This window comes from Molossus molossus, unplaced genomic scaffold (assembly GCF_014108415.1).
Source record: "Molossus molossus isolate mMolMol1 unplaced genomic scaffold, mMolMol1.p scaffold_m16_p_9, whole genome shotgun sequence".
Lineage (NCBI taxonomy): Eukaryota > Metazoa > Chordata > Mammalia > Chiroptera > Molossidae > Molossus > Molossus molossus.
The window spans coordinates 26492049-26561764 of record NW_023425403.1 but is presented as its reverse complement, the minus strand read 5'-3'; the positions used below and the strand labels follow the sequence as shown (position 1 = coordinate 26561764).

Below are 69716 nucleotides of genomic sequence, written 5' to 3'. Positions count from 1 at the left end.
CCTGCAAAATGCACTCTTTGTGGTGTAGAGACCATGGGTTTTCACAGCTGCATCCCGTTACAAGCCATCAGCACTGCCCCTTTGTATTTAACTTCTCTCTCCTTCCCTAGGCCCTGGCAGCCACTGATTTGTTTTCTGTCTCTAGAGTTTATGTTGGCAAGTAATTCATTTTTTTCTTAAAATACTGTGCAAGTCAAATAAAATATTTGGAAAGTTAAATTCATCCCACCTGCCTTCAGCTTGCTCTTCTGGTTTAGGCTGTTACAAAGGACGGGAAACTTTGTTCCCTGTCGAACTCCCTGGGCAATAAAGCCTGGCTCACCTGTTGAAAATGGAGGGTGAAGGGCAAACAAGGGAACCAAGTAAAAAAATTTTTTTAAATTTTTTTCCTTTATTGATTTTAGAGAGGAAGGGAGAGGGAGAGAGAGATAGAAGCATTGATGAGAGAGAATATCAATTGGCCGCCTCCTGCATACCCCGCATTGGGGATCTGGCCCACAACCTGGGCATGTGCCCTGATGGGGAATTGAATTGGCGACCTCTTGGTGCATGGGTTGACTCTCAACCACTGAACCACACCGGCCGGGCTAAAATTTAATAGTTGACCCTAAAATTTGTTGAGCAACTACTATATGCCAGGTATATGCTACGAGAGGTAACTATTTGCTCATTTTTTCCAGAGAAAAATGAAATTTTAAAAGTTAAACTGTATAGCCAAGGGCACAGGCTAGACTGCCTGATTTTGCATCCTGTCTCTTCACTTAAATAGCTGTCTGAACGTGGTCAAGCTGTTTACCTCTCACGTTCCTCATCTACAAAACAGGGGTAGTAATTGTACCAGCTCCTTTGGTCATACTAAGTTGGCTAATGTGTGTGAATAGTCTAGAACAGTGCCTGGCTCAAAAGGAGTTCTCATGTCAATAGTTAACATCTGCTGTGCCAGACTCACAGGACAGATCCCGTACCCTCTATGAACTTACACTTACAGTTGCCCTTGCACAAGTAAGAATGATATCTATGAAATGATGGTAGCCAACTCAGATTAAGGAATTAAGTGCTGGATTACATAAAATGTACTCTAAAGGAAGGTAATCAATAATTACCTCCAATCCAATGAGTCAAACTTGCCATAACTTTCTGCTGCCTTCTCACAGTGGCCCCTGGGGCGATATATATACGCATATACCCTGTAAGCAGTCCAAGGTCTGCTCTCATCTCCAGGATGGCCACCCTTAAGAAATGAAAAAAAAAAAAAAAATCAACGTTTACTGAGAATCTACAAAATACCAGGTTCTAGACTTTCCAGTACTTTATTAAACATTTATTCAGTGTCTATTATCTAGCACTGTGCTAACTGCTAGGTATTCAAAAACTCGGAAAACTGCAAGTTTTTACGAAGTTCACAGCTATGTAAAAAATAGGGAACTGCCTATGAGGGGCAGAGGGTGTATGGGAAAACTCTGTACATTCCTCTCAACTTTGCTGACCTAGAACTACTCTAAAAATTAAATCTTTTAAAAAAGTGTTTGGGGCGGGCAGGCAGCCACTGTGGCTCAGTTGGTTGAGCCTCCTCCTGTGTACTAGGAGGTTACCTGTTAGATTCCCCATCAGGGCACATGCCAGGGTTGTGGGCTTGATCCCCAGTAGGGGGCGTGCAGGAGGCAGCCATTTGATGTTTCTATCTCTCCCTCTCCCTTTCTCTCTCTGAAATTAAAAAAATAATAATAATTTAAAATAATTAAATTAAAAGTGTCAGGGGTAACAGGGGTAGGGAAATGGGCAGTAGTCTTATTGCTACTGTGACAAACATTTATCAAGGGGGCCCAAAGGGAAAAGTATTGCATTCTAATTAAAAAGTAGGGTTAGGCCCTGACCAGTTTGGCTCAGTGGTTAGAGCGTCAGCCTGCGGTCCAGAGAGACCTGGGTTTGGTTCCCCCTAAGGGCACGTGCCTCGGTTGCAGTCTGTCCCCGGCCCTGGTTGGGTCGTGTGGGTGGCAGCCACTCGATGTGTCCCTTTCACGTTGATGTTTCTCTCTCTCTCTCTCTCTCTCTTTTTCTCCCACTCTATCTGAACAAAAAATGGAAAAAGTCCTCGGATGAGGATAAAAAAAAAGTCGGGTTAGGTGGGGCCCGAAGTGAAGCCCTCGAGGAGCTAATACTGTGAGCTGCCTTGAACATGGAGAAGGTGTGCGTGGGGCAGACTGCAGGCGGCACCTCGGCAGGCGCTGAGCTGCTGGAGAAGAAAGCCAGGGGAGAATTCAGGGGCCCGGAGACTGCGCGGAGAAGTCCAGACTTCATCTTATTATCTCATTTAAGCCATATAACCACCCTGAAAGGATTACAAAAAGAAAACATCCTTATTTTACAGATAAGAGAGTTGAAACCGAAGAAGGAGCAGTTTCAATCATAAAGCAAGTGGTAGAGCCAGGACTGGAGGTCTCCGAGTACAAAACCTTGCTTTCTCCACTCCAGTTCACAGCATCCCCACTACCACTCCAGTAAACCCGAAGACAGGTGGGGTTGCCCAGTGCTCGTTCCCTCTGAGTTGGGGCCCAGACAATCTCAAGGTCCTCAGCTCTCAGCCTCTGCCTCCTCGGAATCTGCAGAGGAATCTTCACCATAACCTGCAAACGTTCCATGGCTGCACAACCGAAGTTCCCCAGGACAGCCAGCTCTCAACCCTCAGATCCTTTCCCCATACCACTGGCCATCTGTTCTACCTGGAACACCCTCTATCTGAAACCTGGCTAATTCCTTAGTGTACTTCCCATACCCAGTTCTAATGTCACTTCCTCCCAGAAGCCTTCCACAACACTCCTCCCTCTCCCTGTGACTAGGTGTTCCACCCCCGTGGACTTCTAAAGCCCCTCATCTGCTCTACAGCTTTCCATATCGGACCATATGGTTCATTTTCCTCGTAACTGTAGAGCCACACAGTGGACACTCAATAAAGGATTATTAAATGAATGAATGAGTGGAGTCCCCTTTTCTGCTCACCCTGCCTCCCTCCCCCGGCCCTGGGCCTTCCTCTACCGCACTCGGCATAGCCTGAGCCAGATCTCTGGTACCTTCCTTCCTAACCAGTTGTGTCCATCTGATCTCTCTGGGGAGCTCTGTTCTCATCAAAAAGCAAAGCCAGATACAGAAGACATCCAGAACCAGAGGAAATTCCCAGACCTCTCTCCCCGCCTCCCTCAGAGGGACAGTAAGAGTTAACTAGTCATTCAGCCGGGAAAGGATGAGGAAGAGAAGAAAGCCTTGGCCCCGAGGGAGGCCACCAGCACCCTCCTCCTCTGAGTCAATGGCTGCCTCTGACATCAGCAACAGCCCTGTGCTTCAGTCCTCCAGGCTCCCCACGCCACCTCCCCCCCTCTCACAACGGTCATAATTCTCCACAGGATGGCAACAGCAGGGCCTTGAACATTATCTGCAGGGCCTGTCCCATAATAACCCCCTCCCCACACCCCACCACGTCCACTGGCACACACATGTGCAGAGGGTGCACGTGTATCAGGAAGGAAGGAGCAGCTGTCCCAGCTCTCTGTCGGCACCTTCTCTTTCCAAGTCTATGAAAGGCAAAGCCCCGTCCCACCCCCCGCACAATGAACACCAGAGGCCAAGGCCTCTTCCTTGGCCCTGTCTTCCCTTGGGGCTCTTAGAGAGCTGAAAGCAAAGCCCACAGTCAGGTTTCCTAACAGAAAAGACATACTTGTTTCCCCAGCTGCTTCCGCATGTTGTAGACCAACGAGACAGACCAGACTCAGACTCCGAACTGGGTTCGAATTAAGAGAGCTTTATTAACCACGTGGCGACTGTCCCATCCTACGCAGAGGAGAGAGCAGCCCCGAGCTCAGGGGGAGGGTTGCTCACATAGTTTTCTTAGCCCCTGTTAAGAAATCGGGCTAAGCGTCTGCGAGCAAGCAAGCATGTACAGAAGCGATATCTGAGGTTAGCATATGACTGAGGGGTGAGCAGTTCTATTTGCACAGTGGGGTGGTCAGCTCCGGCTGAGGCCTGTCTCCTTCCCTCCTACCTCGTTCCTGCAATCCTCTTAGGGTCCAGGGCAAGGTCTACCAAGTGGGAAATTTTTAACTACAAGTTTTCACAGTACTTTCGGTATGTTCTTTAGGTTTTATTGCCCTGTTGTCTGTCCTTCACATTCCCCACTGGTCTTGGGGCTATTTAAAATCCTTGAATCTAGATAAGTTTCTTCAGTCTCTTCTACCGTGGCTAGTATTCTTTCCCTGATAAATTGCATTAAGCGATTGATCGGGACTGGGCCACAGGTTAACATTAACAGGAGGAGAATTAAAGGGCCCGAAAGGGCAGTGAAAAGGGTAGTGAGCCATGGGGACCAGCCAAATAAATCCTCATACCAATTCTTGGAGGTTGATCTTTCTTTTGTTCGCTCAGCTGCTTTCTGACCAGGCTTAAGCTTTTCCTAATAACACCAGAGTGGTTAGCATAAAAGTAACAGGTTTCTCCTAAGGCTAAACGGAGAAGAAATAAACCTGTGGAATAATGTCTGTGGAACATAAGTCTTTGGTTTCAACAGGAAAGACGCGGGGAGTCAGTCCTGAGGCACAAGCAAACCAAGTCCCGGGGGGTGTAGTTAGGACCCAAGTCTTTTGTGATGAGGGGCTTGATGGGGTTAGGGGGGTGGTGTCCCTGCATGAGTCCACATAAGGGGAAGAGCTTAGGTCGTAGTTGCTGATGACGAAGCATGTCCCCTGTCCTTGTAGGTCTCCGAGGGTCAGGCAGGGGCCTGTACCTTCATAGCAGTGGCCGCCCTTGAGTGCATCTAAATTGGGTAGGCGCCTTACCGGTGATCAGAGTCAGGAGAGAGACTAGGAGGAAACCCTGGAGAGATTTATCTTCAGGGGATCCTCGGTCCTCTGTAAGGCCCCTTGTTCAGGTATTTGCTCAGGGCATGCTTTCTTTACCTGAGTGTGGTGGATCCAAAATTTCTGTCCTGCTACGTTCAGAGCAATGGGCATAGTCAGGATAACAGGAAAAGGGCCAGTCCAGCAAGGCTCGAGGGAAGCAGGCTGATGTTTCTTGACCCAGACCCAGTCACCAGGGGTGAAGTCGTGGGGTGGTATCTGGGGTGTTCCCGGTTGGGGTCTGACATCCTTGATTAGCTGTCAGGTCTGTTCTTTTAGCCTCTGGATTGTCTGCAAAGAGCTGAGGAGGTTATGGTTACCCAGGTTGGCTAAGACCTCGTCCCCGATTTTGGGTAGAATAGGGGGAGGTCGGCCAAACATGATTTCAAATGGGGTGAAACCCGTAAGATAAGGGGTACAGAGCACATGAAGGAGGGCAAAAGGAAGGAGCCTTACCCAATTGTCACCTGTCTCAAGGTGGAGCTTAGTTAAAGTTTCCTTTAATGTCCTATTCATTCTCTCTACCTGTCCTGAACTCTGAGGCCTGTAGGCACAATGCAATTTCCAGGTAATCCCTAAAGCTTTAGCTAACAATTTTGTGGTTTGAGCAATGAATGCCAGGCCATTGTCGGACCCCAGAGCTAGAGGGAGCCAAATCGGGGGACTATCTCAGAGAGCAGTAACCGGGCTACCGTGGTTGCAGTTTCAGTCTTGGTAGGAAAAGCCTCAGTCCAGCGGAGAAGGTATCTGTGAAAACAAGCAGATATTTATAGCCATATTGGCCAGGGGCAACCTCAGTAAAGTCAATTTCCCACTGGTCACCAGGAGCTGTGCCTCGTTCTCGGGTCCTGAGGTCTGTTGTTTCCCGAGGGTGAGAGTTGACTTGGGCACAGGCAGGGCATCTCCTTATTTCAGATTCTGTCCATCTGTTGAGGTTTGGGACCTAAAAGTCCCGGGCTATGAGCCTGGGGAGTTTAGTCTTGCCCAGGTGGGTGCCCTGATGGAGCTGAGAGATCAGCTCTCGGCCCAGTGCCGCAGGCAAGAGGATCCTCCTATCGGGAAGAAGCCTTCAGCCACGCGGCCCCTGGTCGCAGTTGAGCCTCCGTCCAAGTTCTTCCTCCTCTTGGGTACAGGGGGGCTCCTTTGGGAGGCTTTTCCCCAGAAGGACTGGAAGGATCTCTAGTGGCCCCACTGGTCTTAGGGCGGCCTCCTTGGCTGTCTGATCGGCGAAGGCGTTCCCCTTAGCTTCAGGGGTGTCGGAGTTCTGGTGGCCCCGGCAGTGGATAATGGCCACTTTTGTTGGTAGCCAAATGGCCTCTAGGAGGACAAGAATTTCTTCTTTATTTTTGATCTGTTTCCCTCCTGAGGTTAGGAGTCCCCTTTCTTGGTAGAGGGCCCCATGGACATGGGCTGTGGCGAAGTCATACCGGCTGTCAGTGTAGATATTTACTGACTTGCCTTTCACCCATCTTAAAGCCAGAGTGAGAGCAACTAGTTCATCCCTCTGAGCTGAAGTCCCGTGCCCTGGTGCCTGGGCCCAGATGACCTTGTCTTTTGTGACTACCGCCACTCCCACATATCGGACCCCTTCCCGGATGAAGCTGCTCCCATCTGTATAGAGAGCATGCTCTGGAGTTGGGAGAAGGTTGTCAGTTAGGTCAGACCTCAGGTTAGTTAGAGTCTCAAGAATGTCTAAGCAATCATGAAGGGGAGCCTGAGGGTCATCATCAGGCAGCAGGGTGCCCGGGTTGGGGTTGAGGGCAGAGGTCTTCAGGAACTGGATTCGGGGGGAGTCTAAGAGGAGTACCCGGTATTGGGTGATCCGGGCGTTAGACTTCCACCGGTCCGGAGGGCTCCTGAGGAGAACCTCAACAGAGTGTGCCCCAACGGATCTGGAGGTCTTGCCCTAGGGTTAGCTTGGATGCTTCTTTAACTAGAGTGGCTGTAGCTGCTATGACCCGCAGGCAGCTGGGCCAGCCGGAGGGAGTCTAGTCTCTTAGATAAGTAGGCAACTGGTGTCTTCCAGGGCCCTAATGATTGGGTTAGGACCCCTTTGGCAGACGAAGAGCTGAAAGGGCTTAGTGATATCAGGCAGAGCTAGGGCTGGAGCAGACATTAAGGCCCTTTTTAGTTTCTTAAAGGCCTCTTGTTCTATCTCAGTCTAGATTAAGGCATTATCTTTTCTTTTCTTTTTTTTTTATCCTCACCCGAGGACATTTTTCCATTTTTTGTTCAGATAGAGTGGGGGAGAGAGAGAGAGAAACATCGATGTGAAAGGGACACATGGAGTGGTTGCCACCCGCATGGCCCCACCAGGGCCGGGGACAAACTGCAACCAAACTGCAACCAAACTGCAACCGAGGTACGTGCCCTTAGCGGGAACCGAACCCGGGTCCCTCTGGACCACAGGTCGACACTCTAACCGCTGAGCTAAACCGGCTAGGGCGGCATTGTCCTTTCCCCCTGTGCTGGTATAGAGAGGCTTAGCAATCTCGGCAAAGCTAGGGATCCAGAGGCGGCTGTACCCTACAGCCCCAAGAAATTCCCAAACCCGTCTCTTGGTCGTGGGGGTAGGGGTTTTCAAGACCGCCTCTATCCTGCTATTGGAGAGCTACTGGTTTCCTTCTTTGAGTTCATAACCTAGGTAGGTCGTGGTGGTGGTGCATAATTGAGCTTTCTTGGCTGAGACCGGGTATCCTAAGTGTTCTAGCTCTAGTAGGAGTGCCTTCGAGGCCTCCTCACATTCAGGAAGAGAAGCGGCTGCTAGAAGCAAATCATCTACAAACTATAGCAGGGTGACATGTTGGTACCTTTCCCGGAACAGTTGGAGGTCCTTGCTTAAGGCCTCATTGAAGACAGTGGGAGAGTTCTTGAATCCTTGAGGCAGTCGGGTCCAGGTCAGTTGTCCTGAGAATCCCCCTCCCAGATCAACCCATTCGAAGGCGAAGATGGGTTGGCTGAGAGGCGATAAAGGAATGGAAAAGAAGACATCCTTGAGGTCCAAGACAGTATAGTAAACACAGTTAGGAGGGATCAAGCTCAGAAGCGTGTAAGGATTCGGAACCATGGGGTGGATGGTTTCCACCCGAGTGTTTACTTCCCTTAAGTCTTGGACTGGCCTAAAATCCTCAGTCCCAGGCTTCTTAACTGGCAAGAGGGGAGTGTTCCAGGCTGACTGGCAAGGTTTTAAAATGCCAGCTTCTCTGAGTCTATTATTATGCATGGTTATTCCTAGCTTGGCCTTTATGGAGATGGGGTATTGGGGACCCCAATGGGGGAGGCATTGCTGCTTAGTTGTACTATAACTGGAGCCTGATGCTTTGCTAGGCCAGGGGGCTTAGTTTCTGCCCAAACCCCCGGTATCTCGTTTTTCCATCTCTCGAGGAGAGCATCTGGGATTTCTCTGGGGGGCTCTCCTAACAGAAGGTATTCCTCAGACAGAGGCACAGAGAGCAGGAGAGAAACCGCCGGTTCCCCCAGGGCAGGGTGGAGCCCTCCTGCTTGAAGGAGATGGTGGCCTGCAGTTTCTGGAGATCTCGCCAAGGAGGGGGAGGGACCATCCGGCATGACTAGGAAGGAATGAGTGACAGTTCCTTTGCCTAGGTCAGTTATCCTCGCTGTAGTCCAAGGGTAGGATTTGGACTTCCTTGTCGCCCCTACAATTGGCGTTTTCTCAGATGAGAGTGGCCCTGTGGTCTCCTTTAGAACAGAAAAGGTGGCTCCAGTATCAAGTAGGAATTCAACAGGACGGCCCCCAACTTGTGATGTTACCTTGGGCTCCCGAGGGCCTAATCTGTAGGAGCCCCGGCCCCCTCATTCAGTGTCTTCCAGGAGGATGAGGTCCTTAGGTTTCCGTTGGTCCCCTGTCTTAGGGCAGTCTTTCTTCCAATGGCCATATTCTTTGCAGTAGGCACATTGGTTAGGGTGAAGAGGAGGCCGAGGTTTCTGTGGGGCTTGTCCTGTGTTTTTAGGCCTATTTCCCCGTTACTCTTTCTGATTCTCTTGAAGAGTGGTTGTGACTACCTTTGTGACTCTTTTGGTATTAGCTGTTTCTGGGTCATCCCTGGTGTTAAATACTCTCTGAGCTATTTCAACTCACTCACTAGGATTCTTTCCTTCAAAACCCTCTAACTTCTGGAGTTTCTTTCTAATGTCTGGGGCCGACTGGGTGACAAAGGCAATATTAATTGCCCGTCTATTCTCAGGGGACTCTGGGTCTACGGGAGCAAAGAGGCGATAAGCCTCCATGAGACGTTCAAGAAAGGCCGCTGGGGACTCCCCGCGTTCTAACAGTCTCGCTTACCTTAGACAGGTGAGTTGGCTTTTTGGCAGCTCTGTGGAGGCCCCGAAGTAGATCAGTGATACTGGGTTGAAGCCTCCTTACCTTGATCGGTGTTTGGGTCCCAATCGGATCGGAGGGTAGGGAGGTGGGCCTCTAGTTGGGCCGGATCTGTGAGGGGTTGGCCGTCTGGCCCGAGGACAGATTTTGCTGCCTCTCTATAGATCCTGTCCCCCTCCTAGGAGGTGAACAGGACCTGCAACAATTGCTGACAGTCATCCCAAGTGGGCTGATGGGCGTGGAAGACCGTCTCTAGGAGAGAGATTAAACCTTGGGGTTTATCAGAGAAGGAGGGGTTCTGTTGTTTCCAATTATACAGGTCGCTAGTCAAGAAGGGGACATAGACCATGAAGGGCCGATTCTGGTCTCCACCCAGTGGTGGAGCAACCTGACAGAGGGGCAGGATGGCAGCCGAGGAGTCTGGCGCCTGCGGAGGGTTAGAAGGGGTGCTGCCACGTGTATGGGGAGAACTGAGCGGCTGAAGGGCTTCAGCCTCTCGGGCAACAGCAGCAGCAGGTGGCAGAGGCTGATAAGGGGGTGGCCCCAAAGGGTCAGTGAGGGGTCTTCTGGGGGACCTGATAGAACAGGGTAAAGCCTTCAGGAGGGAGCAGGAGCCGAGGGCTTCTGAGGCTTCTACAAAGGCTGGGCAATTAAAATCTTCTTCCTATTAGGGTATGAACATTTCTTAATATCATTAGGCTTGTCAGTAGCTATGTCAATCCAAACATCAATATAGGGAATTTGGTCCGGGTGTCCGGGATTCCCATAGATGACGCCCCAAACTACAAACAAATAGCCTAAACCAAAAGTGCCATAAGAGGGCCACCCGACCCGGAAAGTGGGCCACTCTAGTTCGCACAGAGTGTGCAGAGATCCAGGAGCCACCGTGACGCTGTGACCTGCGGCGCACTTGGAGAAATCTGAGAAGTTGTCAAGAAGACGCTGAGGAGGGGTCTTAGGTCCTGAAGTTCCCTGACGCATTCTGAAGGACACAGGCCGGCACAACACAGAAACACAAAACACAAAAGGACAAACGAATAAGACAGACAAAGGGGTTGCGAGATAAACCGAACCGGGGCCAAGAGCGACATCTCGCTTCGGCCCAGGGGCGGGACCTATGTGCTGCGTCCAGCGGGTCCACTTCCCCTCACTCTGCAGAGTTTCCAGAAACAGACTTACTGATGGACGTCCCGTCTGCTGAGCCTGGGCCCAGGGTTTCCAGACGCTCTCTAGGTGGAATTTGGAGTAGAGACAATTCCAGGGCAGAATGACATCGGGGCGGAGGAACGTCTCTCGGGGGCCTTCCCCTAGACCGCCCGTCCGCTCCCGGGATGGGCCTGTCTCCCGGAGTCTGAGGAGGTCAACCCGCCAAAGTGGGGGACCTTGTTTGTCCATCTTGTTGGGGCCTCCAAATGTTGTAGACCAATGAGACAGACCAGACTCAGACTCCGAACTGGGTTCGAATTAAGAGAGCTTTATTAGCCACACGGCGACTGTCCCATCCTACGCAGAGGAGAGAGCAGCCCCGAGCTCAGGGGGTGGGTTTTCTTAGCCCCTGCTAAGAAATCGGGCTAAGGGTCTGCGAGCAAGCAAGCATGTACAGAAGCGATATCTGCGGTTAGCCATATGTCTGAGGGGTGAGCAGTTCTATTTGCACAGTGCGGTGGTCAGCTCTGGCTGAGGCCTGTCTCCTTCCCTCCTACCTAGTTCCTGCAATCCTCTTAGGGTCCAGGGCAAGGTCTAGCAAGTGGGAAATTTTTAACTACAAGTTTTCACAGTACTTTCGGTATGTTCTTTAGGTTTTATTGCCCTGTTGTCTGTCCTTCACACACAAGTGGTCACCCAGTAGAGAAGGAGCAAGAGCCTGCTCTGTGCCCTGCCTGGAGTGCGGGGGCTGAGGGGGCTGGGATGGCAGGAGGAGGCACCCGCTTGGGCACAAACAGTCCCACAGAAGAGATGCGCAGGAACTCACAACCATTACACAAATCAGGGCCGGAGATATGTCCCTCTAAGGGTGCTGACAGTAAGGGTGTGAGTCAACGGAACATGTCATTCCAGAAGGAAGGCTGCACGCGGAGGGGCCACAGTGGACCTGGAGGAATGGGCCACGGGCCTCCAGGCAGCCACTGGTGAGAACTGAGCCCAGGACAAGGACCTCTCTGAGTTGCTGAACCCTTCCCACTGCTTCACCAGGGATTGAAATGGAGGTGGGGAACTCACCCTGTTCTGTATGGGCTCCAGGCACCAGGCCTGGCTCCAAGCAGGTCCTTCCTTTCCATCCTTTCTGGAGTGAGGGAGACAGCAGGGGTGGTGGGAACCTGCTGCCGCTCCCTGCTCTTTGTGCTGTCCCTCTGCCTCCGGACAGTGGTGACAGAACTCTCTGCCTCCCAATATTCTTGCCAGGTGAATCTGGCTTAAAAGTAACCTCAGGGTCAACCTTAAAGTGGAAAATTTTCATCAGAGAGCAGCATGCAGGCTGGGCAGGAATCCCCCCCGCCCGCTCCAGGGCCTGGGCTGGGGGTGGGGTGATGTGTGGAACAGCTGAGAGGCTGGCTGCCTGAGTCTCTGATGAGAGGACAGGCCCCCAGAGTGCAGCCTGGGGTGAGCACTCCAGGACCACGTCTTTTCAGCCTGTCACCTCATGCCAAGCCCTGCGGCACAGCCTGCCCTATCTGGGCGCTCAGGGAGAGTGTGGGGAAGGGTGCAGGGTGTGGCCAGGCCCGGGACCTCTCCTTGTGTCTTTGGCCAGTTCTACCCCCTGCTTTGAAGCTTATAGGACTCAGCCCTGAGGTATTATCCTTAGGCCAGCACAACAGGGTTTTAGTGAAGCTGTTTGTATAAATTGCTGAGTAAATAATTGAACAGTTAAACACATGTGTTGAAGAGCTGTGCAAAGAAGGACCGAAGGTCAGAGGATTTGGGTTGTCCCAGCTCTGCCACTGACTACATGTTTGACCTTGAACAGGTCATTTCCACTCTCTGGATTTTGGGCTCCTTATCCAGGGGCTGGATGGCCTCTGTCAGCTCTGACCCACTAAGTTCGTAGCGTACTCCCTGGGCACCGTCCCCGGTGGTGTCTCCCAGAGCAGTATCAGTTCACAGGACACCTGTATGGCAATCACCTGGGAATTTTTTTATAATTTGATTTTATTTAAAAAAAAAAGATTTTTCTTGCCCTGGCTGGTTTGGCTCAGCAGTTAGAGCGTCAGCCTGCGGTCTGGAGAGACCCAGGTTCGGTTCCTGCTAAGGGCAGTTTGTCCCCGGCCCTGGTTGGGGTTGTATGGGAGGCAGCCACTCCATGTGTCCCTTTAGCATCGATGTTTTTTGTTTTGTTTTCTCTCTCTCTCTCTCCCCTCCCACTCTATCTGAACAAAATATCAAAAAATGTCCTCGGGTGAGGATTTAAAAAAAAAAGTTTTTTATTTATTGTTTTTAAAGAGAGAGGAAGGGAGAAAGAGAGAGAGATAGAAACATTAATGAGAGAGAACATCCTTTGGCCACCTCCTGCATGCCCCCGACTGGGGATTTGGCCCACAACCTGGGCATATGTCCTGACTGGGAATCAACCAGTGACCTCTTGGTGCATGGGTTGACACTCAGCCACTGAGCCACACTGACCTGGCACTGGAAATTATTTAAAAGTACAGGTTTCAGAGCCTTAATTCTAGACTACTTAAATCTGGATTTTCTGAGGATGAGGGCCAGACATCTGTTGAAACAGTACCCCGAGTGCCACTTGAGAACCACTGTGGGATGGTGCCTGCTTTCTTCTAGACCTCAGCGGCTTCTCCCCTCCATCCGCTGAGTCTGGCGCCAACTTCCCTCCTCCTTTCTGGGAACTGTTCTAACTCCCTCCACTCCCCACAAATGGCCAACGTAGCAGTGTGAGGTAATCCCTCTATCCTTGACCCCTTCCTTTGCACAGTGAGTGATGGCTTTTTTATCTCCCGGTGATGAAGCACAGCCTTCAGCTGGGAGCATTTAAGACGCAGAACACAGGGTTGCAGCCACAGCTGCAGGACCCAGAGGCAGACCTTGGGGGCTCAGGAAGGACAGAAGGAGCCACCTTTGAGAACAGAGGCAACAGCAGCAGCAGCAGCAGCAGCAACAGCACCGCTACCAGCCACCAGGAAGCAATGCTCCAAGCAACGTTTAAGATGTGTGCTGGGAGCTCCTACAGACATGTGCGCAACATGAAGGGTGAGCTCCCCAGGGGGAGGGCGTTCGCGGTGGCAACCACTCAGGCTTGTGGGCTAGTGGAGCAAGTATCAGGTTCTAATCCCAGCTCCTCTTATTGGGTGAGTCTACCTAAGTCTTGTACCTTCTGGGCCTCTCAGTTTTCCCACTGGAAGAACTGGGCTGGAGACCCTTCCAGAGTCTGTGATTTCTGGTCTCCCCTCCAGAATTCCAGTCTTCCTTGAACTCTTCCTGATTTAGCCTTCCTCTAGGACTTGTCCCAAGGGTACCAGGAAGTTCCTAGCCACAGTGGTAGAGGTAGGACTAACCTTGACTCCAACGAGCAGTACAGGGAGGCCTGGAACATGGGCAGGAAAGAGGTGGCTGGGGAGAGGAAAGAGAAAAGGGAACAAGACAGCAGAAGAGCAAAGACCCTAGCTGCTAGCAGCAACACAGACCTTAGGGGCTGGCATCTTCAATTCTCCTGCGGTAGCAAGATTTTTCTGGTTTGAACAAAGCTTCTCTCTTTTAAGAAGGAAACTCTAGTACGGTCCTTGCCTCCAAGCAGACCAGGCCAGCCAGCCCAGATGGAAGGCAGATTTCTGGGCCCTGGAGGCAGGCTGGTGCAGTGTAGTGAGCACTGGACTGGGAGTTGACCTGGCTCTAGTTCGGGTCCCTATTAGGAATCTTTATGTTCCTGATCAAGACACTTCCCTCTCCGAGCCAGTTTCTTCATTTGTGACAAGACGAAGGGGTGGAATGGGGTTTCCCACGGGCCCGGCAACAGTTTCCTTCCCTTCCTACAGGGCTGAGGCACCAAGCTGTGCTGGCCATTGGCCAGGAGCTGAACCGGAGGGCGCTGGGGGGCCCAACCCCAAGTGCATGGATTAACCAGGTCCGGCGGCGGAGCTCTTTGCTTGGTAAGTGCTGAGACTTCTGGCCTCTGCCAGTGGCAGGAGGCTCCCGGGGGCAAACGCTGCACTGTGCGGCTCTGGTCCCCCTGTGGCCTTTCTTACTTGGAGAGGATGGGAATGGAGTTCCTCGCAGCCAGATCCTCTCTGTCACCTGCAGCAGCTGTGTCCAACTTGACCTGCAGGCTGAATCCTATGACTTCGGTCTTGGCTCTTCAGAGGAAAGACCAGGTCCAGAGAGCAGAGGAAACCGGTGGGAGGCCAGGGGAGGAGTAGGAAGTGTGGTCTATTCTTGGCTGTGTATCCAGGTTCTCGGCTGGAAGACACTCTCTACAGCGACCAGGAGCTGGCCTACATCCACCAGGGAGAGGAGGCCATGCAGAAGGCCCTGGGCATCCTCAGCAGCCAGGAGGGCTGGAAGAAGGAGAACCAGCAGGTGAGGCAGGGTGTGGAGGAATGGTTTCTTACCATTCCACTGCCATCCTCAAGACCAGCTGGGGGTCCCTCCTCTTCTCAGAATTCCTGCCTTGTGCAGTAGTCACTGGGCAAGAAGCAGTTTAGAGAATCCTCCTTTCCCAAGAGTATATCCTCAAATACTCCCTTGCCCCTTCAAAGACATCCTGTAGACTCACACTTGAGAAACATCGGTCCTGCATCCTTACCTCCCCTCCAAATACACTGGACACCTATTCAGCAGAGACCACACTGGGCTAGAAGTTCCAGTGCCAGGAAGTGTCTGCTGTTTGGCCTGCCTTACGGCTGAGCTTGCAGGGGTGATCTGGGCCCACTGCAGCTGGGCTGGACTAGGACATATATGGCCCAAGCCTTCTGGGCTCTCTGTTCCCGAGCGCAGCTCCTTCACTGGGAGCCAGTAACAAGGCACGTTGAAGGCTGGTGGCTCCATTGAGGCTTTGGTTTTATCTTCCCCAAAAGCTTATATGCTGTCCGTTGCCCAAAGTTCAGGTTTCAAAGTTCAAAGTCCTTCTCCAAGTTACCAGACCTCTATATTGGGAGTCAAGAAATCTGGGATTTAGGCCCAGCACTGCTCTTGGCTAAAGGTCTCTGGGTAAACCGTTGCTGGCTCTACATCTTTCTCGGATGAGGTACTAGATTAAAGAAATACTTTCAGATCCCATCCAACATCTTTGTGTGTAATGAGTTGGTGGTAGACCAGACTTTTCCCACTCCCAGATTTCTCTCTCCCAGGATCTTTGAGCTTCTGAAGTCAAGTAAGGTTCTTTTCAGTTGGGTCTGCCCATGCCCATCAATATCTGCCACAAAGAAAAAAGGGCCCAGGGAGCAGGCAGGTCACCTCTGGTCTTCAGCACATGTACAAGGCTTGTGACAGGAAAGATCACCTACTCTACTACTCAGAAAGTTCCAGGTTACCTGATTCGTCCTTTTCACTATCCCCTTCCTGCCTTGCCTGGCACTGTCTATGTGCCCTACTAGGCTAGGAACAGTATCCTCTAACCTTATCCTGGGGCTCCTTTCTCTCCCTGACAGGCCAATGGGGACAAAGTGCTGAGTAAAGTGGTCCCAGACGTGGGCAAGGTATTCCGACTGGAGGTGGTGGTGGACCAACCCATGGAGAGACTTTATGAAGAGCTTGTGGAACGCATGGAGGCAATGGGAGAGTGGAACCCGAATGTCAAGGGGATCAAGGTGAGGAGAACCCAGGTGTAAGTAACAGGGACCTGGGAGAGCCCGGTTCAAATAGCGGCCAAAGGTGTGGGTGGTGGTGCCTTACATCCAGCACTGGCTAAGTAGTAATTCTGGTTCCCTGTGGCCTGGCAGGTCCTGCAGAAGATTGGGAAAGACACAGTGATCACCCATGAGCTGGCTGCAGAATCAGGAGGAAACCTTGTGGGGCCCCGTGACTTTGTGAGTGTGCGCTGTGCCAAGCGCCGAGGCTCCACCTGTGTGCTGGCTGGCATGGCCACACAGTTCGGGGAGATGCCCGAGCAGAAAGGTGTCATCAGGTAATACTGGCAGTGGGCTCGAAAGCTTCCTTTCCTAACACAGGCCTGGGGGCCAAGTGTGTGATGAATCCCAAGCTCCAAAAAACCAATCCTTGGCCCCTACTCTCAGCTTCTTTTTACAAAGGAAGGTTTTCATTTTCTGTAGCAGGGAAGGAAGACAAGATTGGCCCTACTTATACAGCCAGTTTGTCCTAACCCTCCCTGAAAGTTTAAGGAGCACCTTAAACATTTTTGGAAGCAAGAGGTAGAGCTGAGGTTTGGCTGGTATGCTCAGGTACAGCTGTCCTAGTGATCAAAATATAATCCACACCACTTAGAACACAGCTGCTGAGTTCCTCAGGGACCCCAGCCACCACCCTAGACCCTTTTTCTAATCTCCCTGACATCCAGCAACCAAAAGGCACCACAGGAAGTCTTCAGATTCCGGCTCCAGTTCTAATCAGCCTTTGTTCTGATAAGCTGGTAACCATGCCAACTGTTGAACATCACCCAGTGAAGGTGCTCTGATGAGATCTGGAAAGACAAAGCACTCGAGAAGTGAGCTAGCCTAACTCGCTAAGAGAACCCTGAACTTCCCTCCTGACTTGACGTCTCTTCAATTGCCAGAGCTGAGCATGGCCCCACTTGCATGGTGCTCCATCCTGTGGCTGGGAGTCCCTCAAAGACCAAACTCACTTGGCTGCTCAGCATTGACCTCAAGGTGAGGGGCACGGGAGGTGGCACAGTGGGAAGGTGGTGAGAGGAAAATAGGTTCTTATCACTCCCACATTATCCCACACGGAATAGGAAAAGTCCTTCCACTTTGAGAGAATCAGATTGTTGGAGATTTGAGTAATGGCTTGATATTCCACCATCTCTCAAACGTGTGCAATGGATCCCTCTTATCCCTCATATCAAATTTCAACTCTAGTTATTTAGAAAGAAGGAAACCTAGGCCCAGAAAGGTGTGTTCACTAGCTCAGGGTCACACAGCTGGAAGACAGGTCTGAATTCGTCTTGAGAGCAAATCCTGTGCTTCTGAGTTTCACAACAGCAGGGCAGCAATGCAGTCCTCAAGCCCTTGACCCTGGTCAACGACAGGGTTGCGCCTATAAACAGAGCTAGAAGACTAAGACCAAACCAACCCATAACATTTGTGATAGGGTCCAGAGGTATCTAGAGTAGACCACCACCCACAAGATGGTCAAATTCTTCTATCTCCTACTCCAGGGATGGCTGCCAAAGACTATCATCAACCAAGTCCTATCACAGACCCAGGTAGACTTTGCCAACCACCTGCGCAAGCGCCTGGAGTCCAGTCCTGCTCCTGAGGCCAGATGTTGAAGACCAACCTCTGCTTCCAGCTGTTCTAGCTGCATTGGCTTGTGTGCTCATCAGGAAAATCCCTCCCAGGAGCCTGCGAGTCTGAGATCTTCATCCGGGGACGGTGGGTTGGGTGGCAATGTATTTACGTTATGATACTAGGGCTCATATTGGTAACATTTTAGTACCAAGAAAATAGGGACGGGTCTCTTATATAAAGAGGACAAGTCTTCTAACTTCATTCACTGATTAGCTGTGAAGTGAAGGTTAAGGGTCTCAAAATATCTGTAAAACTTTTTCCTGGCCCTTACATGTCTACCTAAAAACACCTTAAAATGCTACTAGCTGAGAGAGGGTGCTAAACACGAGAACTGGGACCTCATGCTTTATGGGTTCAGGAGCGCCATTCCCTGTAGGCAGTGTGGGTGGGCACAGCAGGGACTGGCAAGGGCTCCAGCAACTCTGCATCTCCAAGCAAGCAGAGCCGCACCAAGTGCCGGCGAAGCCCACAGCAGGGCCTTCCAGAGACCTAGTTCAAGTTTTCTTGACCAAACAATACAAAACTCATTATTAGGTTTCCCTCCTTCTTCCATGAGCACCAGTCAGAATAAAGAGTCATAATTAATACAAAAACTTCAGTCTGTACCTGTTTTAAAAATTCTCCCCCTAAGAAATCTACTTGAGTCAACTGCAACTTCATACTAAAGGAGTCCTAGACAAAAGTCTTAAATTTACCCCCACCTAGCTTGTTAAGAACAAATAAAATCTACTGGGGACTTGTCATTCAATTATTTAGAATCTGTAGTCAGAAATTTTCATCAAAATTTAATTTCCATGATAAGCACAAGCCTAAATCTTATGAGAACTATAACTGGTAGCTGATTAATGGGCATTGGAAGGTGACGATTATGACTGAAGATATTTATTTTAATGAAAGGGAAGGATACTACGACGGGGTAGTGAACACACAGCATACAGATTATGTAGTCTAGAACTGTACACCTGACACCTATATAATTTTATTAACCAGTCACCCCAATAAATTCAATAAAAAAGGGAGGATAGTGCCAAATATCAGTGAGTGAACAGTATTACTAAGATAAAGTTAAAAACAATTTTTTCCCTCATTAGTGACTGTGCAGACCTAACAAGGCAACCGACTCTTGACTTCAGTCTATTGGATCAGCTCTCAGCTTGGCTCAGGGATGCACATTTCTCTGCTTCAGTAGGTCAATATTTTACTATTTTGAGAGGTGGCTGGAAGAAGGGGTAGAATGGTGATAGCGAATTCTTTCCAAGATTCAGAGAATTTATGCTTTAAAAATATAAACTGGGGTGAATTACTTTGCTAGAATTTATACCACTTGAAGCTTTCCCATTCTAGTGCTAATAACATTGACGATTTATACTATTTGGAAATATAGAGTTCTATCTTATTTATTAAACAAATTAGCAGTAGCAGAAATTCTGGTATTTATTGAGGTATTACAATTGTATAATATAAGTATTTATTATTATTTATTCTGATTGTTTCTTAGTCTATTTTTAGCATAGATAAAATTACTGCTTATCTGTCCAAGACCTCCAGAGTCAGAGGGGATAGTGTAGAAGTATTTTCCTAGAACAGAATTACTATTTATTCCCAGCGAAGAGAAAATTATTATTTGTTTGAAGATATATAGAGCAAGATATACTCTGGTTTCCAGAGAACAGGACAATGGTAAAGAGATTGGCTTTCAACACACAACATGGTTTTGAGCTGGCTTATAACTTGTCTTCAAACTATGCAACCATGTCTTTGAGATGAGGGAAGGTTTTCTCCCACTTGTTTAACTTTACACTGGAATAAAGTAAGTTGTGATGATCTGTTTGCAGAAACCATTTTATACAGGACTGTGCAGAGTGGGTATTCTTTGAGCCCTTCAAATGAACCTTATCAATACACACACATTTTGAATATGAAGTATAAACAGACAAAATCATTATTCCTGTTATCTCTGATTTACAAAAGCCCAATGATAAAATCTATTTTATCAGTTAAAAAACCAGTAGGCCCTAACTGGTTTCTCAGTGGTCATTGTCGGCCTGTGGACCCAAGGGTCTCAGGTTTGATTCCTGGTCAAGGGCATACACCTGAGTTTCATATTTGAACCCCGGCCCTGGTCAGGATCGTGTGGTAGGCAATCAATCAATGTGGACATATTGATGTTTCTCTCTCTCCCTCCTTCCCTCCCGCTCTATCTAAAAACAAAACAATGGAAAAAGATTGTTGGGTGAAGATTAACAAAAAAAGAAGAGAGTGGGTTGTACATGTGGTAATTAAGTTTATACTTTATAATTTATATTTTACATAATTATATTTTTGGTAATTTATATTACAAAGGATTTATCTCTAGCTTCCTATAAATAACACCATCCTCATTATCTTAAAAGTTCTTCAAATTCTGATGATCCGGAAACTTTATAACCATGTCTGTCCTTTAAGAGCAGCCATGAATGAACAGGTACCCAGGGGTGACAGGCTGAGACCCGGCCTAAGATCATACTGATTCAGTGTCAGGTTTCCTGTTGAGACATGGAGTGACCTAAACTAACATATTTCACAAAAATATTCGTCAAAGCCACTGTGTTAAGATACCAACAGTCATGTGAAATTTTGGCATAATATATGGTGATTCTTGGCACCATATACTTACCTCCTGCTGAACCATTCTACCTGCTAATGCAGGTAGAAATTTATATGTAGGGGGGTGGTTGGGGTCATCCTGGGAGGGCGGCATTGCCACTGATGTATAAAAAAGGGAGATGGGCCCCAGCTGGTTTGGCTCAGCAGTCAGAGCATCAGCCCAAGGACTGGAGTCTTGGGCTCAATTCCTGGTCAAGGGCATGCATTTCAGTCCCAGGCTCACTCCCTGGCCCCCATCAAGGCCATGCAGGAGGCAACCAATCAATGGCTTTCTCACACTGATGTTTCTCTACCTCCCTCCCTCCCTCCCACTCTAAGAATCAATGGAAAAAATATCCTTGGGTGAGGATTAAAAAAAGGGGAGCCCTGGCTGGTTTGGCTCAGTGGTAGAGCATCAGACTGCGGACCAATAAGCCGCAGGTTTGATTCTGGTCAAGGGCATATACCTCGATTGCGGTTCATCCCCAGCCCTGGTTGGGGTTGTGTGGGAGGCAACCAGTCTATGTGTCCCTCTCATATCGGTGTTTCTCTCTCTCTCCCTCCCACTCTATCTGAAGATAAATACAAAAATATCCTTGGGTGAGGATTAAAAAAAAAGGGGCACCCCCAGGCTCCTTCTTACATTCTAATTTTTAGTTTCTGAAAACTGTCCTTTAATCATCAGCTATACACAGAGAAGCAAGGCAGGAAGACAACCTGTACATGTTAATACACATGTTCAAGGAGAAGTGGAGGGAGACCACTAACCCTTTACTCTTCATCTCCTGAGAATCTGATTTCCACAGGATTAAAGGGGTGGTTGAGTTGGCTGGAGAAAAGGGAGCAATAGGAGAAAGGTTGATATACAAGCCAGAAGCCTGTCTCTTTCCTCCAATGCTGGCTACCCTTCCTCAGATTGCCCACATTTTGGACACTGTCACCAAGAGGGAAGCAAAGTGCCGCACACACTTGATCACAAGTTTTATTTGGGACGAGTTTCTAATTGTTAAAGCTGCAAGTGAGTTCCTTTCACAACTACAGCTGTAGAGATAGGGTAGTTTCAGAGATCTCAGTGTTCAAAAGTATATTTCAAAATCAATAACAAAAGCAAACCCACACCAAAGGCAAGCTCTTAGATCAGTTTGGTATGTACACCATTGATTTCAGCTGTTCTCAGTAACAGGCCCATCACTTCCTTGCAGATCAGGTGGGATGAAGTCAGTGCCCACAGGAAAAAAAGTCTTTAAATAAGTTAGCTACTTGGACGGTGTTCTCCACAGTAAGATAACAAGTCCTGGTGATGGGGTACGGGGTACAGCACCAGTTTCACAGGGAGCTTGTGGGATTTGTTGGCACACAGCACACAACATGGAAGCAGTCATCAGAAGCAGGGACAGTACTGAAGGCAGGGAGTCTCCCGGTCCCACCCAGACTTTTAGCTTGCTAACAGCACAGGCTATGTTCTGCAGGATATTTGGGATAACATTCGCAACAGTTAAAAAACAAAAAGAAAACCCAATATTATTCCCAGAAAGTCCGTGTCTGCAAAGAAAGAGGAGCCTGGTCAGGGCTCCCACGGGGGACTCCGCCTCCCATCCACTTCTGTTTCCACATGATAGAGGACATCGGCCAGGGTGTGCTCTACCACAGCGCCCCAGCCCATGTCACTCATCTGCGGAGGAATGAGAAACAGAAATGAGTGATTCAAGTAACTACAGCAACAAGTTTTCAAAGAGGCTGAGGATGCATGTGGACATTTTAATGTTACTCACAGGGCGGTAAGTGAGATCCTTTGGAGGATACTTGAAGCATGGTCCAAAGTTAATGGAAACCTGGAATAAATTCAATTCAAGCAGACATGACAAAACAAAATAAAAATATAGTGAAAAGTTCATGAAACATGGAAAATTTTTCTTTTTAAAGATAGCTGTGACATTCAGGGTATAACTGGAACAATGACACACACACACACACACACACACACACACACACACACACACACACATATTTTAAATGTTTTTTTCTTTATTGCTTTAGAGAGAGGGAAAGGGAAAGGGAGAGGGAGAGAGAGATAGAAACATCCATGAGAGAGAACACTGACTGGCCACCTCCTGCATGCCCCCCACTGGGGACAGGCCCACAACCTGGACATGTGCCCTGACTGGGAATCGAACCAGCGACCTCATGGTGCGTGGGTCAACGCTCAACCACTGAGTCACAACTGCTGGGCAATGATATATATTAATATTGCTAAAAGGGGCCAACACCTTAATGTCCAACAATTAGATAAATAGTGCCCAGTGGTGTGGCTCAGTGGACTGAAGGCTGTTCCGTGGACTGAGAGGTCCCCATTCGATTCCTGGTCAGGTCACATGCCCAGGTTGCGAGCTCAATCCCCAGTAGGGGGTAAGCAGGAGGCAGCCGATCAATGTTTCTCTCTCTCTCCCATCCTCTCTCTCTCTTTAAATCAGTTAAAAACATATTTTTAACAATTAGGTAAATAAAATAAATATGTTGATTTGTTTGTAACCTAAAGATTTCCTTATTTTACTTCCATCGTGCCTAATCAACACATTAAAAGTACATGGGAACTTCCAAGCATTACCTTTTCAAATCACTAAAAAAAAAAAAATTAAAAGGCTGACCTTTTCATACTGAATCATATATATCAATATAAGCAACAGTTACAAACTAATGATGGTGGGTTATCATGACATATAACACCAAGTTGACTTATGCACACTTTATAGACTTTACACTGAACAGTAACATTACCACAGTATATTCAAAGGACAAGTGTGATGTACAGTTGTCCCTCGCCACTTCGTGCTTCGACTTTCGCAGCTTCACTCTATCGTGGTTTTTTCAAATATATTCATTAAAAAGTTGATTGAGACAGTGTAAATGATACAGCGTGTGCTCAGTTGTCTGAGTCAATTATAAACCCCTGTATTACAATTAAAATTAAAATGACTGTACGTATGGACTGTAGGCCTATGGATTCGAGCACTCCAGGCCTCCTTTAATGCCAGGTGCAACCACTAGAGTCTGGAACGGATTAACCGCGATAAACAAGAGACGACTGTACACTAACTACACGATCCAAGCAAATACTTCCTAACACACCCAACTGTTTTTGGAACAAACAGTGACAGTTGGAAAACATTCCTGTCTCGTCTCACTTAAGCTACTCAGATTTCTTTTTAGAACTCAGCCAACGGCTCTTTCTTCATCGCCATTCGCCTGTTTCTCTCCAGTTCTGCTCACAGGGTGAACAGATGGTACATACCGTGCAGCTCTTGTACAGTGAGATGGCTGGAAAGTAAACGCCCTCAAAAATATCTTTGTAAGCCACACCTTGATTGACACCATTTTTATAAAATATTATCTGAAACAAAAACCATGGTTTGACTTTAGAATTTAAACACAGAACAAACTAAAAAGGAACTCACTTGGAGAACCTTTGGAAGTGCTGCCACCACACTGGTGGATAATGTATTCCAAGAATAGCACAGAGCTTATATAACAACATCTTACATAATCAGGTTTCTCAGAGCCTATTTACACGCACGATTCTAGTTGGTTTTCAGGTTTTTTTTCTTTCTGTATTCCTATGCTACTTACACCAATTATACTTTCTATTATTCATTATACTGTATTTATAAAAAGCAATTTGGGCCCTGGCTGGTTTGGCTCAGCGGTTAGAGCGTCAGCCTGCGGACCAGAGAGTCCCGGGTCCGGTTCCCGCTAGGGGCATGTACCAAAACACAAAATAAAAAAATAAAAAAATAAAAAGCAATTTGGTCTCCTACCATACCCGTTTAAGTTTGTCTCCATCGCTTGGGTAAGGTTCTCTTTTGCATTTCTACTTTGAAAATCTTAAGAAAATCTGTCAGTCTCTGAATCCTTATTTTCTGTGCCCTTTATTTCCCAAAACTATCCTGAATATTCTCTTTTAAAAAAAAGAGAGATTTTTTAGATGGGAGAGGCAGGGAGATAGAAACATCGATGTGAGAGTGAAACATCAACTGGCTGCCTCCTGCACGCCCCCTACTGGGGATCAAGCCCAAAACCCGGGCATGTGCCCTGACTGGGAATGGAACCAGGACCTCTCAGTCCATGGGACAAGGCACAATCCATTGAGCCACACCAGCTGGGCTGAATATTCTCTTAACCACTATATATTTACTTCAGAAAATATTCTTTTGCCCTGGCTGGTGTGACTCCTTTGGTTGGGTGTCATCCCATGCACCGAAAGGTTGGCAGTTGGATTCCCAGTCAGGGCACGTGCCGGGGTTTTGGGCTTGATCCCCAGAAGGGGGAGTGCAGATGGCAGCTGATGAATGTTTCGCTCTTACATCGATGTTTCTCTTTCTCTCCCTCTCCTTTCCTCTTTGTAAAAATCAATAAACAATTAAAAAAAAAAGTTCTGTCTGGCCGGTGTGGCTCAGTGGTTGAGCGTCAACCATGCACCAAGAGGTCGCTGGTTCGATTCCCAGTCAGGCACATGCCCAGGTTGTGGGCCCCATCCCCAGTGGGGGCACACAGGAGGCAGCAATTGATATTCTCTCTCATCAATGTTTCTCTCTCTCTCTCCCTCAAATCAATAACGGGGGAAAAAAAAAAAAAAGGTTCCTTTTTCTGAGGTAACTCTGTCTCTTCTTCCCAGCAACAGCGATCTTTCGCCCTAGCTGTACAGTAATTCCTCACTTAACATCGTCAATAGGTTCTTGAAACTGTGGCAAAACACATTTAGAAACCAATTTTAACACCGGCTAATTGATATAACTGAGAGTTAAGTTTCCATGGCATCTCATTAGCCCTGTAATGAAACATTATTCGAGGACTTGCTGCATTTTCTGGCTGTATCATCCTTAGCTCTATTAAGTGCTTCCCTTTACTACTTTTCCAACTAGAACCCTAGTTTAAAAAAAAATTTCTCCCACATTAGCTTCTATTATTGACTCGGGTAGCCTCACAGTATTTTTATGGAAAACTATTTTCATCTTAGAACTTCCTTCCTTCCCTTCCCTTTCTGTTTTTAGCCCTTGTGGCTGATCCAGATGTGTCAGCCCTTCTCTAATTGTGCTATGACCTTGGGTAGACATGTTCCCTGCAACCCTGAGACAGGAAGGTAGGGAAAGTTCTAGAGGACACTGAATGAGCCATCACAGCTATGGCTGCCTCCAGGTTACAAAGCAAAAGGTCCTCTCTTCTCTTATTCCAGTGTTTCTCCCTCTGTCCTTGGTACCTCCTCTTGTACAGAATAAACATCTCTGACTTGCTTCCTCGGTCACTTGTAGATTTCCTTATTAGACCACTGCTTTTACCTCTTTTCTGTAGTGTTCCTGAAAGGACCCCGATATCTCTCCAATAGCAGCAGCATTAGTGGTATCACAGAAAGAGCACAAACACAGTAAGCAGAGTGTGAGCTTACTGTTAGCTGTGTTAGCAGAAAAATCCCTTCATCCCCTTTGGTCCTCATTTTCCTCACTTATAATTAGGGGGTTGGTCCCAATCTTCAAGGTCTTCTAGCTCTGACATTTTGGGGACCATGACTCACCTCACTATGGGGAGTCTGCTTTAGGCTCTTCTCTGCTTTATCCACAAAGTCTTTTTCCTCAAAATACAAATAACTCTTGAACTTTATCAAAGCCTTGAAAACCGAGAGAAAGGAAAAAAAGGCTCATTGAAGCATCAACATCACACAAACAGCACTGAGTCACGTGCTCTGCAACAGAAATTAAAAATCTTTGCAGAGTTAACTTTGCTGGATTTTGAATTATGTGCTTCTTATAAAGTACATGATGGCACATGTTTGTTAAACATTTTCCAAAAAGGCCTTTACTAATAAGATTTATGAGGAAACATGTACAGATACATATACACTCACCACAACAGTGGGGCAACTGAAATTATCACATACAGTTGGTAGAAATAGAAAGAGTCTGGCAATTTCTCATAAAAATAAATACATAACTACCCTATGACCCAGTAATTCCACTTCTAGGTACAGACCCAAAAGAAATGAAAACAGCCCGGCTGGTGTGGCTCAGTGGTTGAGCGTCGACCTATGCACTAAGAGGTCCCTGGTTTGATTCCTGGTCAGGACACATGCCCAGGTTGTGGGCCCCATCCCCAGTGGGGGACATGTAGGAGGCGGCCAATCAATGTTCTCTCTCATCAATGTTTCTACCTCTCTCTCTCCCTCTCCCTTCCTCTCTCTCTAAAACTCAATGAAGAAAAACTTAAAAAAAAAAGGAAATAAAAACATGTTTACAAAGAGACTTGTTCAAGAATGTTCACAGCCCTAAACCTGAAAGAGTTCAAGTGTCTATCAACAGGAAAATGAATATAAGCTAATTATTTTTCAATAAAGCCGGAAAATGGATAACACGTGGTGGCACATTTAAATAGTAGACTACTACTCTGTAGTGAAAAGCAAGCTACAGATGCAGACAACATGGATGAATCTCAAAAGCATTATGCCAAATGATAAGTCTTCAGATGGAAGACAACATACTGCAAGGTTCCATTTATATAAGATAAAGAACAAGTAAAACCTACCGAATAGAATTTATGTGGTAAAAAAATTCTACAATTTACCTATAGAGGTAGCTGCCTCTATAGGAGTGTGACTGGGGACTGGCCAGGAAAGAGCATGAGGAAACTTCCTGCTGCGACGATAGAGTCTACGTCTCAATAGACGTTTGGGTCAAAACGAAAACTCAGTGAGTAAATTCTGTACATTTCGTTTATGTAGACAAAAAACTACACAAAGGTTGAACTTAGCTAGTGATGTGCATCCTGAAAAGCTTGGTTGGGGGGGACTGATATCTGCAATATTCTCTGAAGTGCATTAAAGAAAGATGGGTGTGCCCTGGCTGGTCTGGCCCAGCAGTCAGAGCATCAGCCCGTGGACCAATGAGTCTCGGGTTTGATTCCAGTCAAGGGCATGTACCTTGGTTGCAGTTCGTCCCCAGCCTAGTCGGGGTCATGCGGGAGGCAATCAGTCGATGTGTCCCTCCCACATCAATGTTTATGTCTCTCTCTCCAGTCCACTCTAGCTGAAGATAAACAGAAAAAGAGTCTCGGATGAGAATTAAAAAGGAGATGGCTGGGTGGGTGGGTGGAGAGAGAATAAATGGATAACACGTTAACAGAATTTAGGTGATGGTTATTTGCACACTGACTTTCAAATTCAACTTTGTTTTGTCTGAACATTTTCAGAGTGAAATGTTGGGGAAAATATGAATGGTGGGGCAGCATCACAGGGAGCCACAGCTGCAGGCACTGTCTGCCACAGGCCTTCAAACCCAGGAATATCTCAGGAGGACAAACTTACCTTGTCTTTGTAAGTATCAGGCAGTGACTTGGCTGTCTCTGTGTCTTCAGGAAGATTGATATAGAATCCTAGGACATCTCCCTGTCCATAGCCAGAAGAGTAGTGTTTGCCAATGGACTGGTGGAACTTGGTTCCCTTTTTGCTCCGCCAAGAATAGCTAAATTTATCATAACCTAAGGGAGCTTGAAGGTTACCTATCCCAAAAAAAGATATGCAGGAAGTCAGAGGACTGCAACTCAACTTCTGGGTTGCTAAAGGAAAAAATACCACCTTTTGGGGTGGGGTGGGGTCAATTTTGTAAAATTGCTAACAAACTATTTCTCACAAGCAAAGAATTATAAAAATATTCCAGGAATTGCCCGGCTGGTGTGGCTCAGTGATTGAGCATTGATCCATGAACCAGGAGGCTAGTCAATGTTTCTCTCTCATCGATGTTTCTCTCTCTCTTTCTCCCTTCCTCTCTAAATATCAATAAAAACATATTAAAAAAAATATTCCAGGAATTGCAATGATCGAAACCCTCAGGAATTAAATTTTATGTCCATAATGGGATAGGTCCCAAAGTAGTAAAACTTAGCCAGATAGTCTTATATCTCTCTACTTGCTTCAGTGTCCACACTATAGCCCCATCTTACCCAACGGCTGAGACCAGCCCAGTCTAGCAGCAGTGTCTGGCGGCATCTCATCCACCGTAATTTCAAAGTACCAGGCACCTTTCCGTACCCCATGAGAAGCCCGCACCATAGAGTAGCCCTTCTCTCCAACCACAGTCAGTCGGTCATCAGAGATCTTTAACTGGGGAGCTGCCGAGATGGAAATAAAAACAAAGGCCTGCAACTTACTTGAGATACTGGGAGACAACTGCCACAAAGACACAAGTCCCTTACACTCCAATAAAACAAAATGAAGTATCAGTCTAGGAGTTTAAAAATTTTAACATAAAACAAAGATAAAAGAGAGAAGAAGAAAGTTGTTAGGTAATATCCAGTTTTATTGTATTTGATTTTATACACACACACACTTAATTTTTATTTTATTGATTTTAGAGAGAGGAAGGAAGAGGGACAGAGACAGAGACATCGATGAGAGAGAACTTGATTGGCCGCCTCCTACATGCCTCTCACTGGGGATCGGGTCTACAACCTGGGCAGTGCCCTCACTGGGAATCAAACCAGCGACCTCTGGATGCATGGGTCAACGCTCAACCACTGAGCAACATCACCTGGGCTGTATGTGATTATATTTAAGAGGACAAGTTAAAATTAATTATACTGTTTATTCCCTAAAATACAACAAGCAACTGTAATGTTTGAATCCTGATTTGAATAAACCATTCTTGAAGACTTAACTAGGGTTCTCAGGCCCGGCCGACATAACTCAGTGGACTTGAGCGTTGTCCCATAGACTGAAAGGATCGATGTTTCTCTCACATCGATGTTTCTATTTCTCTCTCGCTTCCTCTCTAAAAAAATCAATAAAAACATTAAAAAAAAAAAAAAGAGTCCTCACTATCCCACACTGTGATTTGTCTGATGTTTCTTCCTGTTTAAATCCAGGTTGTGCTTTTTGTCAGGAGCACCTATGATGAAATGCTGAGTCTCCCGGAGAACCATGTACAGAAGCACGTGATGTCAAAACAGTCATGATAACTGATCACCTGGTTAGGTGATGCCTTCCGGGTTTTTCCACCACAAAATTACTACTTTCCCTTTGTAATTAATAAGTATTTTGTGGGGAGATAAAAAGATACTTGAGAAAAATTAAGAAAATCTAATTATGAACCAAATTCAGACAATAGCAAGGAATTATTTTTTGTTAAATGTGATAGCTCTGTGGTAAACACCTATACTTTTTAGAAATGCTTACTTTTAGAGTATATAAGGTGAGATTTACTTCTTAAAATTTCAGGAAAAAAGAGAGTCATAGAAATAAAGGAACAGATAAAGCAAATCTGGCAAAATATGAACAACTGTTCAATATGGGTGAAGAATATTTGTAAAGTCACTGTCTTTATGTCTCTACCTTTGTGAATGGTTTGAATCTCACCTTACTATGAGGCCATTATGTAAAATAAGGGGACCAATCTAAACCAATTGAAGGGGATATTGTGACTTCGAATGAAGAAAAAAGTATAAAAGGTATAAAAGGTGTTACAAACATCTCCAATCCAATTAAGACTTAACTGAGAAAAAAGCATTGAAAGTGTTTATAACACCCCAGAAGCTGCCTGAAGTCTATTGGGAGAAATACAAAATTGACACGAAGTAGCTTTTATAAAGGTCTTTACGATTTACAAAGTACTTTTAGGGTAAAAGAATATGCTATCTGGAATTTGCCTTGATACTCCAGAAAAAGAACAAAAATTCATGAAGAATACGCCTTTAAAAGCAGTTAATTTAAATTCAGTTTCATATTCTAAAGGATAATGAGTGTTATTTGTTAACAATGGAATAAAGTATGTCATTAAAAGAGCTACTATATATTTAAAAGAGTTTTACATGACTAAGAAAGTCCTAAAGTCGAAGACAATTGACCCAGTAAGAGAAAATGTTTACAACCCATTCCATAGACACAGGGTGAATATCTCTAATACATACAAGGACAGGACCAAAATCCCAACAGAAAAATGTGAAAAAAACACAAACAGGTATTTTATGAGATAAGGAGTCCTGAGCATGAAAAAAATATGTTTAAACTCAAAGAAATACATATTAAAACAACACAAATACCATTTCTCACCTATATAAGTCAACACATTCTGTTTGCAAGGCTATGGGAAAACAAACACTCTACATTGCTGGTAGGAATGCAAATTAGCACAACCCCCTGAAAGGAAATTTGGCAATATCTAACTAAACTACACATACACTTACTTTTGGTCCAGCAATTCCACCTTGAATATATACCACCAACAGTACAAAAATACATATGGCTCATGGTTATTTACTGCTTCATTTGTGATTGCAAAATACTGGAAACACTAAATGCCCACACACCGAGTTGTTGAATAAACTATGTACATCCACCTAACAGAGCATCATGAAGCTAAGAAAAGAAAAGGGTGATCTCTCAGCACTAACTGATCTAGAGTAACTGCATGAAGCAAAATGCAAGAGTATCTCTAGTATGCTGCCCTTCATGAAAAAAAGGAGATAAGGCCTACCAGGTATGGCTTGGTGGTTGAGTGTTGACCCATGGACCAAGAGGTCACTGGTTTGATTCCTGGTCAGGGCACATGCCTGGGTTGCAGGCTTGATCCCCAGGAGGGGGCGTGCAGAAGGCAGCCAACTGATGTTTCTCTTTCATCGATGTTTCTCTCTCTCCCTCTCCATTCCTCTCTCTCTAAAAAAAAAAAAAAAAAAAAAAAAAAATCAATAAAACATATTTTTTAAATAAATAAATGAGATAAGCCCTGGCTGGCTTTGCTCAGTGGTTAGAGTGTTGGCTCCAGGACCAAAGGGTCATGGGTTTGATTACCAGCAAGGACATGCACTTGGGTTGCAAGTTTGATCCCTGGCCACGGTCAGGGTTGTGTGGGAGGCAACCAATCGATGTATCTCTCTTTCACATCGATGTTCGCCCCCCCCTTCTGTTCTATCTAAAAATCAATGGAAAAATATCCTCGTGTGAGGATTAACAACAACAAAAAACAAAACAGCAACAAAAGGAGATAATAGGTAATATACATGTATCTGCCCATTTGTGCAGAAGAAATACGTGAAGGGTCAACTAGACACTAAAGAGACTGGTTACCTATAGGATGGGTGAGAAAGTGGTGGAGACAAAGAAGGGTGGAAGGGTGAGAAGGTAGTGACACACTGAGTAAACCTCTAGTACTACTCTCAGAACCACAGTAATGTTTCACATACTCACCCTCACCCTACCCCCAAAATATGGGAGAACCCACACAAAGACCAACAAGTGAACCCAACTGCATTACAAATGGAAAACATAACCACACTGACAGAAGTGGGGAAGAAAGGAACTCATCCAATCAACAGTATCTTGATGGAACTGCAAGGCTACAGAGAAAAAGCTGTACACAAATGCTGCACTCTTAGTGAGTGTTTCTCACAGGGGTGAGCAATTCTGAAACTACTCTGTGCATATTCGAAATGAACAAACAAGTAAACATAGTGCAGAGATTCAGAGTTAGGGTCTCTTCCTATTGGAGAAAGAAGTTACAAAGAAGGAAATGTGGAAGGCTGGAATAACTCTGTGGTGTTCAGAATCCAAGGTACCAGGGTAAACTCAGTATAGCTAGCCTTGTATGTATGTGTCAGTATACATACATATATTTTCTACTTCTGAGAGAGGCTAGAAGCAACACCCAGTAACAGTAAGCATACCTACCAAATAGTCTTAAAAAACAAGGTTTCTGAACACCATTCTCCAATCAAAGGAGCCAGGGCTCCTTGGAGAAGTAGCTAATAGTTGGCCCGGGGCATGGAAAATACCAGATGAACCAGGAACACCCTGTAGTACCAGAAGGTAAGTACTAAAAAAAGATGATGCTTATCAAAAGAACACAAAAAACAACTTAAAGAAGCTTCTAATGGCCAAAGCTGGAATAATTTCAGCAACAAAATAAAGTATACTCACAGAATAAATATCTATGAGTCCATATTGATATAATCAAGTGAATAATAAATGGAAAAGGGAAGAAATAAAAAATCATCAGGCAAACACATTAACAATCCTTGAAGACAAGATCCACTGATGGATGCTAAAATCGGTATGCAAAACTTTACAGAGAAACAAGTTATTTGCATAGCTTCAAAGTATCTTTCCCCAAGATATTTATTAAGTACAAAGGGAAAGAGAGTACAGAAAGCCAGCAGAAACCACTTAACCAAATGATCATCAACATAGGCAAATCCGAAGATATATTGACATCATAAACTCCATGAGATGATGCAATGAGGACTCGTTTCTGTAGTGTTTTTATTTTATTTTATTTTAATTTTCTTATCCTCACCTGAGGACATTTTTTTTGTATTTATCTTCAGATAGAGTGGGAGGAAGAGACGGGGGAGGAGAGAGAGAGAGAGAGAGAGAGAGAGAGAAACATCGACGTGAGAAAGATACATCGACTGCTTGCCACCCATACAACCCCAACCAGGGTTGGGGACAAACAGCAACTGAGGTATGTGCTGTTAGTGGGAACCAAACCCGGGACTCTCTGGTCCCTGGGCTGATGCTCCAACCACTGAGCCAAAATGGCCAGGGTTGTAGTGTTTTGTTAATCCTCATCTGAGGAATTAAAAAAAAAAAAGTTTTTTCTTTATTGATATTAGAAAGAGAGTGAGGGGGGAGAGAGATAAAAACATCGATGATGACAGAACATCAATTGGCCACTTCCTGCATGCCCCCCACTGGGGATTGGGCCCACAACCTGGGCATGTGCCCTGACTGGGAATCGAACTGGTGACCTCTTGGTGCATGGGTTGATGCTCAACCACTGTGCTACACCGGTTGGATATTTTTTCCATTAATTTTTAGAGAGAGTAGAGGGAGGGAAGGAGGTGGGAGAGAGCAAGAGAGGGGAAAAAAACAGGGATGTGAAAGAGGCACATCAATCGACTGCCTCCCTCATGTGCCTCAACTGGGGCCAGGGATCGAATCTGTAACCTAGGTACGTGCCCTTGACCAGAATTGAACCCGTGACCCTTCAGTATAGGCCGACGCTCTAACCACTAAGCAACAATGGCCAAGGCTGTAGTGTTTTTCCAAAAAGAAAAAAAGCATAACCTCAGTCTAATTATAAGAAAAAGACAAACTTTCACTGAGAAATATTGGATAAAATAACTAATCAATACACTTAAAAAGTTATGGTTATGAAAAACAAGCAACTACTGAGAAACTGTTGATGACTGCAAGAAACTAAGGAGAAATAAGTAAATGCCATGTGAGATCCTAAAAAAGAGGCATTAATGAAATTTAAATAAAGTCTTTAGTTTCATTAATAGCTTTTACCAATGTTAACTTCATGGTTTTGATCATTACACTATGGTTGTATAAGATGTTACCATTAGAAAGCTCAATGAGAAATACATGGAAACTATAGTTTTTGCAACTTTACTGTAAGTTTAAAATTACTTCAAAATAGAAAGTTTTAATAAACCATATATATGTGTATTATGTATGTATTGCGTGTGTGTGTGTGTGTGTGTGTGTACACATATATTATCTATATAATGGCTAGAGCATACAGGAAGAGACAAAAAAGGAAATTATTTCTTGCACATTCTGGCTGAGCCCAGAGATGGGGTGTGGAGCAGTGCTTATACACTGACATGTATGTCTACTTCTAGACTGGACAAAGCTGACGACAGTAGTTCAGGGTAACATTGGGTCGCACATGAACATGAATACTTTACATACCTCGATCATGTAGGGCTAACAAAACCCGTTCGTACAAGCAGGCTCTGTAGAGATCTCCAGGAATGGGTTTTCCTGCCCAGCAGTCGAGTTCAAGCTTCTCAGGGTCAGGGGCATGGGGATCAGGCTCAGCTAAAATATACCGATAGCCGTCTTTGTTAAATGGGTGTTCCAAGGGGTAGCCATGAGGGGGAAGGCGCTGAGCAGAAAACAAAGGGTCACTGCAGAAAGGAAAAAATAAAATCAAGAAACTAAAAGTCCCTCTAGCTCAACGGCCTTCAATTGTATAAAAACTCTTTCAGCTGGAACACAAGCTACTTCAGAAATGCTTTTCATTACTTAAATAGATCATCGTGCCCTCTGCTGGTAAAACAGAAATGAAAAGGATTCGCTTTATTTAGCAAAATAGTTTTGTTTTGTTTTTGTTTTTAGAGTGGGTGGGGGGAGAAACATCGATGTGAGAGAGACTCATCAATTTGTTGCCTCCCGCATGACCCCCACTGGGCCAGGGATCAAACCCTCACCTGAGGTACATGCCCTTGACTGGGAATCAGACCAGTGACTCTGGTCTGCAGGTAGATGCTCTAATCACCGAGCCAAACCAGCCAGGGCAGCAAAGTAGTTTTGGTTAATTACTCACTGAGCCAGTACATCACAGAGAAGAGAGGAAGTAGTGAAGGTGATTTCCCTTAGTGGATTTATTACTATCAACTAATGAATAGAAACCCAGCAATATAAACACTTACTATCTGTTGTCTAAATAAGAAATGACCAGGATTTCAATACCTCAATATTGAACAAAGTGAAGGGAAGAGGCAGAAAGTTTATGTAAGGAGTCAGTGTTCAATATTGGTTTCACTCTCTCCTCCATTAAGCCTTTCTCAAAATGCCTTACTAGCACTTGACTCCCCAGGTAAATCAACAGAGTACCGCCCTGTAGCTGGTTCACGTAGTACTAAGTTTATAAATCAGGATACCTAGCCTGGGGTTATTTTACTCCTCAAAGTGCTCAAGATTTGAGAAAAATGGACAGATAGTAAGTTTTTCGTATACATTTCTTATACATTTGAGCTCCTGAAAAATACGGCTCTTTTCCTCTGACAGACTTTGCCAGAACCAAACGATACTCTAAGAGCGGTGAATGGAGGTGAGTGTTCTCTGCCCACCTCCGAGCCTTCTTGGTGGTCCCTGTGGTCCCTCCATCCTGCTGTTTGCGCTTAGCTCCTCTTCCTTTTCCACTGCTTCCTGCTGCAATTCCCCCTTTGAAGAGAAGGCAGATCACTTTCTATGAGCTGTGACAAAAGTACCACGTGGACACAAATTCCATGGGGACTAACACTCCCAGCGTGCATTTGTGTAACACCACAGGAGGATTTCCTTCCCCAAAGCATATTGGATTTCATCCTGGTTCTGAATTAATGTGCCGAGTGTCTCACAGCCCAGAACACTGGGTTCTGGCAGTAAGCTCAAATGAACCTGTGTTCCATTTTCAACCTTCCCTTCTTAGTGAACTGTAAATACCAGGACACTTTCTGAGGATGTGACACAAATGCATTTTCCCTCATTCAGATTCCGAACACCCACAGCTAAAAACAACTGCGTGGATAAAGCTTTTTTTCCATTCAAGTCAACACAAACATCCATAAAGAGAGAATATCCTCACTATAAGTAGATGTTCGCTTGCTTGAACTACACATGATATATCTCATAAACACAATAAAGGCACAATATCTGCAAAAGCACTTAACTTGAATATCCAACAGACAAAAGTACATCAGACATAGAAAACAAAAACAGAAGTACTAAAAAGGTGTTTCTCTCCAGTGCTCCTACTGGGGTTATCTACTGTGGTTGCGCATGACACAAGCTTAAGCAAGAACGCTTTAAATTTAGTAGGCAATTTTTACAATTATTAGGGCTGTGCCAATGCAAAAAATTCAGTTCAACTAATCTGACTTGTGGAATTAAGAGCAAATATTAAAAGATAATTTACATACTTAATTTAAAACATTTAGCTACATACTAAGGCCACAAGAAATACTACCTCATGTATTTCTGAAATAGGTACTTGAAACTTTTTGTCCAATGCTGTCATTCCTCTGAATTAGTTTGTCTTCTAGAAAATGTCCCTGAACTGCAGGAAAACACCTTTATGTAAACAACTGCATATAGTACTGTATTTTAATTTGGGGCAAGCGCAGAAATTATCAGCAGTTCTGCTGCAATAAAAAAGATCAAGATGTTGAGGGCGGGTCATATTCTGCATACTCAGGACCAGATTTATGCAGACCTTCCTTTTATGAACACATCAGGTGTGATTCCTATTTCTCATAAAAGATTTAATGTTAAACTGTTGCAACATCAATAACTCTAGTTTGAGTTACCTTAATCAAAAAACTTAGGTTTTTATTATCATTTGCGTTTAAATTATTTTAAGAGAGAAATTTTAGATCTATCTTGCACAAAACAATTCTGGCCGTGTTAGGCAGAATATGACAAGCTTTTAATTACTAACATTAAACTGGAACTACTGCTTCATATTAAGTGCTACTGCCACCATTTTCACAATGCTTTAATTTTTAATTTAGTTATAGCTTCTACCACAACTCAGCAAAAGCACTTTCCAAACCACAAAATACTTAAGTCTGAGAGGCTGAAAGAAGACAGAGGAGGAATTCACCTCCAAAAGAAGCTCCACCTGTAACAACAGAAGTGGCACTATGTATTTGTTAAATTTTAACAATTAGGAGGGGAAAAAAATGGTGTAAAAAGATAAACAATACCCTTAGCTATTTTCAATCTTGGAATATTAGTAAGAGAAAATTATTACATAATTAAGATGCTACCACTCCAAAAAAACAAGTTAATGATGCGATGTGTTTGATGAATAGCTAGCCACCACCCAGCAACCCCAAATCTCATTAGATTATCATTAGTAATGAAGGGCATTTCTGCTATTAGATGAGTTACCAATAGAAAAACCATGCTAGCCCTGGCCGGTTTTGCTCAGTGGTTAGACCATCGGCCTGCGGACCAGAGAGTCCTGGGATCAGTTCCCGCTAGGGGCACGTACAAAAAAAGAAAGAAAGAAAAAGCATGCTATAGTGGGTGATTGATACAGAAAATGCTATCATGCAAATAAGCTAAAGTCCCAGGGCAAGAAAATTAGAAGATGGTATAAGAAGTTTGTTAAATAATAGCTCAGTTAAGGAAAAAAGAATGGAGAACAACTGAATCTAAATGGTTATAAGGATACAATTGGGGAGTCTAATGTAAACACAGTAAATCTAACCTTAAAATTATACCTTTATGTTACATCTGTTTAAGACCAAACTGTGGTGTAAAGTGCCAAAGAGTTCTCCTCCACTACCATCTGTCACAACCTTGGCTAGCTCCTAAAAATTGAATTTAGGACTTTAAAGCATCTTGGTAAATATCCAGATAAGAGTCAACCCAAAGAATGCCCAGTTCTAGGCACATATGGATTCAATACCTTACAGATACTTGATCAATGAGACAACACTTACCATTTAAATTCCCACTGGTAGACACAGCACTGCTTTGTTTTTGGTTGTCATAAGCAGGACCAATGTTACTAAGATCCTAGAGAGAAAAATACTCAATTACAATAAGGAGGCTATATAATCAAACCAACCTGGCAATGCTCAAAGAAACCAGAAGAAATTCTAATAGAATGGGAAGGGAACCTGACGATCCTAAAGAGTCTGAAATTTGGATGTCCCAAACTTGGATGTTTCAGGGATCAGCAAGTAAGACTTGTCAAGTGTAACAATCAAAGTGGTTTAAGAATGATAAGACAATTCCCTTTCCTCTCTCTCCTCCCACTGCCAAAGGTGCTGAAAGGAAAGAAGGCGAAGGGGAAGAAGGTGGTGCTGGACCCTGCTGTCGTGAAGCAGCAGGAGACTAGGGAGGTAGTAAATCCAGTTTCAGAAAAGGCCCAAGGATTTTGGCACTGGACAGACATCCAGGTCAAAAGGGACCTCATCCGCTTTGTCAAAGGCCCTGCTACATTCTGTTGCAGCAGCAAAGGACTATTCTCTGTAGGCATCTGATAGTGCCTCCCACCATTAACCAGTTCACCCAGGTCTTGGACTGCAAACAGCTAATCAACTGCTTACGCTGGCCCACAAGTACAGACCAGAGACAAAGCAAGAGAAGCAGAGATTGTTGTCCTGGGCTGAGAAAAAAGCTGCTGGCAAAGGGATGTCCCTACCAAGAGGCCACCTGTCCTTCGAGTAGGGCTTAACACAGTCACCATCCTGGTGGAGAACAAGAAAGCTCAGCTGCTAGTGACTACACACAATAAGGATCCCATTGCGGTGGTTGTCTTCCCGCCTGCCCTGTGCCGTAAAACGGGGGTTCCCCACTGCATTATCAAGGGGAAGGTCAGGCTGGGTGTCTAGTTCAGAGGAAGACCTGCACCACCACTGCCTTCATCCAGGTTAACTCAGAAGACAAAGGAGCTCGGGTTAACCTGGTGGAAGCTATCCAGACCCAATACAACGACAAATGAGATGAGATCCATCGCCACATCCTGGGCCCAGAGTAGGTGGCTCACATTGCCAAGCTGGGAAAGGCCAGGGCTAAGGAACTGGCCACCAAGCTTGGCAAAGTGTGCACTGTTGAGTTTTCTGTACATAAAAGTTATAAAAAATGATTAGAAATGGCAATCACCAGTGAGTAGGGGTGATGGTGGGCAACAGCAAACTGGATTGCCTAAGCCCCATTTACTCGGCTCCCTGGAAGAATTCAGGATTAGTGTAGTCAGATCTTTTCATGTTACAAGACAAGACAAAAACCTAAATTTCTATGTGAAATTTTGAATTTTTCAAGGCTGGCAAATCAAACATTTTAGGAAGATCTGATTTCCTGAGATGCCATATGTGACCCTTGCCACTGAACAAGAGTAGAAATTTTCTTTTTCTTCATGTTATGCTGGATGCAACAGAAATTCTTCACAAGAAATTTTTCTTCACAATAACAAAAGTTTTTAAGAAAAAAATGAGAACAAAAACTTCAAAATAACTTGGAATGGCATATTTGCGTTACAAGTGAGGAAACTAAACTTAAAAAATATAAGAATAATATGCATAGAGTAACATTTTGGGGAACAGCCAGAACTAAAACACTAGTTTCCTGGTTTGAGGTTAGTGTTGTATCTTTCCACATGTGCCAATAATGATTTATTTGGAGCCCACCGTGTTACCGGCATGTAACGGCAGTGCATTATATATAGCAAACACACAAATGTAAACAAAACCCGATTCCTGTCCCCAAGTGATCCCAAATCAAGAGGGGAATATAAAGCATATTAATGTACCTGATCTAAAAGTCCAAATTTGGGGTAATCTTCTTCTGGGTCCTTACTCCCAGGATCAGGGTGTTCCTTTACCAAGAATACATCTCTTTCTTTACTCTAAAAGAAAACAGCATTTTATTATTACTTGAAATTTTACACTGAAAAGAAGTACTCAATGAATGAATGATCAACCACCAACTCTAATTCTTAGGTATAATCTCGAAAAGACAGTACTGTTTTCTCTCCAATTAAAAAATTAATACATGGCCCTGGCCGGTTTGGCTCAGCGGTTAGAGCGTTAGCCTGCAGTCCGGAGAGACCCGGGTTCAGTTCCCGCTAAGGGCATGTACCTTGGTTGCAGTTTGTCCCCGACCAGCCCTGGATGGGTTGTACGGGTGGCAATCACTCGATGTGTCCCTTTCATGTCAATGTTTCTCTCTCTCTCCCTCCCTCCCACTCTATCTGAACAAAAAATGGAAAAATGTCCTCGGGTGAGGATAAAAAAAAAAAAAAAAAATTAATACATGATCATCAAAAAATTCAAACAGTGAAACTTAAAAAAGTGAGAGAGCCAGCCCTGGCCAGGTAGCTTAGTTGGTTGGAGTGTTGTTCCATACACCAAAAAAGTCATGGGTTCGATTCCCTGTCAGGACACATATTTAGGTAGTGGGTTCAATTCCCTGGCTGGGGAGCTTATGGGAGGCAACCAACTGAATTTTCTCTCTCTCTCTAAAATCAAGTGAAGATAAAGAGAGCCAGAATCCTCCATAATCCCCACCTCTCCCTGCACTGCACAGAGATAAGGATTGCTGACAACTTGCTGCTGCTTCTTCCCCAGGTGCTCTTTAATTCTCAGGACAGCAATGTTTAGAACAGTTATTTGTTTTTTTAAAAATCAAAGGAAAAACTGCTCCAATTTCAGTATAAAATTATACTTGCAAGAGTGTAGTGGACAAAGGTTTCAGTGTCATAAAAAAAAGTGATGCAGGCCCAGCCGGTGCAGCTCAGTGGTTGAGCATCGACCCACACACCAGGAGGTCATCGGTTTGATTCCTGGTCAGGACACATGCCCAGGCTGTGTGGGCCAAACTCCCAGTGGGGGCCATGCAGGAGGCAGCTAATCAATGTTCTCTCTCATCAATGTTTCTATTTCTCTCTCCCTCTCTCTAAAAATCAATAAAGAAAAAAAAAATGTAGTTAAAAAAATATAAAAGTAAGCCCTGGCCGGTTTGGCTCAGTGGTTGAAGTGTCGGCCTGCGGTCCAGAGAGACCCGGGTTCAGTTCCCACTAAGGGTGCGTACCTCGGTTGCAGTTTGTCCCTGGCCCTGGTTGGTTGTGCGGGTGACAACCACTTGATGTGTCCCTTTCACGTCGATGTTTCTCTCTCTCTCCCTCCCACTCTATCTGAACAAAAAATGGAAAAATGGCCCTGGCCGGTTTGGCTCAGCGGTTAGAGCATCGGCCTGCGGTCCGGAGAGACCCGGGTTTGGTTCCCGCTAAGGGCAGGTACCTTGGTTGCAGTTTGTCCCCAGCCCTGGTTGGGTCATGTGGGTGGCAACCACTCGATGTGTCGCTTTCACGTCGATGTTTCTCTCTCTCTCTCCCTCTCACTCTATCTGAACAAAATATCGAAAAATGTCCTCGGGTGAGGACTAAAAAAAAAATGGAAAAGTGTCCTCGGGTGAGGACTAAAAAAAAAAAAAAAAAAAAAAAATGGAAAAGTGTCCTCGGGTGAGGATTAAAAAATAAATAAATAAATAAAATAAAAAAGTGATGCAGGCACAGTAAGATACAACACACAACTTACTGATTTTGTGTAAAAACTATTAAGATGGACAGTTAGTTATATGGTACTCTGCAAGATTTAATACTAAGTTGTTTTCATTTTCTTTGTCATAACATTATTTCAATGAGACCAAAGAGAATTTAACTTAAACAGAGAACACAGCCTAAATGTTGAGTCCAGTCATTTTCATCTACTCACCATTGTTTTAACAATGTTATTTGGCCAAGTCATTTTCCCAGGTCTCTGTCTGGTCGTCATGCACTCCCAGTATTTATCAATAAATGGTATGATATCCTAATTTTTAAAACAAAATACATTAAGACATTTATAACTAATTTCAAAGTTATGCTCACAAAAAAAGGAAAGAAAACTACATTTTCAAGACCTTGTCATAATCAAGAGAAAAACCCACGTTTAGTCTTAATGACTGAACAAATCTACAACTGCAAGCAAACAACATATAGATTGTGGGAAATTTCAAACAAGTCTATACAAATCTTAGCAACAGAGCTTACAATCCAGTTGAATTATCTTGGTTGTCATCTGAAAGATGACTCCAAAGTTAAGTCTCTTTCCTGAGCTCCTGTTTCTACCTGCTTGAGACATCTCCATCAGGACATCCCACAGGCTTCTCAACATTCTTGTGAATAAAACTGAATTCTGTTATCTTACCTCGCAAATCTGCTCTGTAGGTTTTTATTCTTGCTGTTAATACTAGAATCACCTATCACCCAGAATCACAAGCTAGACACCATGGAGTCAACCTTAACTCTTCTTGTATAACCTTCACATCCAATCACCAAATGAATTTTTAATTTTCAGAAACTTCTCACTAATCAGGCCTCCTTTCCATCCCCACTGCCCCGACAGTGGTCCTCACCAGTTCTAGCCTGCATGACTAAAACAATGAGCTCCATCTTCTGATATCTACTTTCCCCTTTCTAGGCCATTCTTCCAGAGTTAGAGTCCACCACTAACATCTTCCACTGGAGTTGGTTCAGTGAACACTGTATCTTTACTAAAAGGAACCAGGATTGCAGAAGGGAAAGTACAAGGGAGGCCTGGAATATTCTGCTGTTCCAGAAAGTAAGGAAGAGTTCAAAAACTATAGGAACGTATCAAAAATTTCAGGAGTCAGCTGGATGGGACTACACTAGTCAGATCTGAGCATCAGAAACCCTAAATCCAATAATGAACTATAAATACCCACAAATCCACCTGGCTGGTTTGGCTCAGTGGTTAAGAGTGTCAGACCATAGACCAAAGAGTGATGGGTTGGAACCCCAGCCCCAGGTTGTGCAGAGGGCAACCAACTGATGTGCCTCTCTTACATCAATATTTGTTTCTCTCTCTTTCTCCCTCCCTCTCTCACACTCTATCTAAAAATCAATGGAAAAATATCCTTGGGTGAGTGAGTGAATGAATGAATGAATGCACTGCAGTTTCTGTCTTGAAAAAAAACTATCCAGAAATCCATAGTGATACTTAAAAAAAAAAAAAAGGCCCTGGCCGGTTTGGCTCAGCAGTTAGAGCGTCAGCCTGTGGTCCGGAGAGTCCTGGGTTCGGTTCCTGCTAGGGGCACGTACCAAAAAAAAGATATATAAACAAAAACTTCACAGAAGAATTGCAACCATTAAATGTATTGTTTTACAACCAACTCTATTAACTGCTGCAAGCTAGGATAATCAATGGTTGCTAAAACCACTGCTTGAAAGGATTAGGAGAACAAGACATTCATACAATCTCTATGTATCATGCCACAGATTACTTAACTACAAAGAAAAAAGGTTTCTTGCCCTGCCCGTGTGGCTCAGTGGATTGAACATCGTTCCATGGATTGAGAGGTCCGGGTTCAATTCCCAGTCAGGGCAGACACCAGGGTTGAGGGCTCGATCCCTAGTAGGGGTCGTACAGGAGGCTGCCAATTGATATTTCTCTCTCACATCTGTTTCTATCTCTATCCCCCCCAAAAATCAATAAAAACACATTAGAAAAAGAGAGGTTTCTTTATAATTGACAAATCTGGTAGATACCTCCTCTTTATTCAAACAGTCAAATTTAGGATCACCAATAATAAAACCAATATCTTGACATGCCTCCTGATGTGACTCATAGAAAAACACACATATTACCCACATAATAATCTTGCTGTAAATGTTTCATCTGAACCTAACCATGATGAAACAATCAGATAAATGCCGTGAACTCTGAGAAAGAAGAAACCTACTAAGAGCACCTGGTGGCTAACTGGGCTTAAATTTAAAAAAAAAAAGTCCAGCAGCCATTTTCTACGCAAGGTCTCTCATGCAAACTGCACTTCAGGGAGAGGCCTGCAGTGCCCGCCTGCCTGTGTTCCTGCCCTCTGAGCCAGCCCTTATAAAGGTTTCCTGGAACCCTACTTCAGCCAATAGGACTGAGGCTTTCCCCATGCAGTCTGAACAGTGCAGCTCAGACCATCCAGAGCAGCTCTATTTTTTTTTTTTTCCCCTCACTGAGGACATTTTTGCATTTATCTTCAGATAGGGCGGGAGGGAAAGAGTGAGGAAGAAAGAGAGAGAGACAAACATCGATGTGAGAGAGACATCGAGTGGTCACCATCCACACAACCCCAACCGGCCGGGGACAAACTGTAACTGAGGTACGTGCCCTTAGCAGGAACCGAACCCAGGACTCTTGGGTCTGCAGGCCGATGCAGAGCAGCTCTATTTTGACCAATTAGGGCAGTGCCTTTTGGACCAATCAAACTGCAAAGATCTGGAGTCCTCATCTGCACGAGGACAGAACAATCAGGGACCAGTGGCAGGGACTTCTGTTCATATAAGCCAGCTCCCTTCAGGCTCTGAGAGCATACTTTTCCTTTCCACTGAAGACTTTCTCTCCTTGGCTGAGCTTCTGAAACACCAAAGATGTCTCACCAGAGGGGAGCAGAGGGAGCCAATCTAAGTAGTGCAAAGTGGAGCAGAGCTGTCTGGCTGGGGAGGGACCTACCTTTGCCCACCCCTGTACACTAACATATAAAAGAATACAAGTTGTATTCCTGGCTGGTTGGTTGTTAGTTACAGCATCATCCCATATAACAAAAGGTTGCAGGTTCCATTCCTGGTCAGGGCACACACGTAGGTTGTGGGTTTGATCCTAGGTTGCAGGTTAAATCCTGGTTGAGGTGTGCGTGAGAGACGATCAACTGATGTTTCTCACAAGAGTGATTCTCTTTCTCTCTAACAAACACATCTTCGGGTGAGAATTAAAAAAAATTTTTTTTTTAAATTAAAATAAAAAACCACACACACACACAAAAACCTTAGCCCAGCTGGTGTGATTCAGTGGACTGAGTGTTGTCCCATGGACTGAGAGGTCCCTGTTCAATTTCCAGTCAGGGCACATGCCCAGGTTGTGGGCTCAATACCCAGTAGGGGGCATGCAGGAGGCAGCCGATTGATGTTTCTCTCACAATGATGTTTCTCTCTCTCTCTCTCTCTCCCCCCTAAAAAAAAAAAAAAAATCAATAAAAACATTAAACAAAATAATAAAAATAAATAAAAAGTTTAAAAAACAAAACAAGTTATATATATTAGATAGTTGTATTGAATCACCATTAAATTTTTTGTGAATGATTACCGTACTGTGGTTATGAGATAATGCTGGGTAAGTATAATGTCTATAATTTAGTCTCATATAGCAGAGAGGGAAATATAGATAAGGGGAGATAAAGAAAATGTAGCAAAATATTAACTGGCAATTCTAGGTGAAGAATAAACAGATGTTAGTTGGACTACTTGAATTTTTCTGTATATTTGAAAATTTCAAAATAATTTGGGAAAAAAACTAAGAGAAAAAAAAGTCTATCGTAGCATACTCTATTTAAAGCACTTTTAAAACATACATTCTTATTGATTTTAGAGAGAGAGGAAGGGAAAAGAGGTGGGGAGGGAGGGAAGGTGAAGAGGGAAGAGAGAAAGAGAGACAGAGACAGAGAGAGAGACAGAGACAATCAATGTGATAGGGAAACATGGATCAGCTGCCTCCTGCACAACCCCTGCTGGGGATGGATTCCCCCAACCTAGGCAAGTGCCCTGACCAGGAACTGAACCAGCAACTTTTTGGTGCATGGGACGACACTCATCCAACTGAGCCACATCTTTCGGGGCATTTTAAAGCACTTTTGCCCTGGCCAATTTGGCTCAGCAGTTGGAGCGTCGGACGGTGGTCGAGAGAGACCCGGGTTTGGTTCCCGCTAAGGGGCGCGTACCTCGGTTGCAGTTTGTCCCCGGCCCTGGTTGGTTGTGCGGGTGGCAGCCACTCAATGTGTCCCTTTCGTGTCGATGTTTCTCTCTGCCCTCCCCCCCCTCTATCTGAACAAAAAATGGAAAAATGTCCTCGGGTGAGGATTAAAAAAAATAATAAATAAAGCACTTTTTTTTTTTTTTTAAATCCTCATTCGAGGACATTTTTCCATTTTTTGTACAGACAGAGTGGGAGAGAGAGAGAGGGAAACATCGATGTGAAAGGGACACATCGAGTGGCTGCCACCCACACGACCAACCAGGGACAAACTGCAACCGAGGTACATGCCCTTAGCGGGAACCAAACCCGGGTCTCTCCGGACCGCAGGCGGACGCTCTAACCGCTGAGCCAAACCGGCCAGGGCTAAATAAAGCACTTTTAATGCAGGGAAAAAAGGAGGTGTGGAGGGGAGCCTCTGCTGACTCCTGCAGCTTATAGGATTAAGTCCTAGTTTCTCTGTTTCATAGAAAAGACCCTTGCCAAAGTCTGATGCTGACTATGTTGATTTCACTACACATCCCATACTAATGTCTTTCAAATTGCAGGTTGCAAGCTATTAGTTGGTTAGAGGTCAAAACTTATTCTATAGCCCTGGCTGGTTTGGCTCGGCGGTTAGAGCGTCGGCCTGTGGTCCGGAGAGACCCGGGTTCAGTTCCCGCTAAGGGCATATACCTCGGTTCTGGTTTGTCCCCGGCCCTGAGGGGTCATGCGGGTGGCAGCCACTCAATGTGTCCCTTTCGTGTCGATGTTTCTCTCTCTCTCTCTTCCGCTCTCTCCCTCCCACTCTATCTGAACAAAAAATGGAAAAATGTCCTCAGGTGAGGATAAAAAAACAAAAAAATACTTATTCTATAGACTAGAACAGAAAATGTCAGCGTGTAGAAGGAAAAGATCAGCGGATAAGCCTTGTTAGATGAACCTTGTTTGTTTTAAATGAAAGTGAGTAAGTATGAATGTATACTAGGTCACAAAGTAAACTCTACTGTTTTCAAATTTACTTAATTTTCATATTTCTTACCATGAATCACAGTAAGGACTCATGGATGGAATAATCATCTAATTCTGAATCCTGACTTTAGTTACGTGTTTTTCCAGTTTAATAGTAATAAAAGATAATTATTTTTAATAAAAGACCTGTGTAATTTGGCTGCCTTTCCCCATGACAAAATCTGTGATGGCATCTAGTTCAATTAGGCTGAGAAAGTTTACCTCACGATCTGATTATTAATTGTGGGCTAGACAGTTATTAGCTTCTATAAAGCCAACCAAAACTATTTAATGATTCATCCCACTAATAGCTAAGCCAAGTGACATAATGTACACACATTAGGAAGTTAGTAAATTAAATGAAATAAGAACAATCACCGAATCTAGTAATATATTCATAAAAATCAGGGGAAAAGTATTCTTTTTTATGTAGGCGATCTACCTGATTTTTTGGCATAACTGCAGTTACATTAATGGTATCTCTACCTTATCTTTGGAGAACATGGTTTTCGGATGTTCATCTTGTGTTCGGGACTGCCACGTTAGGTTGGCCAAAGCACTAAGGCACATTTCCTTCAAGTCTATCAAAAATAAAAAGGTAGAAAAACTTTACTAGATTTTATTACCAAAAGAATATTCAGCTTTATGGTCTACAAATTAACCAGAAATAAAGTCATCATCTGATCTGAAATGAGCAGCAATTATTCAGAGCTAAACCCCAATGCAACTTTTACCAGCTACCAGGCAAAGGTTTCCTTCTTCTGCTAAGTCCAAATCCTTTTTCTTCCCAGCTAACTAGAGGACAATTCTTTTGCAGTATTTTGTTCTTACTTGCTTGCTTCCGGAGGAAATAGGTATTCCCACTATGATGGCACACATTGCAGTGAAAACTGTAGTTGGTCATGAAAGGTAGACAGGATCTGTAGGGCAGCCGAATTGTACAACTTAGTGAATTTCTGAACACACGCTTCTTTATGATAAGTAAAACAACAGTGAAAGTTATACAGCAGTGTTAATATATTAACATATTAATATAACCTTAAAAGTTAAAAAGGTTGCTCTGGCCAGTTTGGCTCAGTGATAGAGGGTCGGCCCATGGACCAATGAGTCTTGAGTTTGATTCCGGCCAACGGCATGTACCTCGGTTGCGGTTCGTCCCCAGCCCTGGTCAGGGCCATGCAGGAAGCAACCAGTCAATGTGTCCCTCTCATGTCGATGTTTCTTTCTCTCTCCCTCCCACTCTATCTGAAGACACACAGAAAAATATCCCCAGGTGAGGATTTAAAAAAAAAAAAAGTTAAAAAGGTCACCAAAATCAAAGCAAGGCCTGTGTTTTTACAAATACCTACATTTTTCTGTCACAAATACTTAATAAGACATTATCCACCATTGTGGATAATTCAGCATTTAGAAGGTTTCTCTCTCCGTCTCCCTTTCTCTCTCTGTAAAAATCAATTAAAAATCTTAAAAAAAAAAAGAAAGAGGGGAGAGTTTTCCAAGATATAAGTTATGAACTAGATTTGGGAAGATAAGTCACTTCTCTTTTCTGTAGGTGAACTATGTGTGGAGCAGGGAAAGTGTAAAGTGGGTGGCACTGGTATTAACAAGTTTGTCTAGGAGAGACGATTTGGTAGGGGAAAAAAAAGTCTTGAAAGGTAGGAAGTACAAGGCCTTCAGGTGAAATTAGATTTTTTCTCTTGGTAATGAGAAGTCCTTGAAGGGGAAATGATATGGTTAAAATGATAAGTTTAGTAACAGGATGGATAATGGAGAAACAGATTAGAGTAAGCGAATATACATAAAAAGCTTTTGTAGCAACCCCTGCAGAAGGTAAAAAGGCTTCACCTAGAGTGATATTAATAAAAATGAAAGTGACAAGCAAGTGTAGAAAGAAAGAAACCAGAAAGCGGGGTGGCTTATTAAATGGAGGGGCTGGGACTGGGTGGACAGGAAGTGACAGGAGTTCTAACCACTTAAGACAGCTTGTTATCATAAAGGGGAAATCTCCCGAAGAGAGAAGATCAAGCACAAGAAAAAACTTAACCTGTTTGAAGAAAAGAGAGGAAGAAGCCAGTGGAAGGAAACTGATTAAGGCAAAGACTGAGAAACTGATACATTAGAGAAAGAAAGTGGTGTGGTGGTGCTTGTACTGGATGAGTAGAAAAGTATAGGGAGAACCATCCAGCCGGTGTGGCTCAGTGGTTGAGTGTCGACCCATGCACCAAGAGGTTGCTGGTTCGATTCCCAGTCAGGGTACATGCCCAGGTTGTGGGCCTGATCCCCAGTGTAGGGCATGCAGGAGGAGGCCAACCGATGTTCTCTCTCACTGATGTTTCTATCTCTCTCTCTCAAATCAATAAAGAAAAAAAAAAAGTATAGGGAGAACTCAATCTTGAAAAAAGGAAAGTAACAGAAAAACAAAAGATCAGTTTAAATTGGAAGAAAAGAAATAAAAATAATGGCAGGTTTATCTTGGACTCTGCTGAAACTACTTAAGGTAGCCTCACAAAGAAGGTTCTCAAGTGTGTTTTCATTGCCACCACTCAGGGAATTGAGAAACATTCTTATAAATGTTAAGACTGAGTACCCTTACCTTTACTTTTCTCTGTAACCCCTTCTGTTAAAACAGCCTGTTGTGATAAACTCATTTACAGATGGCAAAGCAAAGACTCCGTGCCAGAGGTAGGTAAATAGTTATTCAACTCAAATACAATCAGGTGTTTAAAGCAGCCTTTTTCATACCCTGCTAGCTCACTTCCTCTTCTCAGCTGTAGAAGATAAACTGTCCCACTTAGTTGGGCCTTAGTGTAACTTCTCAAATTCAGGTACAAACTGGTCTCTACCAAAACTCTATAATGGTTTGATTCTTCCCTGGATTGCTCCAAGTTATCGCTCCTGGTAAATTTCCTTTCCTAGGTCCAGTCTATTCAAACCAACCCTATTTGGCCAAAGTGGCCAGATTTTAAGGTCTTTTTTTGTTACAAGGTTTGCTTAGCTCCTTTATTTTCCCTGTAGATAGATCTTTCTACTAAGATCAATTATTTCTTCCTGATCCTTCAGTACTTTTCTTTTGTAAACATTCTATCCTGTCACCAGTCAAATGTTAACTGGAACATTAGCATTTCTAAAACCCATTTTAACTAGAAAACATTCAACACAAATGAGGGTATTTCTTCACAATCCCACCCAAAGAAATTAATGTATTGATGTAGCCTTATTTTGAGATAGTCTTGTCTAAATTTACTTGTATAATATGGACCATAAGGAACATCACAGAGAGCCAGCAGTGCATTTACTACCAAAGACAGTGAGTCAGTAATTGTCACTAGCTAGCTGTTGATAAGGCAAGAAGCCTTTCATTCTCACTCAGTCATAAAATGCTTTTAATTTACTAGAAGAGGTAAAAGATTGGAAATAGGTTTTGCTGAGGAGAGAACTCAGGATATCCAAAGGGAGTGAGTTAGAAACAAAAGCTAAAGAAAGGATGGCTCAGGCATGAAGAGTCATCTCAAATTTTGACATCATGCTTTGTCCACTATATACACCAACTCTTTCCTCAAAATCCACAACACCCAATACCAGGTTTAAATGACAGTGTCTCAAATCTGTTTATATAATACTCTGTAAGTGTAGTTTTGTCTCAAAATGACTGTAAGCTCAAAAGCAGGGATAATACCTATCATTGTACTTCTTAGGGCAGTGCTCTCGGTAGAAGAAAACATGCTCAGGGTATTAAAACAATTCCTGATTCAAATCCTACTACCCACTGAACAACGGTTAGAAGACACAGGGTAAACTATACGTTTATATTTGCCTACAAACTATTCAATCTCTGAATATGCTGAGATCTATTTTACAAAGTGATTCTTACAAAGACTACAAAAAATACTCACGAGGTATCTATGCCAAAGGTGTCGGCTGTGAACCATTTTGTACATATCCCACACTGCAGCTCTACTTCTCCCAACTGTCGGCCATTCTCTTCATCCACAGAGCCTCCTTGAGTATCCATTACCTCGGAAGTATCCCCAGCACCTTCCTGTGTCCAAAGAACAATTAGAGAATCAACTCAGTTGATCTGACTGTATTTATGACTCGCTTAAAAACTTAAAAAACAAGCCCTATTTTAGCCTTGCAAAGCATTCATAAAGAAATACTTACTAGTGTATCTTTTCCATTTGAGGATTCTGTCTCTAAACCGCCACTTACATCAACAGAGTTTACATCCCTGCAAGATAATGAAAGCACTCAAGTAAAAATTTTCAAGAAAAACCTCAAAACTCCTATTCCCAAAGATAATGATCAAAAGTAGTGGTGAACTCCACACTCAGCTTTTCCAGCTAAGTCCATTCTCAGGCTTGAGGTTCCCTGGGTTAGGAAGAATGTGGCTCCGACAGACGCAGCCCATGGGACACAGGGAAGCTTAATCCGCCCTTACAGACAAATCTACAGGGGATGGAACTGGTGGTCCGGGAGGAGCTTCGCGGTCGCGCAGCTCTCCCACTGTTTCGGAGGGACCTCCACTTCTTCCAGCCTGGCAATTCAAAGTGGTTTCTCCTCTGGGATATTTGAGGAGTTCCTGCCAGAGGACTGCGCTACCAGCCCCCTGCCAGGGTGCAAGGACCGGAGTCTGGACCAGAAACTAGGCTCCCACGGACCTTAAAAGGTGCAGAAAGGGGCGTAGCCTGAAACCCAGTTCAGAGCGAATGGGCCAAACGGCGGGTGGCACTACGATCCCGAAGGGGACAGGGCGAGCCGTTGGCTGCAGGGCCTGGGTTCGGAAAGGGCGGGCAGGAGGGATCCCGGGTCCGCGGGATTCCAGGAGGGGCGGGCCTCCCTCCCCGAGTCCTCCTGTGGCCGCGGGATGTTTTACCCGCTTTCGGCCTCTCCGGAACCGGGCTCGGTTGCTGGAGCAGCAGATGTCCCCTCTCCGGCTGGAGCGGCTGCTGCCACTCCCACCGGCTTCGTCTCCCCTTCCTCAGAAGCTGTTGCATTTGCGGCCGCTCCTGGGCCGGGTCCTGCACCCACTCCGGGTCCGGATCCAGTTCCCGCCGCCGCCATCACGGCCGCCTCCTAGACTTCTCGCGAGAATACTACATCCGTCTCGCGCGAGTTGCTGACAGCCTCTATAATCTTCAAACAGTAAAGGCCCAGGGTGGGTCCACCGCCTGCCTGAGTAATGCGCACTCCCGGCCCACTTTAAGGTCCCGCGGGCCGGCAGAAGTGGGCGGGGCGTCGAGACCGGACTAGCCACTGGCAAAGCAAGGTGAAAGGAAGCTGGATTATTAGTGGGATTTCTTCTAGCTCTGCCCCCATCCCAGGGGAAGATGCTGCGCATTTTCGTGTCCAGGAAATCACCGCGCAGATGAGGCGCCTAGAGAGCATTGGCTGCCTACAGACTTGAATGTTGTGCTGTGCATTGCAAACATTCCTCACCTTTAAATGTGGGGAACGTCTTCTAGAAAGAGGAGCACTGGCTGCCCCGCCCCAGAAGCAGTTTGTTGTATTGCCTGCCCTAAGGATCTGCCACTTGGCGCACGTTTCCAAGTGGCCTGTAGAAAAAGGAGCCCAGAGCAATCTGAATCCAGAGTCTCAGCTACGAAGCGACGGCCGGGGAGGGGATGTGGATGGAGTATCCAGGCGAGAGAGGCAAGAGGCACTGTGTGTTCTAGAAGCTGCAAGCCGTTTAATATTGTAAGAGGAAGGAAATGAAGTTAGGGAGCCAGGTGCTGGGAGGCTTAAGAGTTTAGAGAAGCTTGGTCCTTAGGGAAAGGAACAGGTATGGACACACGGTAAGAACTTGAAGAATCAGCTACAATGTTGGTAGGTGAAATCATTGGAGTGGAATTATTCAGAGCCATGGCCTTCAAACCAAAGAATACAATCCCCTATTCGTACTCCCGCCAGGAAAGTTTTCAGGAAATCAGTGTTTACAATCTAATTCCTAAAAAGTTGCCCAAGGATAGACTTTGTCCCACTTTACCAAAAAAAAAAAAAAAAAAAAAAAAAAGGCCTACTTCTCTCAAGCCTGCATCTAATCTTATTACGATGTATTGCCTCAAGGTGTACAAACCTCTGGGATTCCAGGCACAGAACTGAAATTTTGTAGATATTTTGATTTCCCAATTGGTTCTCAATTATTTGTTTTCAACAAAATTGAAGGAGTACCTAACTGAATTACTTACTAATTGATAGATTATTTAAAAAATTGTTGGGCCCTGGCCCGGTAGCTCAGTTGGTTAGAGCATTGTCCTGATAAGCCAAAGTTGTGAGTTTGATCCCTGGTCAGCACATACAAGAATCAACTAATGAATGTATAGGTAACTGGAACAACAGAGAAATGTTCCTCTCTCTCTCTTTCTCTCTAAAAAACAAACAAACAAACAAACAAACAAACATAAAAATGGTTGGTGATAAATGATAAAAGTAGTGAGTGAAACTTGAGAAAAGAACAGGCTACTTACACAGATTCAAAGTATATCCCCCCAAATATTTGTTGTGGTGGCAGTTTTAACATGGCCACAAAATCTTTGATTCACCTTTCTCCAGGAGGTAGAGCTTGAATCCTTCCTCCCCTTGAGTATGTGGACTGGATTTAGTGACTTACTTCTAAACAACAGGATGTGGAAAAGGAAAATAGTAATTTTTACAGGGGAGAAATTAGATGACTAATAAGGTTAACACCACTAGTAATATGTTGATATCATTTAACCCTTCATATGATGTGATGAGAAAGCTACTTCATCTCTGTGGAATTCTTCCCAAAAATTCATAACCAAAGTCTAATCAAAAGAAAACATCAGCCAAACCCAAATTGAAAGATATTCCAGAAAGTATTTGACCAGTATGTATGAAAAGGAGGGCACATACTAAACCTGATAAGCTCAGGGGAGCCTTGCAAATGCAAAGACCTAAAGTAACCACGCAGGATGATTTGAAATTAAAACTTCCTAACTAAAGCGAGTCATAGTGGGCAGTCATATCCTAGGCCAGTATCTTTCATGACAAAGGTCAATCTTTACTTTAACTGAGCCTGTCTATTGTCATTTTGCATCTATAATAACATACCTTTGGAATGTCAGTAATCCCCTCTTCCAGACCTCACAGGGCACAATATCCCACCAGAACTCAAAACCACAGAACCCCTCATTGTTGTCTTGTTCTCTAGCACACCATCTCTATGTGCTGTAAATGTTGTTAACTATCCTGTACTCACCAATGTAAAAGAAGTATTTATCTCTCCATTTTACTCTTTATCCATCACAGAGATTTCCCCAATTTGCTTTTTTCTCACCTCCCTAATCTACTATCACTGGATTTCATGTAACCCTCCTTACACTGCCTCCTCCTTTGATTCTAATGTATAAAATAAGGTGCGAAACTGCCATTCTCTGGATCATTTTCTCAATCCATTAAGATTTTGCTTCTCAGCAATTGTTGTCAGTTTGGTCCAAACTCATAAAAATTCTCTACAGGTTCGGACCTTTCTTATGTCAATATCAGTATGCTTTAAAACCGTCAACATCATAAGAGACAAAGAAAGACTAAAAAACTGATAAATTGGAAAAGACATGATAACTAAATCCTAGATTGTGGCTCCTGGAAAAGAAAGAAACATTAGAAGAAGAACTGGAAAAAATCCAAATAAAGTCTATAGCTAAATTAATAGTATTATACCAATGTTAATTTCTTAGTTTTCATCAATGTACTATGCCTTAAGATGTTAACATTAGGGGAAGCTGGGTTAAAGGTATATGAGGGAAATTCTAAATGATCTTTGTGACTCTTCTGTAAATCTAAAATTAATTGAAAAGTTAAAGTTAAAAAAATAATCGTTAGTGGTAGATCAACATGTGATTTGGCATAGAATTTTGAAGGCGTTCAAAGAGTTGAGTTCAACTGGATTCAATAAATTCTAGATAGGACTCTGCTTATTTATGTAAACAAAGATTGTCAACTCCTATATCTATAAAAATAAAAAATAGGAATAGAATTGATGCTAAATCTGTCCCATTCTAGCAATAATGATATTCATTCATGGACATATGGATTGATTGAAAAAGTAAATTATGAGTCTCATTAGAGTGGCATCTCCAATAAAATTAAAATTTTTATGTTTAATTAACCAAATGTATAAAATATTTATTTGATCAATTGTATACTAAGTTGATAATACAATTAAGAAATATTTTAAGCCTCGCCCATGTGGCTCAGTGCATTGAGCATTTTCCTATGGACTGAGAGGTCCTGGTTTGATTCCGGGTTGCGGGCTTGATCCCCAATGGGGGATGTGCAGGAGGCAGCTGATCGATGTTTCTATCTCTCCCTTTCTCTTTCTCTAAAACAAATCAATAAAAACATATTAAAAAAATTTGTTTTAACACTAGAGCCTATGGTCACAGGAAGTTTTAAAAACTTTAATTTAAACTTTTATACATATTTTTTATTTCAGAGATGTATTAGCCTTTCTAGTATAAAAATAGATATATATACACATGTATTGTCTATATATTATATAGATATGTACATAACATTTTATCTTATGAGGGAAGAACAGAATTTTGATTTTAAAGAGAAAATGAAATGATGTAAAATTTCCAACTATTTAATGTATTTTTTTGAAAGGATGATAGCAGGTATCAAATCACTACAGTGGAAATCTCTTTTTTTTTTAGTTTTATTTAACAATGCTGATGTTTACAATCTGCTTGAAGTTCTCCACAGCCAATTTACAATAATAAATTTTATGCAAACAAAATTTTAAAGACCACTAACTTAGAACAATGTCTTTTAAATGTTTTGATGACAACTCATATAAGAAATACATATTGCAGCCAGGCCAGTGTGGTTCAGTGGATTGAACATTGTCCCATGGACTGAGAGATCCCGGTTCAATTCTCGGTCAGGACACATGCCCGGGTCGCAGGCTGGATCCCCAGTAGGGGGCATGCAGGAGGCATTGGGTCAATGTATCTCTCTCATATCAATGTTTCTATCTCTCTCTCTCTTCCTCTCTCTAAAAAATTTAATAAAAACATATTTTTTAAAAGGAAATACATATTGCAGTCCTGGCAGAGTAGCTCAGTTGGTTAGAGTGTCATTCCCATATGCCAAGGTTGTGGGTTTGATTCCCAGTCAGGGCACATACAAGGGTCAACCAGTGAATGCATAAATAAGTGGAACAGTAAATCTCTCTCTCTCTCTCTCTCTCTTTCTTTCTCCTATCCCTCTTTCTCTTCCTCTCTCCCTAAACTCAATAAATAAAAATAAAAAGAGAGACACATATTTCAGTGTGACTCAGTACACACTTCATATTATTTACAATTGTAATAAGATTCATGAAACAATTTGCACTTGGTATTATATATTTTTTAATTTTTTAAATGCCAGTAGTGACACTAAATTGATTTGATGACCTCAGCAATTTGAAAAACAATGATTTGGATTGTTTTCAAAGGGTGGTGGTCTGGGAATTGAACCCTGGGGCAGCACCTACATTTTACATGAAGGTCATGAATGATTTATTTTCACTGGAAATCATTCATGATTTCATTAGAGTAGTACAATGGTTGGGGAGCAGATTTCGCATTGCATTGGATTGAGAAGTGAGTGGAGGGTCGGAAGTAGAAATAGTCATGTAGACAAATCTTTCCAGTTTTTTCCTGAGGCATTTTATTTCTGTAAAAAAAACCTGAATCAATGTGGAAAATGTCAACATCTTTGAAATTTGCTTTTTTGTTGCATGCTTTTCTGCACTATTTCGGTGTGTTTGAAATAGTCCCTAAGCAAATGCTTGGCTCTGAAGGAGAGAGAACAATTGGATAGTAACTGGAAAGGAATGCAGGGTTGGGGAATAGAGTGATGAAGCCGTTTTATTCATCATTAGGGAGCTAGAGATTGAAAATATAAGGGAGAACAAGATCTCACTTATTTATGGAATATAATGAAAAAAATAATATGACAAAATAGATTCAGAGACATGGAGGTAGGGAACAGAGTGACAAACCTCAGAGGGAAGGGTGAGGGTGGCAGGAAGAAAGAAACCAAAGAACATATATGAAAGAAAAGAAAAGAAAAGAAAATATAAGAGAGATGGTTGATGGATCAGCTTTCTAAAGTAAGTGAATCAAGGGGCTGAGTCGACTGGCAGAGATAGAGAAGATAGACTTGATGGCAAGGAGGGAATCTATTGATTTGAGATTGAAGGAAAAAAGGAAGAAGGATTAGAATGTCGTTTGTAATTATTAAGGGGGAACAGGAGACGGAGGGAAAACATTGGTGGGCAGCAATGAAGGCCTGGCTGAACTGGGAGTACACGTCTGCTGTGGCTCCAGTGTATACCTCCCATGCTTCCTTCCAGCAGCACTAAGCTGCATAAGTAATATTACGTTTGTAATAGCAAACGTTTTCAGTTTTGCCAGGCAGGTAAAAGTAAGGGCCCAGATCAAAGACAATCGAAGATGATAGAGAGCGGTTTAGATGATTAACCATGGCACATGAGAAAGCAGAGGGACAGGAAAAACTGTAGAATTCAGCATCCAGAAGTCCAAATGAGAAGGCAGGAACTGGGGTGGTGAGAGGCTGAAGTAAGAGAATACCTGAGTTTCAAGATTTTAGGAGAGTTCCCTTCCTTTTTCCCACAGCCAACTTACCTGTGGGTAAAAGTGGGTCAGTCTTAGGTAGAACCAGATCTAATTTCTGAGATAAGAAAGCAAGGCATCCACTACATAGGTCACCTTCTGAGACAAGGTTAATTAAAATCACTAAGAGCACCGGGAAGGACGTTTAGGATGGACAGACAGGAGAAACATTCTTAGAAGCTCTCTCTGTCCCCAGCAGAGAATTCACCCAGCTTGCCAGAAAGTTGGCTGGATACAGCTGCCAGCTGCAGGGTAAATTTTTCTCCTAGCTGTGGTGAAAATACAGAGCCCTTTCTCCTCTCATCCTCAAATATAGTATCAAATACTCACAGCTGTTATTCTTGAGTGGTGGGTTTATAAAGACCGCTTACTCTTTTCTCTATATTTGCCAACTGTTCAACAATGTACATGTGTTGCTCAAATGAGAAGTAAAGTCTTTAAAAAGTGTTCTTTGTTTTCTTCTTCCCTTTTCTCTAGTATATCTCACTTTTGACCCTTCTCAGTTCTTTTCTTTTTAATTTTTAGAAGTTTATTTGAGCCAAACTGACAACATGTGCCTGGGAGCAAGATCTCAAATACTCCCTCATCGCTGCTCAGTTCTACTGCCTCTCACCAGCCCAAGATTTGTAGTTTTATCTCCTCACCACGATTATCACAACTGAATCTTCATGTTTTATGCTTTCCTACACCAGTCCATCCTAGCCAATCCTTTGATACCTCCGCATCACCTCATCTCTCCTTAGGAAGCTACTTACAGCCTCCAGTGAGCACTGACTCAGCTCAGTGTTGGAGAGCGCCCAGCAAATGGTCTCCCAGTCCTGTTGGAACCCCCATTCTCAGCACACCCAGCCCCTTCTGCAGCACTCCAGGTTGGGGCCTGTTCTCAGGCTTTTCTCCATCTGGCTTGTGCCTCGTTCTCTGTGTCCATGTCCATTACATCAAGACCCCCATCAAAGTTATTTCCTCCAGAAACCTTGTTTCACGCAGTTCTTATGTGAATGCATATGCTTCAGTAGTCCTCAATTTTAAAAGAAAACATTGTATTGTGCACCCAGATGGCCATAATCCCATTTGGCTCACCTGTATGAGGACAAATGCAGGGTTACTTCTTACTCCAGGGTTCACGCATATCAAAACCTGATGCTTATTCATAATAGACTTCTCCCAAAGGTCCACAAGCAATCAGTTCCCCACTCAACACTCAGTGTGCTATTGCCTCCTTTTCTTCGCTTGCACGATTCTTCCTGGTTTGAATGGCAAATGGTAAAACATAAGTTTCAAAACAGCATTATGACTATCGTTTCACCCCATAGGATTGAATTATTTGGAATGAAGTTAATACATTTAAGAAGTGATTTTTTTGACTGGTGGATTTTTCTGGAGTTGAGAATGAGAAAGGCGTGTAAAAAATCCATTATGTTGTGATCCAACTTTGTACATTTGTGAGTATACACAAAGAAAAAGAACTCTGGCTCACTGGAGTTTTATCAGTGGGTATCTCCGAGGGAACGGAAGTGAGTACAGAGACCGCCTGTTCTTTCCATGATATACTCCTGTAGTATTTTAAATTTTATATGAATTTGATTTATAATCAGAAGAAAGCTAACTCATTTTTAAAAGCTTTCCACATACATGGACTGAGGCACACAAAATAATTTCCCAGGACAGGTGTTGAAGTGAACTAACCAACTTCTATCATCTTTTGAGCAAGAAAAAGATGTTCCAGACCCTTAAGGAACTGAGGGCTTTCTTTTCATTTAAAAGGAAAAGAGACATAGGTGAGCTGGGTTTTACTTTTTTTTTTTTTTTTTTTTTGGTATGTGCCCCTAGCGGGAACCAAACCTGGGACTCTCTGGTCTGCAGGCCAACACTCCAACCGCTGAGCCAAACTGGCCAAGGCTGGGTGAGCTGGGTTTTAATTGTTGCTCGGTTGCTTCTCACTCCAAACACTCTCCCAAAGCTGTGTTCATTTTGTCTCTCTGCCCACAGCCACACTCCCTCCTTGGGTGAATATTTTCTTGCTGTTCCCTCAAAGGTGAATGGAGCTTTCCAGAAAGCTCTACAACTTACAAATTCAGGCACAGACCTTCTTCCTCCTCCCAGAGCCTGTTGTAGCGAAACAGCAGCCAGAGCACTACTTCGCAGATGCCAGAGGTCCAGGCTGGGGCCTGAGATTGTTGCATTTCTAACAAGCTCCCGGGTGGTGCCAGGATGCTGGTCTGAGGATCATGATTTGAGGAACAAGGAGTAGAGTGTTTTTCTCCTTCACCTCCCCATTAGCTTCTCTAAGGTAGGCCCTTTCCACAGGGCTTTGGGTATAGTTGGCAATAACTAACCCCACTTAGCTATTAGCTAATGTGGCAGAATAATTCCACATAGTAATGGATTAATTTCCTCTCTGTCCTTTTCCCTCTTTAGTCTTCTTGCTACACTCCTCCCCCTCCTTTCCCACATAGTGCCCGATCCTGGCTATCCAGGCTATACATTAGAATCACCTAGGGATGCAATCAGACCCCGTAAAGGAGGGATCTAAGTGCTGAGGCTTCAAAAAGCTTCCCAGTGACCCCAATGTGTAACCAGGGCTGCATGGGGTTTCACTGCCTCAAGGAGAGATAGGGCAGGGTGAAAAAGAAATGGTCTATTATCTGTTCCTTAGGGAAGGAGTGAGGTTAAAATTTTCCCTTCTCTTAGTCATATCAGGTCCTGACCAGGATGTGGTAGGTGGTCGTTCTGTTGAAGTTGCAGGGACTGATGAGGCCTAGTGATGGAACTCAGAGCAAAAAGGAAGCCATGTAGTACAAGAAACCCAGATATCTAGGAAAGGTCAAGAAGAGCAGTTATCAGTCTGAGGAAGCAGGGAAAATCTGAGAGTAAGCTTGCCTCATTGAGGGATAGAGGGGCTCCCGGGCAGAGGCAATGTCACGACCTTTCTTTCCCTTCCTTGACAAAAGGAAGGTTCTGACTGAATCATAAACTTTAATGTAGTTACTCACTCAGGTATTTGTTTTCATGATGTAAGCCTGAAAGCTAGGGCCCTCTGCTACCCACCCTACCCTGGGTCCAGATATCCATCTGATCACATATACACTTAGGGTTGTACCTATGTGAGTGCTACACATGGCAGGCCAGCTGTCTGAGCGGTCAGGATCCACAGCTCTCCCCCGGGCTGATAATGTCCTGTTTGTGATGGCTCTTCCTCACCCGTGAAGGAACTGGAAGGAAGCTGTCAAGTCTGATGTAAGAAAGAAAGAACTGGAGTCTCCAGGAGGGAGAGAGGAGGCCGTGGCTGAAGGTTCTGGCTGGAGGAGCTAATTAGAACACCCTGTCACCTGAGGGACTCAAGATCAAGGGGCATTTTCTTTTCTTCTTTTTTTTTTTATCCTCACCCGAGGACATTTTTCCATTTTTTGTTCAGATAGAGCGGGAGGGAGAGAGAGGAAGAGAGAGAGAGAGAGAGAGAGAGAGAGAGAGAGAGAAACATCGACGTGAAGGGACACATCGAGTGGCTGCCACCCGCACGACCAACCAGGGCCGGGGACAAACTGCAACCGAGGTACGTGCCCTTAGCGGGAACCAAACCCGGGTCTCTCTGTACCGCAGGCCGACGCTCCAACCACTGAGCCAAACCGGCCAGGGCTCAAGGGGCATTTTCAATTGTGACTTGACTATAGTAAAGAATAGTAGTGCTAACTTGTTCCTCTGTGGTTTGAGATCTCCCAAAACTAGGGCTGACTAGGTAGGGGTACTGGACCAGAGGGCACACACATTACAAGGTGCCCACGCAGAAAACAACCCTTTTGCTTCTGTGTAGTACAAAAGAGCTGATCTGGGTTAGATGTCATCTATAGAGGAAAGGAGAGATGAAGTCATGCTACTTTTCCCCCAAATCACGCCAGCACCATTTGTCAGTGAGTCAAGAGCATGGCAAAGTTGGTCAGGTTTACAGAGTATTTGGGTGTCAATGCTGCTATGTAGGACACCAGAGCTTTCTAGTACACTGTAAATGTTCCTTGTCTGAGTTCAAAGGCTCAGGTCAGGAGCCAGGAAACACAGCTGTGGATGGGCTTGGTGGTTCCTGAAGGGCTCAAAAGCTGAGACTATCCAGGAGTTGGGGGATTACCTGAGTGACTCCATTTATGGCCATGATACTGATGCAAATCTGAACCTGCCCAAAGAGGCTAAGGGAGTTCTTAACAGTTGTGTCCTGACTGTCCTTTTGGAAGGCAGTTTTGCTCCTCCCATGATTGGGTGCAGTGATTAGGAAAAGGTTTATATGCAATCTAGTGGCAGAAGCTCTAATTGAGAAGAGCCCTAAAAAGGTAAACTTTGATGCTAGTTGGAGTTCCTTGGTGGACAGAGCCACCTGGTTACTGCTGGTGAGTGCTGAGTTGAGGGTCAGAAGGCAGTATGGCCCTATGCATGGCTGGAGGGAGGAGGCAGGGTTCTAACCAGCTTGTCCCAAACCAGGGAGCAATGCACGTGTTCTCTGCCCTGGTTCTGCCTGCAACACAGCTCTGGTACCTCTATCTGCAAAACTCCCTCAGTATCCCTCTCAGAGAATGAGGGTCCAGTTGCATAATCTTGAGATGATGTGGAGAAGTGTGCTCAGGTCTGGGGTGCATGTGGCATCCCTTCACTTTCCTTCACCCAAACAAGTGGGATGGATAACCGGTTCTGAGCTGTATGCTTCCTTCCTTGTTTGAACAAACGCTTCCAGCTGGGGGCAGCACTACGTTGAGTATTGTCAACTGGAAACTAAACATTCATTCCTTTTGAGGATTTAAAAGTCAGAAACAAACCAGGGCTCAACGGGCTTCCTTTAAAACTGGCTTCCCTGGCTATGGCCTCTGAACAGTTGGGGGAAGGAGAGATTCCCCTCCACTTTGGCAACGGCCTCCTCTCCCACCGTCTCTGCAGGATACATTCAAGTCACGTTCATTCAAGAAAACCTAATCTTTAGGGGTCATACTTTTCCCCAGTTCACCTGCATTTCCTTACCTTCTCATACTTATTTAATCTGCTGTAGATGATGCGGCTTTACTCAAGTTATTTCCAGAAACCAAGGTTTCTGCTGTCTGTCACTGGGGCGCTGGCTCTTCCACACAGGATTAATTGTCCCCACAGCAAGGAGCACATGTCCTCTGCTCAGCAGGATAGGGAGGGCTGGCCATTAAATTCTGAACCTTATTTTGAGGAGGCCAGGTTTCTGATATCAGCAATGAGAGCTGTATGCACAAAACAAGAATCACACATGGCTTCAATTCCTAAAGGTTTACATCAGCTTCTGGAAGGCTTAGTTATGCCCACTGCTCTCTCTAGTGCTTACACAGTGCCTGCTCATAGGCACACAGTAGGCACTCAATAAATAGCCTTTCCATAAATGGGAAAATGCTATCAATCTTCTTTCAGTCCTTTGTACCCACCCCCGCTAAGTCTAAGCAACTTACCGAACATCGGAATGACTCTAGTTCCTTCCAACTGATTTACCTTAACCCCAATCTGTTACTGACTTATTCTATTACTTCCAACCAATGTCCTAGTTGCCTACAGCTCAGAATCCAAACAGCCCAGATCTCAGTTCCAACCAATGTGGTATAAAGAGGATGGGTTTTCGTGCTGGACAGATAGAAGCTGGAATCCTAATTCTGACATGCATAAAATGGGAATAAAAAACCCTACTTTTAAGTGATGGGGACCATAAATAAGATTGTAGTAAAGCTCCAGAATACAGAAAGCATTCACTCAATGTTGTTTGCTTCAATAATCTAATCCTATGCTCTCTAAATTTACCTTGTGGTACCCAACACACTTCAGGCTTACATATCTCTGCACACACTGTTCATTCCAGACACCATGCCTTTGCCCAGGCAGTTTCCCCTGCAGCCTCCATATCCTGCGCACTCTCCCGCGGCTCCTCCTGCTAACCTGTCCTACTCACTCTGCTTATCTGCACTTAATCGTACCTCCTGGGATTATTTTTTCTCAGGCGTTTGTCTTGAAATTCTCTTGTATTGCCCTAGGATCTAGCATCATGCTGAGCATGAAAAAGAGGCTTAGGAAAAGCTTGTTAAATCAGAATGAGGTTGGATTTAGCTGGAAAAGATCACTTTCTGGGTCTATGAGTGAACCCTGCTCTTCCTGAAGTACTGGTTTCCAGAGCTTTGGACTTCTTGGTTGGCCACGAGTCCTTGGGTTTTCCTTGAGTTGTTTCAACAATGATGAATGTCACACTAGAGGGTGCCAGTAAAAAGATGGCCTCCCTCTCCTGGCTACCTGGGAGTTGGAGGGATGCCCACAGCTGTGGAGGTTGGAAAATTACTGGAAGTTCAGGTCCCTATATGCCACTCATGGTCACTGGCAACATTCCCCAAAGTTTGTTTTTGGCCCTCTCACTGTTTACTCCGTGCAGCTCCTCAACTGGCATTTCTTTCCAACCTTTCTTCTGAGTCACCCAGACCAGAAACCTCCACGACACGGCTCTCCTCCTACCTCACCAAGCAGTCAAGCCTCCTTTCCCAGTACAGCCTATTCCTACTTCCACCAACCTGGTTCAGTCTCTTCATGCATATATGGAAAACCCACCAGCTTTGACACTCCCCCAGCTAAACTGTCCTCCTGGCTCTGTACTTCGAGCCATGCATGATCCAGGAAGCACCCCCCCCCCCCCAAATTAAAATCCTGCTGGTCCTATCAAGTAAGTCCCTTTTCCTCTGATTCCCTCACTGCATGGCATCCACACAGCCTCCAAGCCTTGGGCAATCACATATCGTCATATGACATTTCTGAGTGTCCTTTTACTAATCATAGAACCTCTCATGTCCAGATCAGGTTGTAAGCTTTTTAGGAACACACATCATAGCTTAAAACACTTTGTTGTATTTCCTGGTTCATAGCATGTGGGGCTCCTACAGTTGTTACTGGCTTTCCCAACTGCAAAAAGTGCTTTTGGTGATGATAGGGGGTGAGCAGGCCAAACTGGGATGGTTTCCTAGAGTATCTCTACAAAGGCATTAAGACTCCACACACTGAGATGTTAAATCGGACCATGGGAGCGTTATCTCCCCAAGATTTTAACTTCCTCGAGGACAAGGACCATGTCATAGATCTTTGCTATTGCACAGCATCCAGCCAGAATGATGCTCAAGAAATACCGAGGTTTTCTGGAGGATACTCTTGATTCCGTGGGAAAGGTGCACAGCTTGTGAACGACTTTCTTCTTGTCAGAGAAGCCGATGTTTTACCTTGTCTTTTGAACCCTGAAATATAGCATCTAAAGAAGAGGAATGGATCTGCTCATGTAGACCGGTGGGCAAGACCTCTGGCTGGATGTCAGAAGGGAGAGAGTAAGATGCTTTCAATGGAAAGCTAACAGATTGGGAAAGCTGATCCGATCTCTAGTTTGATCCTAGTTGGAGCTTTAGATGTCGTCTTTGCTTTGGTGGAGTGGTCCCTCCAGTGTCACCTTCTTTTTATACAAAAAGGGTATGCTGCATGCCTGGAATCAACATGCCACTGTGGCCAGGTCCTCCCATACACCATCTCCAGGCACATGGATCCCAGCTGCCTTCACAGGGGAGGGGACTCCAACTCAGCTGCAGAAAGGGCCAGGCCAGGGACTGGACCACTGAGGCCTGCTGCTCCCCAAAACAGCAGACTGACAAGTGCTATGAGTGCAGAGCTTGTAAAGTCAATGTCAGTCACTGCCTCTTGGTCAAAGGCCACCCATCCCCCAGCACAGCCTATGATGGGAAACACCTGTTTCTCAACAAAGACCCAGTTCAAACCCAGTCTGATCTCTCAGTGTGTGATTTTAACTTGAATTCTAAAATGAGGATGGCACTCACTCTACTTACGTCATAGATCAGCGTGAGAATCGAATGGGGTAATGTGTAGGAAAGGGCTTTGCATGCAATGTGCAGATAGTAGTTGGTGTTGGCTATCCAGGTGATATAGAAAAGAACTCAGACAGGGGCCAACTTTTGGCCCTTGGGCGAAGGTGACTTTTATTTCCTCTCTTGGGGGAAGGGGCGGGGGCTTCCCCAAGCACACCAACCTAAGAAAGGGGTGGGTATGCCCTTAGAGGGAGAGCCGGATGATCATTCAGAAGGGCTCCTCCAAGTCCATGTCCTGGCCCCAGGCTGCAGGGTGTGTGCTCTTGAGAGTCACTCCCCTTGGGGTGCCAGCTCTTGCATGAATGGAGGCACATAGAGGTATCTGCTGGTGTTCACCAAGAGGAAGGGAAGCAGGTGCCCTGACTGAGGGAGCAGAAGACTGGGGTGGTTGACCCCACACCCAGTGCCTGCCCAGGATGATAACTGACTCTCCGGAGAAGGGCCGGAGGGGCCCAGAGGCATTACTTGATCTGACGGCTGGTCCTTTAAATGTCCATCTCAAACTGTGACTCGTCACCTGGTGAGAGAAAGGACAGAGGGTCAGGTGAGCAATGACAAATGGTAGAACTGACATGTTAGAGGCTGGGGAGAGGTGTTATCTTTTCATTCCCGTGTTCCTACAAGAAGAGCTGAGGCCAGATTTATGTTGCCAAGGAGAAGGGAGGGAGGCAGGACTACACTAGGTATTCCTGGAAACACAGGCCTGAAGGTGCCCTGGCCAGCTGTCCTCTCTTCCCCAATCCCAAAGGAAGAGCAGGGACCAGGTCTCCCACAGCAGAGGTGATGGTCCTGATTTTGTATAATTTTTACTATTTTTGATGGTTACTTGTGAATTGACAAACACAATTTCATAGAAAAATATTCCTTAAACATAAATTTTTCTGGAGCACGTGTTCCAACTTTTGGTTAAGAAAACGATACCATAGCCTACTAGGCGCACATCCTAGCGCAGTAAAGAAGTTATTTGGGTAAAGCAGCCATTCACTGCCCTTGCCCTACTTTCCACTAAAATTCCCAAGTTCTTCATGCTTCGGCAGGTTGTTTTCCTTTTAATTACTTTATTTTTAAGTATGTTTTTATTGATTTCAGAGAGAGATAGAAACATCAATCAGCTGCCTCCTGCACAACCCTTACTGGGGATCAAGCCCAAAACCTGGGACCAGGAATCGAACTGGCGACCTGTTGGTGCATGGGATGACACTCAACTGAGCCACACCAGCCGGGCAGGTTGTTTTCTTTTAATGGAACTGTCTCATTCAGCATCTCTTGGGCAAGGCCCAAGGTTCTACATAGTAAGATGCCTACTCTGACCCACAGAGAAACAACTGGCCTCTTCTTCTGGTTATATTTACACAAATATGTGGGTCCAAGGCCAAGAGCTTTGGCTTCTTACATCTAGTTCAGCAAAACAAAAAATGACGTCCCTCTCTCACCACCACACCCCATCACAACAACTGTGCAAAACTACTAGGCCATTATTGTGGGTAAGGCTGCCACCTGGGGCACCATTGGGCCAACCCTGCATTGTTATGGGCCAGAGCAGCTGTAGAAACTGGGAGTAAGAGGGTATGCAGGTGGGGGCGAGGAACAGCCTTCAAGTAGTGGTGATTTAACAATTTCAGGCATGTACCTTCACCCTCAACTTTCAGTCTTTGATTTGAAGCAAAAAGTAGGCACTGTGCCACCAACCATATGAATCTGTTCACCCTTCTCTCCATCTTTCAATATGCGGCAGGGAACCCCGCTGCCTGGTGCTGTACGTATTGCTCTTCTGTGTCACTTCCCTCCCCAATTCTACTGCTTTCCAAGTCTGAAAGGCAAGGTAACTGTCTCCTGTCTTGGGCTGTGGGGTTCCCAAGGTGATTATGAATCATTTCCTGCAGGTTCTGGGTAAATGGATTCTGCTGCTGTCAGCAGAGCCAGCCCAGCCTGAGTTCTCAGCTGCTTCCTGTCTGGCCTGTACTGCCTTCTGGGTGAAGGGTCAGTGGGTTCCAGGCTGACTGTTTGTCTGCAAGTGCTCACACTGCATCCTCCCACAGTGGGGGAGCTCAGAGCCAGTCACGGTGCCACAAAGACTACATTCACACACACCTCTGCCGGGGGCCTGCTCTGATTACTTGGGGGCAGAATGGGGCACCAGAAGGACTTAGAGATGCCACGAGAAACCTGCAGAAACAACTGGTTGCATTGTTTCTACCCGTTCATCAAGAATCCACTAGTGGTCTGGTGGTGTGGCTCAGTGGATTGAGCATTGTCCCATGGACTAAGAAGTGCTGGTTCAATTCCCGGTCAGGGCACATGCCCGGGTTGTGGGCTCTATCTTCAGTGGGGGGCATGCAGGAGGCAGCTGATTGATGTCTCTCACATCGATGTTTCTCTCTCTATAAAAAAATCAATAAAAACTTATTTATTTATTTATTCATTCATTTATTTATTTATTTATTTATTTATTTATTTATTAATTTCCTCACCTGAGGACATTTTTCTATTTTTTGTTCAGGTAGAGTGGGAGGAATGGAGAGGAACAGAAAGAGAGAGAGAAACATCGATATGAAAGGAACACATCGAGTGGCTGCCACCCACACGACCGACCAGGGCCGGGGACAAACTGCAACTGAGGTACATGCCCTTAGCGGGAACCGAACCTGGGTCTCTCCGGACCGCAGGCTGACGCTCTAACCGCTGAGCCAAACCGGCTAGGGCAATAAAAACATATTTAAAAAAAAAAGAATATACTAGCAGACCAATACCCTGAAGAAGGCAACCAGGGATGCCTTTCTGAGCCTGTAGACCTAAAATTTCCTGGATGACAAGTACACCACGTCTTTGAAGAGTCGTCTCCTGCCCATGAACATCCTGGTGTGTTTCAAGTGTTGCAGATACAAGGTACAGCTTTAGGGCCAATTATGTGAAGGGGCACACTTACCAAAGTTGCTATGAGGAGCCCCTCCTATTTCAATCAAGCTCCCATCTTTCTTGGGCCCCTCTCATGGGAAAGTTGGTACTGATGAAAGTTCTCCCACCATCACTCCGACCCTTACCCCCACTCTCTGGACTCTGAGCTGTCCCACAGGTGGGGCAGTCACCATCCTTCTCTCCCTGGAATTCCCCCCAGTGGATAGGAGTCTCCGCTGCACATATTCCCATCCCAAAGAAGAGCCTGGCCAAGCCTGGCCACTCACCGCCTGCTGGCTTATCTTCAGGGCTGTTTTGCCGGTGGTTTTGGCGGGCTTCTGTGGGGGGCTCATCGCTTATAGGACTAGTGACCCCCGGAATGGCTGGCAGGTCCTTGGGGGGTGTTTTGGTCACAGGTGAATTCCGACACTCCATCAGGAACTTCCGGTCATAGATGATCCTGGTACCTGGAAGGGAACAGGGACATCAGTAGAGCCACTTTGAACTGCCTGCCTGCTCATTTTTCCACGTCTCTTGAGGCCTGGCTGCAGCAGAGGCAGCAGGTTTTCCTGCAAAAGCCGAACCTATGAAAGGAGGAGTGAGACCTATTCAGGTGCCTGGCTATAGCCCAGGACTCTGCCGCCACCAAACTGCCCTGACTCCCCGTTACAAGGGGCATTTTGATGGAAGGGGACCACTGGCCACCACACTGTGTCCTTTCTCCCCTCAGAGCTTTGCACGCCCTGTGCTCTCTCCTTGAAGCCCACCAACTCACTTACCTGATCGTGCTCAATGTTATTACCTGTGACAGTCATAGCCCACAGTGGAAAAGGTGGGTTGTTTTACTCACTTTTCAATTCTGTCTTTACAGTACCCTTGTATCCAGAATCTTTATCTCCATTTTACCAATGTGCAAACCGAAAATTAAGTGACTCCCCAACCAGTAAAAGCGTGGAGAGGAGTGACTCAGAGGCTCCACCTGCCCACAACAGGGTCTCCTGCTGAGCCCATCTCTCTGTGCCACCCTGCTCTGCCCCGGCACCGTTTACCTATTGCGCTGAGGTGCCTCTGCGCTTCAGGGGCATTCCATTCCTTTTCTTTTTGTTCTCTTTTGACAAGTGTCACCCTAGGGTGAGGACCATGTCTTATGGAATTATCCACTATCCTAAAACAACACTCTGGACCCATCCTGCGACACTTCAAAAAGGGGTGTTTTTCTCTAGTGTGGACTCAGGGTCCTTGTGGGAGACCCAGCTGATTCATCAAATAACAGTGAACAGTGAGAGAGTAGTCCCGTTTTGTCCACGTTGATCCTGATCACCTCTGAAGCACCAGTAATTAGTACCTCACTAACATTTGCTGATTGCTCCCTTTTCAACAAAGAGCAGGCCTCAGGTTCAAAGTGTTCAGCAGGCAAGGGAATTTAGCTGGAATGTAAAACTGTCTTGCTGTCATTATATTTCTTCTTTTTATAGTTACCTTCTATTTATGGCAAGTGAACCTGGTTTTCCAAATACAGAGGTGGTATCAAGTTTCCCTTTAATACATAATAGGATATAATTGAATACAAGGTGGGCCAAGAGTAGGTTGACCGTTGTTTGTATGGCAAATAATACAATAATTAATAAATAATAATACAAGAATAAACTGTTTCATGTACTCACAACTGTCAACCTACTTTTGCCCCACCCTGTATAATGGTATACATTATACAATGCATGTAATAAAATATCATAATAATATGAAATTAAAAAGGTAAGGCGATATAAAAATATTAGATACGTGTACAAGTAGAATGCAAAGTGTGATGGAAGTTGCAGCTGGAAGATGAATGACCGGAATTTAGAAACTGATTTCAGGATGCTACGAATGCCCTTCCTCATCAACAACCCTGAAACGTCTCCCTCACAGAAGGGCTATGAGGAGTG

The 69716-nt window shown here is 44.6% G+C and overlaps 3 protein-coding genes and 1 pseudogene across 4 annotated transcripts in view; 2 read left to right on the top strand and 2 right to left on the bottom strand.

Annotated features, from left to right (window-relative positions):
• The first annotated feature begins 13101 nt into the window (after positions 1-13101).
• On the top strand, positions 13102-19592 carry STAR (steroidogenic acute regulatory protein). The gene is made up of 7 exons (XM_036249966.1): positions 13102-13422; positions 14205-14318; positions 14618-14745; positions 15816-15974; positions 16107-16291; positions 16898-16991; positions 17501-19592. The coding sequence occupies exons 1-7, from the start codon at positions 13176-13178 to the stop codon at positions 17612-17614; spliced, it is 1041 nt and encodes a 346-aa protein (XP_036105859.1). The 5' UTR covers positions 13102-13175; the 3' UTR covers positions 17615-19592.
• A 1491-nt stretch (positions 19593-21083) lies between these two features.
• Positions 21084-51445, bottom strand: ASH2L (ASH2 like, histone lysine methyltransferase complex subunit). Of its 2 annotated transcripts, none has more exons than XM_036250027.1 (16): positions 51235-51424; positions 50523-50589; positions 50255-50406; positions 47193-47281; positions 46848-46942; positions 41289-41384; positions 39326-39421; positions 37512-37587; positions 35151-35244; positions 33988-34205; positions 28239-28406; positions 27604-27797; positions 25822-25914; positions 23548-23646; positions 22031-22090; positions 21084-21930 (listed from the first exon to the last, which is right to left on the bottom strand). In XM_036250027.1, the coding sequence occupies exons 1-16, from the start codon at positions 51420-51422 to the stop codon at positions 21823-21825; spliced, it is 1893 nt and encodes a 630-aa protein (XP_036105920.1). In that variant the 5' UTR covers positions 51423-51424; the 3' UTR covers positions 21084-21822. The 2 variants fall into 2 exon arrangements, with proteins under 2 accessions (XP_036105920.1, XP_036105921.1); XM_036250028.1 differs by having other exon boundaries at positions 21226-21930; positions 50255-50400; positions 51235-51445.
• On the top strand, positions 37794-38662 carry LOC118622953 (annotated as a pseudogene).
• Positions 51446-64996: 13551 nt separating the features above from the next.
• Positions 64997-69716, bottom strand: part of EIF4EBP1 (eukaryotic translation initiation factor 4E binding protein 1) — a 21613-nt gene continuing 16893 nt past the window's right edge. The window contains exons 2-3 of the mRNA XM_036250157.1: positions 68076-68255; positions 64997-65410 (exon numbers count right to left, since the gene is read on the bottom strand). Coding sequence (XP_036106050.1) covers positions 65379-65410; positions 68076-68255 — 212 coding nt within the window. The 3' untranslated portion in view covers positions 64997-65378. The remainder of the gene's footprint in view (positions 65411-68075; positions 68256-69716) is intronic.

What these genes read in the sequence shown, in the direction of transcription:
- STAR (XM_036249966.1), top strand. Translation starts at nt 13,176, where the DNA reads ATGAAGCACAGCCTTCAGCTGGGAGCATTTAAGACGCAGAACACAGGG. An exon ending in ACATGTGCGCAACATGAAGG is followed by an intron (nt 13,423 to 14,204) that starts GTGAGCTCCCCA and finishes CCCTTCCTACAG; the next exon opens with GGCTGAGGCACCAAGCTGTG. An exon ending in CGAATGTCAAGGGGATCAAG is followed by an intron (nt 15,975 to 16,106) that starts GTGAGGAGAACC and finishes GTGGCCTGGCAG; the next exon opens with GTCCTGCAGAAGATTGGGAA.
- ASH2L (XM_036250027.1), bottom strand. Translation starts at nt 51,422, where the DNA reads ATGGCGGCGGCGGGAACTGGATCCGGACCCGGAGTGGGTGCAGGACCC. An exon ending in CAAATGGAAAAGATACACTA is followed by an intron (nt 50,407 to 50,522) that starts GTAAGTATTTCT and finishes ATTGTTCTTTGG; the next exon opens with ACACAGGAAGGTGCTGGGGA. An exon ending in CTGATACTTACAAAGACAAG is followed by an intron (nt 25,915 to 27,603) that starts GTAAGTTTGTCC and finishes TCGGTTTTCAAG; the next exon opens with GCTTTGATAAAGTTCAAGAG.